Consider the following 72,089-nt stretch of genomic DNA (forward strand, 5'->3'; position numbering starts at 1 on the left):
CGAGCCAATGACTGAATTCTGTACATAAGCATACCACCGGGCCACCACTTCTTGTTCATAGGTGCCATTTGGTGAGCACATAAACCAAAGTGCAGCCAATGGAAAGATCATCTCCAATATTAACCGTTAAAGATACGAAGAAGGCTCGTAATAATCATAGTCATATCGCTCTTACCCCAGATATCTTAAAGATACATAATGCTTTGAAAAAGAAAAGAAAAATACTCCAGTTATTAACAACAGACTTAACTGTAGATAACATACTTGACTGTACAGAATTAACTGCAGATAACAGACTTGACTGTACAGAATTAACTGCAGATAACAGACTTGAATGTACATAATTAACTGTAGATAACAGACTTGACTGTACATAATTAACTGTAGATAACAGACTTGACTGTACATAATTAACTGTAGATAACAGACTTGACTGTACATAATTAACTGTAGATAACATACTTGACTGTACAGAATTACCTGTAGATAACAGACTTGACTGTACAGAATTTATTCAATATTGAACAAAAACTTAATAAAAACGAAAACAATTAGGTATCATTTTCCGGGGAATTATCTCCATGGATACGCTCCATCTAGAGTAACACTGCAGCTGACATTCGTGGGTACAAAATGTACTATCGGCACACAGGTTATCTAACGTCACTGTACCCAAATCGGGACACTTTTTAGATAAATATCAATGTTCTTTATACAATACTATACTATCAGTTCCAAAAATGTTTGTTCGTTTTTCATAAATCGATACCATCCACTTTTTCTTTTTATCACAATTTGATATTTCGGGCGCGTGGTTCTATAAAAAGAACGCGAAATACCATCAGAGTTGTACGTAGGCCGTTGAACCGGCGTTACTGTACCCTGGAAGGGACACTTCCGGTATTTTGGCGAATATTTGGGGATAAACGATCAATATCGGCAGAAAATATGCATAGTTGAAATATGTTGGAGTCAACGAGGGTTCTGATTAAATTTCTTCTCCAAACTCTCATTAGTTTTGATAAAATAGACTTTAGAAAATTATATCCAAATAAATAGCGTCGCACGGTACGTAAATAAGGAAAGTCTTGTTTTGGTAATTATTCTTACCTTTAAATTGTTCATGCAACGATAATCAGCAGCCAATAAAGCTTAATACAGTTTAATTGTCATGAAAAGTTTTTTCCCATAAAACTGTATACATAAAAGTACTTCTTTGCATTGAATAACAGTTTCTTGCACCGATTGTACACTACTTTCATTATAAAATAAAATGTTATCGTTTTCGTGCACATGATTGTTGTTATATAATTTACAAATAAAATTTAAAAATAATTTACAATTACAAATTTAAGCAGGTATGTAAGTTATTTAAATGAATGAGTAGTCGAATCTTGCACCGTTCTATGATATTACTTTTCAGTGCAGCGACCGCTATGGACTGCTTCCAAGCATGTGTAATATTCTTTAGTTTGCCCTCTTGTTATCAGAAATACCATTACCATACCATAAATGTGGATAAGTACACATCAAACGAAACATTTTTGATTTAAACATATTTTATTGTAATTTATATACAATGGGAGTTGGGCACAAGTTTTACAACTTATATTAAGCCCTTTCCCTACAATATATTACTACAAATTATCGAGATGGCATATAACATATATATTCACATTTGCTTTAATTGAGAGAGAGAGAGAGAGGGGAGAGAGAGGGAGAATGAGAGAGAGCTAGATTCGGATTAGTTAGTAAACATTAATATAAGAAGTGCAGGAAAATATACTCAAAATCTGTTAGTATCTAGAATAAATTGCTGCGTCTGTTTGGCTATTAGGGTGTTTTCTTGATACGACAATTCACTTTTACCGTATAGTAGTAGCTGCAAGTTAAGTGGAATGAAATCATTTAATTCGCGGTAGAGTTTAATTCTCTGATCTACATAATTATTGCAAGTAAAAAAGAAGTGATATGTATCTTCGATAGGATGTCCACATTGCCAGTGCTGAAAATCTATTAAATTAGTATGAAATAAGTGATTGTTTAAGGTACTAGAGTTATTTCTCCATCTGGTGTGTAAAATATTACTTTTTCGATCACCAAGGAGATAATATATAGGGACTTCTGAAGTATTAAGCCTGCGAATAGTGTCTTTAAAAGCTGTATATGAAACGCTGTGTCTTATATTAAGGTCTAACTGGTTCCAGAGTCGGATTGTGGAGGGGAAAAAGGACAAATTTGTTGGGGGAAGTCGTGAATTAGGTATACAGTAATTTTCAGCATTACGGAGGTTATAGTGTGTGCGTTCTGAAATTGTAGGGGGAAGTAAAGAGGTAAGATAGTTAGGTGTAAGATTCTTATGGATTTTGTAAAATAGTTGTAATTTCCGCCGAGTTCTACGTTCAGATAACGTTTCTAGATTAGTTTCAAAATACAATGATTCTCTACTTGAGTAAGATGGTAACCCGGTGATAATCCTTACAGCCTCAAGCTGAAGTTTTTCTAATTTGTCTGCGTCACCGAGAGTGCACCCATCCCATACCTCACAACAGTATTCTAATAGAGGAAGAATGTACGATCTGTAAATTTTACTTAAAGTTCTTCTACTCAAAATAAATTTCAATTTACGTAAAACGCTTAACTGTTTCGATACTTTTATACAAATATTTTCAATATGGGTACTCCACTTACAATTTTCATCCAAAATTACTCCAAGGTGCCTATGATTGTCAACAAAATCAACACTAACGTTATTAAATTTTAAATCGATAAATTTTCGGTTTGTGGGCGTGTTCTTTTTGAACACGGCTTGTTGACGCCGTAACGATTTTGATTGTATATTCATGAGTATTTGTTTGTGATTAGTATATAATATATAGTAACTAGTATCCACTCATCGACCCATTTATATAAGGATGCATACGACCGTTACATATCAAATTACGCCACGGATATCTAGAATTGCTTGTATCTCATTTGTCCGTCAGATTTTGCAATTAAGAATACCGTAGACGTCTCCTTCAGCTTCATATCTGGGTAATTACCTACAGTACGGCAACCATTGTCGACTCAATACAAAAGAACATATGACAAATGAAAACTCTATGCCGTTCCAAGATCACGAACAATCTTTTCAAACAGTTAAATATCATTCTCTGTTGCTTACATATCTTAACATTCCAGTTATTTAATTCACGATAGCCTGTTTTAACTTTAAAGCATTTGTCTAGATGCGTGCTGTTGATCAGTCTTGTTCGTGGTATGGGTTTTCTACCACAGATCCTTTAAACCACTCATACTCGATTACGGAATGGTTTCAGTGTCTTTAGTTATCAGACTCGCCATGTCAATATCGTTGGTGCCTAAGATATTATCTTGTATTAAACGAGAAAGGGTATCATGAGAAATGGGATAATATCAATAAAAGTGTTTTGAGGTTAAGGTTCATCCATCTAATTCCGATAAGGTCTTTTCCCATAACCTATTGGTCCTTTCGTAAAATATAATATCAACGGAGTACAGAGTCAATTTACCGTTGACGCGGCGTTGATGCATTGCTTCCGGCGCGTAAGAAGTTGCTTCGACTGAAGATCCGAGGGGGAAGATTCCTAAGTTGCCAAACTTGAGGATTTACCTAGTGTTTTGGCAACTTAAGAATCCTTCCCCGAGGGTTGAAATTCCTCTATCCCACCTCATGGGGGTGACTGGTTCTTTTTCTCTTACACTGTTCACATATTGTGCATCATATTTATAATGTAAGGCTTAAAGGGATATCACGTGAATGTATGTATAGTATGCACTTCCACTTATGTTACCTCGCTATCCCCATATTCATAGTCCGTTCCAAATGTCCAGTTTGACCACTTGAATTGTTCGGGAAAGCCCTGCTAAAAATAGCGCCGATAACGTCACCTGACTAGGCAGTAAACGCAAGTGGTGTGAGCGAGATGAGACGGTTTCCAAAGGGGCCCCCAAGAGAGGGGCCGTTAGGCAACTGCAACTTCTTACCGCACTATGAAACCAAGTAATATGATTTCTAAGTCCGTATTCAAACTTATTGAACAATAATCATCAGAAGTTAATTGCAAACTTGCCAATATTCAGAATTAAAATTCATTTAGCTTTAAACATATATTTGTTGCCAATAAAATTGAACAAGGCAGATGGGGCAAACGTTTTTACAATTTATCACAGCCTTCTCCCGACATACATTTACAATTAAATGTCAACAATGATAATAGACATAAACATAAAGTAGATATATATAAATATATATTGAATTTAGTACCGGAATGTGACCGGTACAGATGGTACGGGGCTAAACACCTTCCCTCAACCATGGGGCAAACCTTTCTGTAAAAAAGGAATATTGACGAGACGAATATCCCTTTTCAAATTTTTACATAAAGTGCATATATGCAATGACAAACTACACGCGTATAAAAAAAGAGAAACGTTTATGAATTAATTTATTACATTGTTCTCAATGTCTTTGGCCAATTTTTTTTCTAGACCATGCTCATAAGTGTATATATTTACATTTGCATGGCATTGTCACTATATAGCCTCTTTGAAAGCTGTGTCGTTGATGGGACTTTAATTACCATGCATCACGAGACACAATTCTTAGCGTATTAATACAACACTGACCGGAAATTCATGATCAATATCCAATGTAAATAAACATGACGGCTGCTGAAATATCGCTGGGCATTGTGAGATTTGACAATACCATTGTAAATTTAGGATCAAAATGAAAAATAAAATTAAAAAACTTTTATTGCAACGAAAACAAGACCAATGTCTGCAATATCGTACAAAATGCCCACGGTTGAAATCACCAATGCCGGCAATGGAAACAATGTTAACGCTCATGCAATTTATCAGAAATATCGTCTGTTACACTGCACTGATCAACAGGGGTTCGTTACAAATGTCTGAAATACACATATTCTATAGACCTACTGACACATATGTTACAGACCTACTGATATGAGTCACAGCACACATAAACATTTCAGACATTTGTAACGAACCTGTGCTCCGTCGCAATCTCGCATCCACCATTCCTCAGTTTCTGACGACATGTCAAATAACGAGGATGTTATAGAATCTACCAACTGTTGTCAGGTTCCCATACAATCAACAAATACATTCACGCCTGGATTCTTCACAAAATGAGCAAAGAGAAAAGTTCGAATTAACTTCCAAAAATAACTCCCTCGTGGAGGGCAAGGTCGGATTTACGGTGTTCACTGTATTTGTCCATGCGCGAAATTTGTTCCGGGGAAAAATCGAAACAATTTCAAATCTAACTTTCAGCTCAGAGTTCTATTGATAAACTTAAATCACCCTATAGACATATCATACGCAATTGTATTGATACTGAATTGTGGAATAAAATTGAAGTGTTTGTTAAAATTTCAAAGTACTACTTTGTTTGCCAATCAGCACGCGACAATACGCTGTTCAAACTATTGAACGAAATTGTGTGGACTGTCGATAAGGCGGGCATTTTTAATTTTTAATATAAATTATAAGTTAAAAAAGAACATAAGAGGCAGAGAAAACGTAAATATAAGTATTGAACTGTTTTTGTATGGTATTTATGATCTAATTGAATGACACAGCTTTGCAAGCAAACAAGTCATAATGCGCTAGCGCGCATTATGTTGTTTGCTTGCAAAGCTGTGTCATTCAAATAGATCATAAATACCATAAAAAAACAGTTCAATGCTTAAGTTTCCTCTCTTTCCCACTTTCACTGTCTCCATACGCTAACACTTAGTAAGTCATATTTAGCCATCACACACAATAAACTGTATGGCAAAACCACTACGTGTACATGTACAAAATGTGTCAGATATGGAAAGTGTTGAGATACTTGATAATCATATTTTTTCAATACTTTACAGAGATTAAGCATACTTGTAGATGGACCTTTTTATGTTGAGACAATTTTTCTTTAATCAGTTCCTTTTGTCCGAAACAGAAGCCGTAGTAATCGGCAGCACGCGCCATTTTTACAACGTAATGAAATATTTTCCCCCTGTTTTCAATACGTATTCCGATTCTACCTGAAGTCGAAAACTAATTATTTATAGAGAAAAGGTTGTTGCATGATCATACATTCTAAGTCAACATCATATGAAAACATGAACTGTTGAAAAATTACGATTTAAAAAAAATATTATGCGATCCTATTTACTCGAAGTAGGTTGGTTCTCCTTCCTCAGTTATTCATCCTGGTCCGTCATTTTGACATTTTTAATCTAGCTGCGATAACGTAGCTTTCTAACGAAGAGCGATTTTTTTTATATTGAGTCGTCGCGCCAGAGGAGGCCGTGTACTAATTTAAATCTTGCAAGTCAAAATAAAAACAAAATCGTTTAATTCAGCAATATAATTAAATCATACCATTTTACTGATCCCGGTAATATTCTAAATTATGTAAATCTTATAGCGCACGTATCTCATTTGACTCCGAGTACCGACAGAGGACAGAACAGAATACGCCATGGCCATCACAACAATTATCCCTTGGCGGGCCTCATGGCAAAATCAAACTAACCAGTCACTTATCCCTTCCTTTCGCATAAACCACTGTATAATTATAGAAAAACAAAAGTAAACTCTCTCCAATACATGCCCATTAACATATTAAACTAAGTTCGTCTGTGTTCAAACTCACACAATGATACTACTACTAGCGAGGTTAATATATTTAGATATTTATATTCATAACATAAACAGCGCTATCATTTCTGTCGATTTCATTTCAGCTTAACCGGCAATCCGGAAGAATACATGCACCGTACTAACTGCTAGGGCAGTTATTTTCTGCTTTAAATACTTCCCACTGGCAATAATGATTCCGTAACGTACCCCTTGCGCTATCTTTTGATCATTTGACAACTTTTCGTTTCGTAGCTGACACGGTACAACACTTTTCTTTCGCTTACTTCACACGGCCAGTCATTTTGTTTACGAAGAAAGGGTGTGCTATGCGCATGCGCTAGTAGAGGGAAATCCCTGAACAAAACGTTGGTCAGACAGGTAGAAATACCGATGATTATCTTAGATTTAATCATTTTTATGAATCTATTTCAGCCAAATCCGATCGTTATTTTCCACAAGGAGTCTCACTTGATATGTTTATGTAGTATTTGAAACAAGAGGCCCAATGGGCCTGCATCGCTCACCTGGTAAAAATCTCACACTTGTAACCTTAAAAGTGATCTAAAATAAAGCTACAGGCAAAATATCAGTATTTATGATTAAAATTCGTTCAAAAGACTCTGTTAATTTTTTTTAAAACATTTTACACCTGTGATTGAAAGTCGAACAAAGTCATTATGTTGAACACATTGTATAGCCTTTCATCTCAGGATGCAACTTGCAAAGTATAAACATCCTGGAACCCATGGTTATTCATAAGAGGTTGTTTAAAGATTTTAAACAAATTTGACCCCTGTGACCTTGAATATAAGTCAAAGTCATTCACTTTAACAAACATATAGTAGTCCTTGATCCCAGCATATGCTACTAACTAAATATCAACATCCTGAGCCTTTTGTTTATTCAGAACAAGTTGTTGAAATATTTTAAACATATTTGCTCCTTGTGACCTTGAATATGATTCAAGGTCATACATTTAAACAAACTTGGTAGCCCTTGATCCTAGTATGCTACTGACTAAATATCATCACCCAGGGCATTTTGGTTATTCAGAAGAAGTTGTTTAAAGTTTTTAACATATTTGACCCCTGTGACCTTGAATATGGGTGAAGGTCATTTATTTGAACAAACTTTGTAGCCCTTTATCTCAGCATGCTACTGGCCAAATATCATTACCCTGGGCATTTTGGTTATTCAGAAGAAGTTGTTTAAAGTTTTTAACATATTTGACCCCTGTGACCTTGAATATGGGTGAAGGTCATTCATTTGAACAAACTTTGTAGCCCTTCATCTCAGCATGCTACTGGCCAAATATCATCACCCTGGGCATTTTGGTTATTCAGAAGAAGTTATTTAAAGGTTTTTTAAGACAATTGACCCCTGTGACCTTGAATATAATTGAAGGTCATTCACTTGAACAAACTTGGTAGCCCTTCACCCTAGCATGCTACTGACCAAATATCATCTCCCTGGGCAGTTTGGTTATTGAGAAGAAGTTGTTTAAAATTTTTAACATATTTGACCCCTGTGACCTTGAAAATAGATGAAAGTCATTTATTTGAACAAGCTTGGTAGCCCTTCATCCCAGTTTACTTCTGGCCAAATATCATCACCCTAGGCCTTTCGGTTATTAAGAAGAAGTTGTTTAAAGTAAAATATTGACGCCGGACGACGGACGGACGACGGACGCCGCACCATGGCATAAGCTCACTTGGCACTTCGTGCCAGGTGAGCTAAAAAAGACACAAAAAAAGTTACTTCAGCGTGATGCCCCTTTAATGCACTGTTGACGTGCTATTGATGCGTTGTTGACGTGACGTCATACAATTGTTATGAATAGGGAAATGCCCCCGTCTCAACCATAGGGTGGGACACGGATACCTCACACTGGGAAAAGTATGGATACACCTGTCCAGGGTAAGATACATTTCACAACGGAAAAGTGTGACTACACTGTCAAGGGAAAGAAAAAAGGAAATCTCCCCAGTATGTTTTTTTATTTTATTTTTGGGCTATGGATTTCGTAGATGAACCTTATTCAGTATGAAATTCTGCCGGGTGAAAATTTCCTATCCTACACCCCTTGGCAGGAAGAGTCTTACATCCATTCCGGACCATCTGATTTTGCATTGGTTTGTTGAAGTTCGTGACGTCAAGTCCAATGTCAAACGGTTTAATGATTGTCCAGGAGACTTCAAGGGGCCTTATAATTTTATATATTCATGTCTGTACTGATACATTAGAAATGAATACACTATATACTAGGCTTCTCCACAAAATGCTCCAGAACCAACATGTATACCTGATGATTCTGAATTAGAAGTCTTGATACAAAACTTTGACGATGACCGACGGCTGCCACTCCATGGTGTCAGCTTATCGCAACTTCTTATACAAGACGAGGTAAAACCGGAACTTGAAATTGATACAAAGAGACAAATGACTCTAAAAGACAGTACCGGGTACTGTGATACGGTTAATGTAAGTATTTCATTCATCACATGTGGTAAGGCAAGGTTATTCTAAAATTACAAACCACAAGAGTCAAAGTAACAAATAAACTGCAGCACGAATAGAGTAATCAAGACACGTATTTATTATTTTTCAAACTTAAATCAAATTATCCAATCATTCAATTAATACAATTTTCACTTAAATACTTGACAAAGGGCCCAGTTGGTCTGATTCGCTCACATACGATTCATCCCACATCCATGACATTGGTCTTATTTGATGTAAAAGGCTAAACATTAATTCATGAACAAAGTATGGATCTCTGTTAGAAGATCTTATTGCTTTATCCCTTATGGATCTATTTTGGAATAATTTGATCTGTTTTATTAATATGACCCTCAAATGTGGTCTAAACCATTCATTGAGATAAACACCTCATAAGATATATATACTTCACACCATTGAGCTATACAGGCAAAATATCGTATCCCTATGCCTTGTTATCATTTGGAAGAAGTCGTTTAAATGCTTTAACACATTCGATCGTAATGGCCATAAAGATCATTCATTTGAACAAACTTTATATTCTTCATTAAAGCATGCTACAGACCAAATATTATCACCAACGTCTCTTAATTAATGCCAAGAAATTGTAAGATGTGTTTTACGAATTTGACCCCCATGAACCTGAACAAACTTAAATGTCATACTTTTTAACAAACTAAATAGCGCTTATCCCAGGCATGCTTCTGACCAATATCATCATCCTAGGTCTGTTAGTTATTCAGAAGTAATTTAAAGGTTTTAATAAATCTGACCCTGGTGACCTTGAAAGTGAACCATGGTAATTTATTTCAACAATCTACATGGCCCTACTTTTAGAAATATCAGCCCTGTGAACCTGAACATGGGTCAAGGTCATTCTTATTGACTACTGTTATAGCCCTTCACCCAAATAGCATACATAAATAACATTAGACATATTGGACATTATGAAGAGGTCGTATCATTTAAAAACAACTGACACCAGACGGACGGACGGCGGACGCCTCACCATCGCGTTAGCTCACTTGACTCTTCGAGTCGGTGAGCTAAACATTGTTCTCAACATCCAACAATGATAAATTCAACAAACAAAAAAAGTACAATTAGTAGTTCATAAATTAAAGATAAATACGAGACATATTACATAAGTCTCTTACAAATACACTACTATGTCGAATATTATGTAAATAGCAGAAGAAAGCTACTGGTATTAGCAATTTTCAAAACGTTCCTTTTTCGTGGCTAGGGTATTTTTTTTCACTTATTTCGCTCTTGATCAAATAACATGAATATTGCTACTTTAGATAAGTATATACTTTTGTAATTAAATGGTATTCACCAATATATATTTACAGGTTGATCAAAATTAGCATATATAAAGGAAACATAAATTTTAACAGCAGTTCCTCAGATACCCAAACAATAACTAATACTCATTATGAAAAACGTTTAAATATTTAAGAATGATTTAAAGCTCAAGTTGTTAGTACTTTTCGATGTTATTCAAATGGTTTAAATAACCAACATGTACGTAGTCTTTAAATATTGTTGATTTATTCCGGGAAATAAAAGATTTTAGCAATTTGTCAACAATAAGAATGACAATTTTCAATAATGTCTCATACAATACCTCCTAATGGTTCTTATTTCAATCCAAATCCAAATAATAGAAAATATTTTCCATACAACTGTATACACGAAAGATGATAGAGAATAGAAGGTGACCCATGTATTCTTTTTTCCTCGTTTGTCGGGTTTAAAGAGGGACTTGCATTTGTTATCATTCATTTATTGTGTTAAACATAGGGAGGATTCCCGTTTTAGCATAGAAGAGATGCCTGTTAGCAAATAACCTCATTTGTTGTGTTTAAATATGGATATATGCCGGTTAGCAAATAACCTCATTTGTTGTGTTTAAATATGGATACAAGCATGTTAGCGAAAATACTCTCGTTTGTTGTGTTTAAATATGGATATATGCCTGTAAGCGAAAAAACTTTCGTTTGTTGTGTTTAAATATGGATAGATGCCTGTTAGCGAGAAAACTCTCGTTTGCTGTGTTTAAATGTTGATATATGCCTGTTAGCGAAAAAACTCTCGTTTGCTGTGTTTAAATATTGATATATGCCTGTTAGCGAGAAAACTCTCGTTTGTTGTTTAAATATGGATATATGCCTGTTAGCGAAAAATTCTCGTTTGTTGTGTTTAAATATGGATATATGCCTGTTAGCGAAAAAACTCGTTTGTTGTGTTTAAATATGGATATATGACTGTTAGCGAAAACACTCTCGTTTGTTGTGTTTAAATATGGATATATGCCTGTTAGCGAAAAAACTCTCGTTTGTTGTGTTTAAATATGGACAGATGCCTGTTAGCGAAAAAACTCTCGTTTATTGTGTTTAAATATGGATATATGCCTGTAAGCGAAAAAACTTTCGTTTGTTGTGTTTAAATATGGATAGATGCCTGTTAGCGAAAAAACTCTCGTTTATTGTGTTTAAATATGGATAGATGCCTGTTAGCGAAAAAACTCTCGTTTGCTGTGTTTAAATGTTGATATATGCCTGTTAGCGAGAAAACTCTCGTTTGTTGTTTAAATATGGATATATGCCTGTTAGCGAAAAATTCTCGTTTGTTGTGTTTAAATATGGATATAAGCATGTTAGCGAAAAAACTCTCGTTTGTTGTGTTTAAATATGGATATATGACTGTTAGCGAAAAAACTCTCGTTTGTTGTGTTTAAATATGGATATGTGCCTGTTAGCGAAAAAACTCTCGTTTGTTGGCGGTATAGAAGATGGGATCCCTCTTGTCACAAACAAACTCGTTTGTGGTGTGTAAAGCTTGGTGGGTCCCTGCTATATTTAGCACCCCTTTGTTGTGTTACGGGTGTTTTAAGTTGTGAGGGTCCCTGTTATCAACCACACTTATTTATTGTGTTTTGAGTCATCACATACGCTTTTATTGGGTTAAGAGCAAAGAGGTCCATGCTGTCACATATATTCTTTTGCTGGGTTAAAAGCAAAGTGGGTCCATATCATCAACTACACTCGTTTGCTGGATATTAAATTACTATAGGTCCCTATTATCAAATATTTATTTATAGGGTTTTTAATCAGGATACATTTCTGTCATCACATATTCTCGATCGTTGGAATTAATACAACAACAAAATATATTGCAAATAACTTATTCCATACAATATACATTCAATGGATAAAAATATAAGGTAAGCAATTCAACATATATAACATAACACAAAAAAGGCATATATCGGAAAACAGGTATATCGCAATGTACGGGTATATCGTATCGCAATATTTTTCAAACGCATATCTTTATGTATCTGCTTGGTGTTTTAAATGTGCAAATTACTACAAATTCTAACAGATATGTCAATAAGCATAGAACAGGCTTTTTCATAGTTCAAATTTTGTAATCGATGGTTGGTCTGAGAATAATCTTAAATCTTACATAAGATTGGGTTGGTTACATTCTGAAAACAAGTTACCATAAAATTGAGCACATCGTTCCGATGACAATATATCGGGAAACGTCTCACAATTCATTCATTCTGTATTGCAATACATCTCTTGGCGTATTGTGACTCCCCTATCATTTATCAAGGTGACTTATATTGTCTATTACATTGAATAAATTCAAGTTTGCATGACGACTTTATCACTACAAACCAATATTACTGTTCTGTAACAACATAATTATTTAAATATATGTTTGTGTTAATTTTAAAAAGATGCCCATTTACATTTTAAGATGTATTCATTGTGTTTAGTTATAGTGGATACTGATGTATTTTTTTAATAAAACCCTGTAGTGCTTATGACCAATAACATATGTGATACGACCAGGTCATGCATTTGGCTTAGGTTTTGTGTTGCATATATTACTGCAATATATAATTTATTCATATAAATAATGTTAACTTCAAAGACATCAACACATTAGGATATGCACATGGCATCTCCCATTATATCCAATGTAAATGTGAATATATTTAGATAGTCCTTTATGAGTTCCCTCCCCTTATATTTAGTGTCGATATAGACACCAAGCTATGTCTACGCACGGACTTAGATCTATCTAATTCCGTGGTCTAGATCTACGCAAGGGCTTTTCAGTGATATCTAGTGTTGATACGGACGTCAAACTAGACTTCTCTCCCCTTAAATAAAGTGATAATATGGAAACTGAGCCAGGTCTTAACAAGGCCTTTTATTATATCCAGTGTTAATATGGACATCATGCTAGCCCGATGTGAGTTACCTCCCCGTATATCAAGCACTAATGTGAGGATCTGGTTGAGCCTACACAATTTATCTTCCCTTATATCAAGAGTCAATATGGACATCAAGCCAGGCCGATAGGACTTCTCTGTCATTGTATTAGGATTAATTTGGTCCAATTATATTAAGGGTTAGTTTGAACACTCAGCTCGATCTACACGTGACCTCAATACGTTTTGTGAGACATCAAGTAAGCCCTTTTTAAGTTCTCTCCTCTCAAACCAAGTGTTCGTATGGACACCAAGCTCTAGTCGAGAATTGATTCGAACATCACGCCTGGCCGATAGCCGTTCTCTACCGTGTTATTAAGGGTTAATTTAGACACAAAGCTAGATCTTAAACAACATTTAAGAAAAATAGGAAAAAACTTTGAACATCATATGAATGTTACCAACTTATTGTTTTGTGTTATTTTTTTATATACTATGAAAAGTGTGCTGACATATCAACACTGTACACATGTTTAGTAAATGATGTGGTAAGATATGTACAACATATTGAAAATTAAAACAATTAAAATCTAAATATATATTAAGGACTCGGCGCTAAATTCAACTCATGTTCGATAGAAAATATTCGAAGAAATGATGAAAAACCCCTAAAACAATGTTTTTGATATGAGAGCAAAGGAAAACTTTGCAATTTAGTGTGTATATATCTATATATATATAACTGGATAATGTATCTATATTGCCTTCATAACAGCGTACAATTCATTATATATCTCCATACTTTAGAAACTTCCATATAAATATTTAGTAAATAGTTTAGAGGATATAAATACTGCGCACATATATCTTATAACATCGCCTTTTCTCAACAACAAGTAAATCAAGATAAAACACATTGTGTTTGATGTCATCTTGAAAAAGAGTACCTAGAAGACATCATTGAACCATACCCTTACAGCGATATAAATGTAAGATACCCACTAAGAAATAGCCGTATTTTCAATCCCCCTTTCTGTAGAACTGAGAATTATTTCAATAGTTATTTTCCCTCAATGTGTAGAGAATTTAACCTTTTATCTGCAGAAACTTTAAATGCTACTTCCCTTCAACAATTTTAAAATTTCATCAAGTCTGACAATATGAACAACACTAAAGAAATTACTAGCACATTTAAATACTATGGGCCAAGAAAATTCAATATCATAATTTGTCAGCTAAGAAATCATGCTAGCAACCTAAATAGTGACTTATATATGGATCATCTGAATGACACACCAGCATGTAGATGTGGACATGAAAATGAAATTGGATTTCATTTTATATTTGAATACCCACTCTATAACAACATTAGAATGCAATTAGAAATAAAAAATTCTCTATTTGGTATAACTAATAATCATGATCATTTTAATCTAAAAACTCTATTAAATGGGTGTTTTGCAGCACTGATATCAACATATCCATTTTACAATGTATATCTGACTATATTTGTCAAACTAATAGACTTGATATGTAATCTCACTCACAGCTAAACTTTACATTGAAAATGATGCTATTATTTATAGTGTCATGATCACTCTGCTTATAAGTATTGATTCTGGTGTATATACATTTTGTATATCTATCTTCACAACATCTCTGGTATTCGGCTGGACTGGATGGAATTTATGAATGTTCTTTTTTATAACCTGTTCTAACTATTTCATAGTTACATGAATATTCTATAGTGCTTTGTTAAATAAATTTTAAGAGAATCAACTCTTTTCCTATATGAATCCATATCACATTCTGATTTTTTTTCAAAATGTTTATTTCTTTGTAACTTATCCTATATATCCAGTGGGTGGATGGCCAATGTGTTTATACAAAGGGACCTTTGGGCCTGTATCCCTTGGATTTTATGTAGGATGGGTTATCAACATATGTACATGTTGATAAGTTTCTCAATTGTTAGTATCCAAAACATAAACAGAAAATGATTTAATAAAAGTTGAAAAATGTTCATTTCACAAGCTAAATTGGAGTTATCTCCCCTGCACTGTTTAATTGGATTGTTATGACAGAATATATGTAATGTTTGGAAATAAGTTTGGAAAGCACAGCCTGATATCCAATCCAATTGACATATATAAAGTCAATAAAATCTGTTGCAATTGAAATTGAATCTTGAAATGGTTTAAGTCGAAACACTTTGTATTCTAAAATCATAAATTATGCTTTTCTTGAAATAATTCCAAATTGATAGTGTTAAAATAAATATCTCCTTATAAAGGTACCAATCTGGAATAAAGTTTTCCAACGGTTTAGAATGATGCCCTTATATAAACAATCATAATCATATACCATTAAAACATGATACCTGAAAAGTAAATGGCATATTTATATATCCTTTTCAACGAAAAGGGTTATAACTCCGAGGAAAAGTGTTGACAATAAGATTGAAGTGTTAACACGAAAATACTTCCTAACGCTACACTTTATACTGATATCTTTACAAAGAAGCACTGATATACTTCTGTCTGAAGACAGACAGAGGGGCACCGCAAGTACAATACATATACATTAAAAATGTATCGGATTAACGAGTGTTCAGTACACGTATATTTGCAACAAAGAAATTAAAAAAAAAATATGTACATCATCATTAACAACAAAAACATGTACCAGATATCTTTTTTATGGTCCTTAATTTATACATACAATGATATTCCCTTTGATTTTTGATAGAATACAAGAAACCAGAAATGAAATTATGCTCACGACTCAACAATACACCCCTTTGTTAACTATGGTGAAACAGTTATTTACAATCATCTATCACTACTACACTTCCTAGCAGTTCAAATCGTTTCTACTTAATATCTGCCTCTGTAACTCCTTTTGCTGCTAACTCGTCCGTCACTCTCCCAAGGTACCCCGGATCTGGGTAGCCAAATCTAAAACAGAAAGTTAAACATCCGATTTTCAAGCAACGCTCTAAAAGAAACCTTTACATTTTCAATTCCAATTGCAATTAAAATCAAATGAAATTCCGAACTTTATCGTTTCAAATATGTTGCCGTATTGCTCTGCCCATGTAGCATGTGGGCAGTTTAAATTTTTTGAAATGAGAGGTATTCAAATAGACGACATTTAGATTTTTCAAATGATCCTTCCCTCATTCTTCCATTTTTTTGCTAGAACCTGCAATGATCTGCTTACACAAATGCTATCAATTCTTTAGTTATTTAAATACCTCAATGCAAATACATACCTGTTACACTACTAAAGACGTACCAAAACAATCACTTCTTCTCCTATCGCTTTCTTTGCAAATGAATATAGATACTGAGGTTTTTGAATGCAGTGAAAAGAAAGCCCCGCTCTGATATGTAAGATAAATTCGAGGTCTTACCTTATGTAATCACATGTGAGATTCTAAAAGTTTGGATATATAGCTTCTACGTTTGAGATATGTTTTACCTTTTACACAGGGAAGAAATACATCAGTAGCTATTTAAGTAGATATTTTCACTGCTTAAGTCAGAAGAACAAATATCTAATAGCTTTTAAATAACAGTTTTTGATATACCTGTGAGATCCTGCAGATATACAAATAATTTTAAAACTATCAAATCAGATATCTTCTTTGTGGTATAAATTGGTACAAGGTCAATTGAATTATAATTTAGCCTGACACATCTGTTTACCGTTAAAAGTAAGTAATTACACAAATAAGTAAGCCGTAACTATATTACAGATCTGTTTAACTCATGAATCCTGTCGGCAGACCTTACAAATCGGAGAGAGAAAACAATTGGGTTTCTACAAAGTGTGACTGGTTACCGTTTTTCGGTAAAAACCATAACAATTTTAGTAACATTTGAATTATTGACTTGTGTTTAATAGCTTTCAAATCATGACAACAAAATAATTAAAATGCTTTTAAATAAGAAATATAATTACCTATACATATATATATATATATATACAGTTATAAAATGCAACCCTGTTCTGTTGACATTTTTAGCATAGAAGTCTTGATTTCGATATAATTTAGCTGAAGAAACAAGTATTACTGTTGTTGGCCGCCAGTTTTGTTAGTTTTGTGGTGGATGTCATTCCAAGTGACCACATTTTCCTCCCCAGTCGTCCTTGAGTGTCCTATCGTGAAGGTCAGTCTTCTTTTGAAGGCAATCATCAACATTTCATGCACTGCTTTACCCTTGCTGTTGTTAGGGAGATATGCCGTCCTCATGGTACCTCTGTAAGGCTTGCCTGGATATGGGTGTTCGCTCTTTAAAAAATAGACATTGAACCGTCTGAGTGCTTATATCACAACCAAACATTTTTGACATCTTAAAAAAAATCTTTTCATATTAAAATTGCTATGCTAGCCTGATTTTGTGCCATAAAAAGATTTGAAACTGACAAAAATTCAATTAACACAAGATCGTGGTGTATAAAAAAACCCTCCAAATTGTTATTCTAAATTGTACCAAGCCAAAAATTCAACTCCAAATAAAATAAATATGCTTCTTAAGAGAAATTAATATTCATCTCAAAATAACTATATGCTTATAACGTGATCTAGTTAATTGGTTCGTATAACAGTTCACACAGTTACATAGGGTTTGGCTTAGATGGCTTTTGGCTATATTTTGCGATAAAATTTGATACATATAAAGAATGTAGGTCTTGATGTCATGCAGTGGTAATCCAGCTGACTTAGAGACATGCCGAGTTACACTCCCCTTAATTTCACTTAAACCTCGTTTTGAGATTCCAAGCGAAATACACATCCATTTTTCTCAATTATCTGATATTATACTTCATTCTTGGTTGTCTCAATTACACATAAAACAAACAAAAATCTAGAACTTGTACATTTGTATTTGCTAAACTAAAACTTATGTCTGTCTGTTTTTAATTTGCACACGTTCTGCGGGTGATGAAGGTGCACTTTCATTGAAACTTTCATCAATCTTTAACCTTTTAAAATGTATGACATAGTGGAATTCCATTTGATATTTGACATTGAGGTGATTGCCACAGCGACTTAATTATAGTAAAGCCACAAAATATATAAATTGTTTGATCAAAAATCATTAGGCAATTAAATAAGAACAAAACAATACCTAAGACGTTAAAATATGATATATGTATAAAACGTTATAAAGGAAAAAATAAATAGAAATAAAACAATCATTTTATAAAGTAAAAGCAGGATATCGCCTTTCCGTGTTTAAAGGGTATCGTTTAGGTATGCATTCGCCTTTCAGTATTTAAAGTGTATCGTTTAGGTATGCATTCGCCTTTCAGTAATTAAAGTGTATCGTTTAGGTATGCATTCGCCTTTCAGTATTTAAAGTGCATCGTTTAGGTATGCAATCGCCTTTCAGTACTTAAAGTGTATCGTTTAGGTATGCAATCGCCTTTCAGTATTGAAAGTGTATCGTTTAGGTATGCAGACTAAAACAATATCAGGTAAATGAAGTTGATCATCGCCAATACATATATATATGAAACAATCGATGCTCAGTTTGTAATGATTTCAATCACATACCTCTTGTATACCATCTGGAAAGCTGTAACTGATGTGGAAATGTTTTTCGCATTTTTCAAAGCCTGGTAAAGAGCCTGCTCTAAGGAAACTTTTCATTGTCCCACTCCGAGGCTGATTTCCAGTAACGACTCCGTATATAGTACCGCATGTCGGACAGACAGGCTTGTACTTGAATTGGGCATCAATGCATTCAGGGTGAAAAGAGTGATTGCATTTCGGAAGTGTTTTTACATTGTCACCAGTCACAGAATCAATACAAATCACGCAATCCTCATATATCACTGGTTTCTTTTCGCTTTTACCAAGCTCAGACTGGTTATGTTGGCTTAAATCTTCTTCCTGTTCAGACTGGTATTGGCCAACATAATCTCTCTTCTGTTCATGTTGGTCACTTTCATCTAGATTTCTCTCCAGTTTGGACGGGTAACGGTCACCAGGTTGGTCTCCCGGGTATCTCATCTTTTCGGGCGGGTAATGGATGTAGCTTTGCGGTTCAGGCTGGTAACGGTCACCAGGAAGGTCTCCCGGGTATCTCACCTGTTCGTGCGGGTAACGGATGTAGCTTTGCGGTTCAGGCAGGTTACGGTCCGCCGAGTCTCTCCCACTATCAACTTGACGATGTGTTGGCAGGCATCCTTCGCGCTGGGCCATTCCTGGATAAACCTTAGGCTGAATTGATTTTCGAATGCGTGCATTTTCGGCACTCACGTGATCATCAAACATTTTTACTATAGCCTTTGTGACAATTTGATCATGATTGACAAAATGTATATCGCTAAGGATGCCAGCCGGTTGTGGATTCAGGAAAAACTTCAGAATCGACTCCACGATAACTTTCGCAATCACTCCTGTCTTGCTTACGTCGTTGCCTATGAAACGAAAATACAACAGTAAGATCAGTCAGGATGATCATATTTGACTTTCAATCAACCCAAAACTTGACAAATTCTCGTTAACGTTCTGGACAAAGGGAGGGTAGTTCCTATTTGATCATGTTCTTTTGTTGTCCATCTATGTCCTGCCCTCTATTACGTTAAATACCTCCGTCTATACTTAAGATCTTTTAATGATAAATTCATTTTTTGTTAGTTCCACCAATCTGCCCCTAAACGATTTGGAGATCCCTTGGCTCAGGTATGCACCACCCCAATTTCAGTAAAAAAAAAATCTGAAACCATTTAGGTCTTGTAGCCTTACAAATGAAACTTTGAGGACGGACGCTGGACAACGCTTGATGTCATAAGCACACCATACAAAGATCAAGGTCATAGTTAGAAGCCCTATGTCAAATGTCATATAGTATTTTATATGAGGCTGTCATGTCTAGACAACCTTCTGGGTAACATTCACAGAATCCTATCTGAAAAACCAAGGTTGTGGCAAGAGGTCAAATGTCAAGTAACAGTTGTCTGATCGCCTCAGGATTTTGTCATGACACGTCCTAGGTATGCTTATAACAAAAGTCGAACAAATATTCAAAAGCCATACAGGTCAAGATAAAGGCAACAGAGCAACAATTGCATCCAGGTACTTGATTTTAATCTTATAATATGTTTAAATTATTGAAAAACTCATTAACTTTGGTGTAGTGTGTTTCTCACCTGAACCAAGCACCGGCAGGGCAATCGAGCGCAGTTTCATCTCATTTGCTTTGTTTAAAATGTTCTGTACACATTTCTTGACTCCATCTTTACAATCCGCAAGCTTCACGCCTACCATCATACTAGGACAAATAGTTACGAGAAGCATATCAGTGTCGAAACCGAGGATTGGTATACAGAACACTTCTCCTTCCTTGAATTGTTTCCTATGCTTTTGTTTTATTTCCACGATTTTCCTGCTGAAATCTTGACCAGAAAGTTCTCCTTTCTGGATCCGAGCAGCTATTTTGCTTTTGCATTGCAGGAATTTATCTTGACCACATACAACAGCGTCGACTCTAGTTGCCAAAATGTCGCACGTGTATACATGCACTCTGGCTTGAGGGGATAATACGAACGTTGTTTTATCAATACCACCTCTGTTGTTGAACTCCTTGAAAGGGTGCAAAGGACATTCTTTTGGTCGTGCTCCTTGTTTATCAAAGTAGGGTACATTTTGAATCTGCTGACCAGCATGTCCGGGTGGATCCAAGTTTGATCCTTCCAGTGAGTGATCAAATGCTTTTTGAATTTCAAGCAAGATCGTAGCATCCTTGTCCACAAAGTGAATTTCTTTCAAAAAGTGTCGCGGTTGCTGCTTCAACTTGGACCAGGCTCTTTTGACTCCTAAGCAATATTGCTGAACACACAATGCAGATGGCATTGAAAATATTCCTGAAAATTAACACACAATATAAATTATGATAATATTTTTATATGTGATATGATTGTTTTCATTAAATTAAATATAGTCTAGGCTTACCATCCTTTTGTTTGCCCTTTTAACAAATTTTTGTTTAGATCATTGACTTATAGCGCGAATGTTTAAAAACACCAAATTGTTCTGCTACAGTTTGACCAAGCACAATGCAAATCTATACAAAGCAATATGTCAAAGGATACATGGCCGTTTATAGTATAAAAATGTAATGGTTGTAATACCACAAGTGAAAAATAAAATATGTATACAGATTATATAACCATTGTCCGACTATTACTTTGGATTTAAGTAATATTAATCGAGTAATTGCAATGGAACCTTTGAAATAATACACTGGTGTAGCGCTGATACTGTTGAATTGCATTGTGTTCATTGTGTTCAGACTTCTAAACATTATCTCCGTTTGCCAAGTCTTAACAAGAGTACCGCAGGGCGGAACAATATAGGCCCGTCAAATGCCATATAGTGTTATATATTATCTTGCATTAAAATAAGATTTGCATCACCTTAAGAGTGGCTAGCTAACATTCTATAAATCTTACCTTTCACTATAAAGTCAATGTTTGATTTAACAGTTTGAGGAAAACAAGTAATCAAAAGATTACTCAACTCAACAAAGCCTACCAAGAAATAGATAGAAACCTGTAGAAGGAAATCTCCGGACAAGATTCAAGTACTAGAAATAAACAAAGGGCAATAACATCTGCAAAAAAGTTGAATCAAATTTTTTTTCGAAGAAACATAACTAAATATCATGACTATAACGATTTCCAAGTTTCAAAGAAATCGGTCGAAAAATGTAGGAGGAGATCGCCGGATAAAAATCAAATACTGAAATAAACAAAGGGCAATAACTTTTCCAAAAATAATCGAATCAAAATTCTTTTTGTGCAAACACAACAACATATCATGATTATAAAGCCTACCAAGTTTCAAAGAAATCGGTCGAAAAAATTAGAAGGAGATCGTCGGACAAAAATCAGAAACTGCAATAAACAAAGTGCAATTACTTTTGCAAAAATTGTCAAATCAAAATTCTTTTCAGGGAAACACAACCTCATATCATGAGTATAATGTATACAAAGTATCGAAGATATCGGTCGAAAAATGTAGAAGATGGCCGGACAAAAATCAAAAACTGAAATAAACAAAGTGCAATAACTTTTGCAAAAATTGTCAAATAGAAATTCTCTTCAGGGCATCACAACAACATATCATGGTTATAAAGCCTACCAAGTTTCGAAGAAATCGATCATAAAATGTAGAAGAAGATCTCTGGACAAAAAATTCAAATACTGAAATAAACAAAGGAAAATAACCTTTGCAAAAATAGTCGAATCGAAATTCTTTTTAGGGAAACACAACTTCATATCATGATGATAATGTATACCAAGTTTCAAAGAGATCGGTCGAAAAATGTAGGAGAGGATTACCGGACAAACCAAAGTTTACGCCGGACGGATGGACAAAACCATACTTTAATTAATACTCCCGTCAAATTTGACGGGCGTATAAAAAGGGAAAACGTTGTATTTTGTGCCCTGTCAAATGATGGTGAAAAGAGTCTTTGATTTTTTTTTCCCACGATAAAAGCTTATGACCAATGTTCAACAGTGTTCACGTTTTGCACACATTATTTTTCTTTTTGTTACAACTGTCGTGGATTGTATTGTTTAAATGGAAAGCGGGGATTTACAGAAATGGTATTTGAAACTACACGACTAGTAGGCACAAGACAAATAGACAAGACTAAGAAGACAAAGGTGGCAATTCACATCCAGAAGAAACGTGTGCTGCAGGTGGCTACTTTAAGTGTGTCTTTAAATAAAATTATGACCAAAAAATTCTACATGTCAACCTCAAATAAACTTCCTTGGCAGATATAAATTTCATCCCTTTTAACCCATTTTTTAATTGTTTTTTCACTCATTTATCCCTGAAGACGTATTTGAACTCTTTCAATTCTTTAAAGGTTGGAATAGTTCTTTATGAAATTTCAGGCGTTCTCATGTTTTACAAACAATTTGTTGATGGATTATAATTTATTTTTAAGACGTTTTCAATAATAAATCAAACGGTATTCTAAATAATTAACTATATTTCCAAACTATGCAGGAAATACATTTTAAGTGAGGAAATATACAATATATTATTCTTTATTAAATCAATTATTATGATAATTAACTCACATGGTTTAACTTATTTCCATAGCTTAATTATATATCGTTATATAATATCTGAATCGGAGTCCTTAGAAAAGCCCGCTCCTTCGCTTCCCTCAAAGCATCTTTTATTTATGAAAATCAAACTAGGCTTGTAAACAAACTTTTAGAAAAAAATAGCTAGTTACTTTAAAAAAATGTCTTTTCTGGTTTGGGTATGGCTAATGAATTAATGAATACTTATTCTCCAAACGGGAGTAAGAGCTGAAAAAAGTATTCCTACCTGCACTGATAGCTGGTATCGCCACTGATTCCAACTGTAGTTCTTCAGCTTTCAGGATACAAGAGGTTATGGCATCCTGTAGCTGCTGTTCGCATGAAGACTGATTTTTCCCATCCCAGCGTGGCCCCACAGTGTGAATGATGTACTTGTAATGTTTTAGATTGCCTGCTGAAGTATGACATGAGGTGCCGACCGGAACTTTTCCATTCCTTTTGACGTATTCGGTCGATTCCCGTTGAATGTCCGCAGCTTCCGATATTGCACAAGCAACACCTCCACCGTGATTTAATTTTTTATTTGCAGCGTTCACGATACCGTCAACTCTAAGGTACAGAATGTTTCCCTCATACGCCAGGACTTTCATTTTGTCGCCTAAATGGTATTCCTTGGCACTCGGTGGCGGCGGCAATATTGGCAGTGGGTCGGGTTTGCGGGATGCTAAAAATGATGGAACGTCGAATCGCCTGTTTCGTCTGCTATTTGTCATTCCTATTGATTCCAATACCTGATATTTCATGGCTTGCACCTTGTTCCTATCTAGTCCAATGAGATTGATGACTTTCATTTCCTGAGTTGACGTCGTGTCTTCCTGGGGTATGCTGACGTGAACATCACACTGGCTGTCTAAGATGCTAATCAGGATTCTTTTCACCTCTTCCACTTTAAAATGTCGGCCCTCTACATCGATTTGGTCACACGTAATATCAGTTTTCATTTTTGCAAGTTTCCTTTGGAACTCCACGCCTAATTCTACTCTTCCATCGAAGCGCATCGTTCTGTCCACTTCCGAGTATTTCATACTGTTCATGCAGTCCTTGTATCGGTTGTAACTTGGATCACATTGGAAGAAAAATGAGAAAGCGTTGTAAACGTCTTTGGTGATTCCATCAACGGAGAGATCGTTTGAAGAAGCGTTTTTTCTGACAGAGTTTCTCGGGTGTCCTCTAAGCTTTGAGACGATGAATTCGTTCGCAGCCTCGATCTGGGGTAAATTTCCAACTAACTGACATATTCCCGAACTATCAGCATCCACAGTGACTCCACTATTCTCTCGTATTTCACGCTTGTCGCTTGAAAATTGTGGGTCTATAGATGCACGAACGTTGAACAATATCTGCAAAAATCAATACTCAATTTAAATTTAAATTAAATTAAGTTGAGTAATCAAGATGAAAATATTGACTTAAATATTTGTTTATGATAACATTTCTTCTGTGAAAAAACCCCAATGTTAACCTGTTACTATACTTTGGGCATTCCAAGCTACATGTATAATGTAAATATTGTTCTTTGACAATAAAATTCAAATTACTAATGGTTTTGTCATCGCAACATTTTTTAAACCAATATAGGTTTGAAGTAAGAAGAAAGTTTATGAAAGGAGATATTTTGTCTGCAGGATTCATCAAATGTTCTTATATGATTTGCTCATATATGCACAAACACAAGGTACAGACGACAGAATGACTGATGATGCAGAGCTTCTTGTAACATAATTTGTCCAGATAACAAAATAAATCATCCCTTGCGTTGGAGGTTAATCTGTTACACCCTCAAGGAAGGGGAAGGTTCCATTTAGTTACACATATTTATTTATAAAATTGTTTACATCATAGTAACGATATAGACAATAAAATTAACATTTAATCATTGTGAATTGAATCTACAGGTAGTACCTGTATCTCCAATGTTGTAGCCTTGAAGTCAACACTTTGTCGCCTCAGAACTTTCTCAGCATCTGTAATACATGGATGTTAAATATATAACATATGAATTACAAATTAACACCAACTATTGTATAAACAACATAATATAGATAACAACATAACACGGTGTCAAATAATACATAAAATAACATAGGACAGTATCAAAATACTACATGAACACTACAATGTATAACACATCAAAATGGGAAACAAAATCAGATACACCTGTTAAGTATTTAGTCATAACTCATTTGGTTTCTTCAAAAAAACGTATTTACGCCGACACTCGGTCATTATCATACCCAAGGACATGCTATTTTCAGTAATGGTTCAAATGTTGAATAGTCAAAAGGACCAATTGTAGTGCTTGAGGAAATATGATAGAGAAAGCTAGTGAACTGTTTGTCAAAATATGCTTTTAAGAGTATTGCATCTATGTGCGTTTAGTAATTTTACGATATTTTCTTGCTTTTTAACGATAACTTACACAACTAAACGATTTTTTTTATCTTAACTGATATTAGAAGGCTTTCGTTATTAGTAGTGCTAGTAGTTGGACAACTACATGTAGGTAATAAGAAAGAATAACTTTGACTATTGCTCTTATAATAATTATAGATGTACAGATATACATTTAAATCTAGATTGATCTAGCTCATCCTTAGTACATGTTCTTACAATTCGGCAAATATCTAATGATCTCGAGTGATCTTGTCATTATAATGCCATGCAAAAATGTTTCAATGTTAATTGACAGCAACACATTAGGCATAAGACAATTGAAGTAAGGAGAGATCACGAAAAAAAGATAATAAAAGACGAAGATGAATATGGTGAGCCAATCAACTCTGATTTACACAAAGAGCAAAAATTGAGGTATATGAATTTGCAGGTACCCAAATTTATACTACTGAGGAATACAAAAGTCCAGGTTCTTTTCTTAACTTTGCGCCCTAGAATGTCAGAAAAATATATACCTGATGTACTTGCACAGGTGACAAGCGCCTCACAGACGTTGTATCTATACGGCCATGCTATGCCGACTGGTGTGACTCCAACATCGCTTTCTAGCCAGTTCCACACAACTGTTCTGTCCAATGTTGTGTGTGCGCCTCGCACGATGACACAACACCCTACATCTGAAGTCACGTTCACATAATGTAGGGCTGCTGTTTCGCTGAAAATATTTCCACAAAATTGAAGATTTCAATTGAAGATTTTTGTTTATTTAACATTCGCTTTGTTCAATATATAGGAAACCAAGAAATACGTTAGAACGCTCTAAAAGGAAAAAAAGGAAATACAGATGTACGCTGTATATCTATATATACTTAAACAAAAATTATGGAACAATACCTAAGAAATTACGAAGGATCCGATGTTGTTATTTTTTTTTCTGAGTACGTTAATAACAATTAAACAATACAAAAAATTGTTTAGGACATTAATTGAGGAACTGAATTATAGTTAAATGATATTATGCGTTGTGAGTATATCCAACACAGTAAGACGACACATATCATCAGAATAGGATGAAATTACTGCTGTACGTGACTAACAATATAGTTAGGGTTAATGACGAAACAGCTGTGTCGGTAAAACCATAAATATCGTTTCAAATACCTTCTGTTGCCTTTGAGGGTTGCATCCAAATCTTCATTGGGCTCGTCTACAAAATAGGGAACAAAGGCAACATCTGATGAAAAATTCAAAATATATTTGTACACATGTCACACAAATTTTACAGATTTCACCAACTGTTCAAATTTCGTTCCAGTATCAATAATCAACCGTATTTTAATAGGAACGAGAACAGCAACATCAGGATAACTAATAAGGCAGTGGGCTTTTTAACACAACTCCCTGATAGGTTCCTCATAAACCAATTTGTGACAAAATTGTTTTGTAAACGACAATGTCATTTTCCAGATTTTGAAAAAAATGCATCACTTACAGTCCGGAAACAAGTGTTGAATAATGTTTTGACTATTTTGACTCAAAATCAATTGGTCCAAAAATGATTTGGGCACACCAGGATACTGTGACCTTGACCTTGACCTATGGCGTTTTAACTCCATAATTGATTTGGTGCCATTTTTCATTTCTGTACGAATAAATTTTCGACAAATTCACAACACCATTCAACAATTCTCAACAAATTTGCTTGAAGTTTCAATTCTTTCAGTTTGCAATCTTTACACTAAAACAAACGTATATCAGACTGCTTTCACAGGGAAAGCGCAAGAAACCTATTAACGAAAATAAATCTCACCGCCAGATCTCTGGGAACTAGCTTCGGTTCTTCTTCTTTGTGATGATTCAGGCTCCAGATCATCGGTAGCATAGTAATATTTGTCATGGCTTGAAGCTAGTTTAGGTAGTGCATCACTCAGGATAGCATCAATTTTTCTCACCAGAATCATCTGATCAGCCGCACTGCATGCGACTCTAAAGTGGACTTTATGTTGGTGTCTATCTTGTTTTCCTATAACATCAAAACCCGACGATAAATAAGAGTGATTTTACTAGTTTTTCTATCTTTCAACCCATCTTACAGCCCGTTTCATGTGATGTGACGTCACAATTCCTCAACACTGACGCGTCGTCACGAATTCGGAAAAGTCCGATGCCCTCTACAATATATTGACCGTACAAGTGAGAAAAATGAAATTATTTTCTCTTTGCAAACTATGTTTGTAAATATAGGATATGGGTTATCTCGTGGACATATGCGTTTTCTTCAAAAACGCTCATGGGAAAAGCTGATATTTTCAAAATGGTAGCCAGCACACATTTTCATGGTTTCTGAGCTTATTCTTGCAAAGCCTCGGGTTTAACATTATTTGAAAACCCCTCGGTTGGAATTTCCCTGTGCTGCACCCCTTGGCATGAAAGGGTCTTATAATCTCACATCCTTGTTGAGGATTTCAAAGCTACTGCATACCACAGAAACAATCAACTACTTTGACGAAATGGCCATATCCTAGGGCGCACAAATGTGTACTTTAATGTACCAACTTGTACAATTTTCAATATTATTTTCTTCTTTGTATTTCCAGTGTTTTTAATTTTATGCATTGTGTCATTGAGGCACTTATAACTGATAACGTCAGGTGATTGAGTCTTAAATGAGTGTGGTTGGTCACAGAATAGTGCCTCCCTGGTAATATGTAACTTGTTTCTGGAATGTCCTTCTATTCATTTTCCATTGAAACTAAGTCTAGCGGCATAAAAAGAGGCGAAGTTCATGGAGTATATACATGTGTTTAAATTATAAGAATGATAAGATATTCCAAGCAAGAGAGCAGAAAGAAAGAAGCGGTTGTAAAATTGACTTGCCATCAGATTGTTTTGTACATGGTTCATGAATTTACAATTAAAGAAATATGTGATATTGTAGTATAATTTTGTCTTACTGATCGTGGCAAGCCGACTCTTTGGTTCCGGGTCAACGGAGGATCCATCAACTGGAAGTTTTAATTTTATACCATGATTTTATGAATTGAAATGAATGTCAAACCTGTTTTGGTCACAATCTAGCTTTTCACAATTAGCAAAAGAAATTTTACAAAGTTTAGCTTTTTTGTATACATGAAGTTGAAGAAAAATGGTAATTTTCTGTGGAGAAAACTAAAGAAAATCGATAATTATATCGTATGTGAGAATCCTGCAATCTGATTAGTTGAGATTAATTCAATCACGTTTACATTAAATACCGAGTCAATAAAGATGCTAATAGGTAAAAATGAAATATTGACCAATATTGACATAACTTAAATTTGGACAGAAATGTGAAAACAAGGGTTCAGGTGCATTATCCGTAATCTTTCTACAACACCTTATTTTGTCTTTGTTTAAGTAGATGTACATGTAGGATGCAAAAAAACGGAACCAGAGGAAAGTCATTCATTGTGAAAACATTAGACATTGTCATCATCTCATGAATATCAAATCACACATGAATCATATTAAGATGTACATTTTCTTTAAGAAATTTACCTCAAAGGTTTGATAAATTCACTTGTATATATTGATATATGTAAACTGAATTAAGCGATTGCCAATTAATATATTATCTTTGCAAAGTTCTGCATGAAAATATCAAACCTACAGTATGTTTCAGTAAAATGATCTTCGTTTTTTACATAGTGGTAACGCAAAGTCATTTACCTCATGACCGCATCGGTTGTCACGGAGTCAACAAATCATGTAGATTTTAAAATATCCATGGTTAGTCATTCACAACCCGTTAAACCAGGGCCCGTATTCATGAAACGGTTCTCATGCTCAATATCAGATTTAGTGCCCAAGCTCCTTTTTGGTAAATTTAATATAAAAATAACATTTTGTCAATGTTATGAAAAATAGTTTTGTAGAGACTTCTAGCTGAATTATGTTTTCAATGTCTACACTTAACTTTCATTACCAAATTACGTGATTTAGGCGAGTTAGAAAAATGTTGGCTTAAGCACAGAATTCTTACTTGAGCATGAACACGTTTTCGTAAGTATGGGCACAGGAGCCTGGAATTCCGTCAAAAATTAATAATAACAGTAATACACAAAAAAAAAGATTTTTTCCCTGTTAAACAGCACGAATAATCAAAGAAACTATCCATACCTGCATCTGAATTTTCTTCCATGAATTTCTGAAACAACGAAGTAATATAATTGTATTTGTTATTTATCTATTTATCTATATAAAGTTAATAACTGAAAAGATCGATATTATAAAACTAATTATAATGTGAGAAAGACAAAGAAAATTTCGGTGAAATTCTCCAGAAACCAATATAACCTACTTTGAAGAAAATGATTAAACTCCAGTTATTTTCCGTACCAAATGATTTTCATCAAAACAATTAAATATAAGAATCAGAAGGAATTATACGAAATCATAATTTGCTTTGCTCGTACTGTTTCAGTCGTAACATCTTCTTAGGGTAGTATAGATCTACCGCTAAGCTGATATGATGTTACTGCTAAGTGGAGTATCTTGTAGCTAAATTGGCACTATCTTACCGCAAGAATTAGTGCAACGTACTGCTATGTTATAATTATCAATACGATTATTTTCCTGCATAATGGACAGTATCTTACAACTAACAAGAGTACCGCGGGGCAGAACAATATACGCCCGTCGAATGCCATATTGTGTTATATACCTTCTTACACTGAAATAAGATCTGCATCATTCTAAGAGTGGTTAGCTGACATGCTATAAAATATGTAGGAGAAAATCTCCGGACAAAAAATCAAATACTGAAATAAACAATGGGCAAGAACTATTGCAAAAATTGTTGAATCAAAATTCTTTTCAAGGAAACACAACAACATATCATGATTATTAAGCCTAATAAGTTTCAAAGAAATCTGTCAAAAAATGTAGGATAAGATCCCCGGACAAAAAATAAAATGCTAAAATGATGGTATCTTACTTTAAAAGTTGATTTGTCGGTAGGATAGATGACTATTCTGACTTTCTTCAGATAACTTAGTTTAGAATTCTTCATGAAACACCAAATTCTCTTCAGCATCTCCTCTGCAACCACAGAGGCAGGATAGCCCAAGTTACCCGTCCCAACGGCAGGAAACGATATTGACGACATGCGTAATTCATCTGCTTTTTCAAGGCATTCTGTCACAAACTTCCCTAGGATCTGAAAAAAATACACAACAAACATCAAGCTACAATGTTTTTGCAGCTTAGTTTGTGTCCACCGGTGTTTGGTAACGTTTGTGTCTGCCAGTATTGGATTGGGTTACTTTTGTGTCTGCCAGTTTTGGATTGGGTTACTTGTGTGTCTGCCAGTATTGAATTGGGTTACTTGTGTGTCTGCCAGTATTGGATTGGGCTACTTTTGTGTCTGCCAGTATTGGATTGGGTTACTTTTGTGTCTGCCAGTATTGGATTGGGTTACTTTTGTGTCTGCCAGTATTGGATTGGGTTACTTTTGTGTCTGCCAGTATTGGATTGGGTTACTTTTGTGTCTGCCAGTATTGGATTGGGTTACTTTTGTGTCTGCCAGTATTGGATTGGGTTACTTTTGTGTCTGCCAGTATTGGATTGGGTTACTTTTGTGTCTGCCAGTATTGGATTGGGTTACTTTTGTGTCTGCCAGTATTGGATTGGGTTACTTTTGTGTCTGCCAGTATTGGATTGGGTTACTTTTGTGTCTGCCAGTATTGGATTGGGTTACTTTTGTGTCTGCCAGTATTGGATTGGGTTACTTTTGTGTCTGCCAGTATTGGATTGGGTTACTTTTGTGTCTGCCAGTATTGGATTGGGTTACTTTTGTGTCTGCCAGTATTGGATTGGGTTACTTTTGTGTCTGCCAGTATTGGATTGGGTTACTTTTGTGTCTGCCAGTATTGGATTGGGTTACTTTTGTGTCTGCCAGTATTGGATTGGGTTACTTTTGTGTCTGCCAGTATTGGATTGGGTTACTTTTGTGTCTGCCAGTATTGGATTGGGTTACTTTTGTGTCTGCCAGTATTGGATTGGGTTACTTTTGTGTCTGCCAGTATTGGATTGGGTTACTTTTGTGTCTGCCAGTATTGGATTGGGTTACTTTTGTGTCTGCCAGTATTGGATTGGGTTACTTTTGTGTCTGCCAGTATTGGATTGGGTTACTTTTGTGTCTGCCAGTATTGGATTGGGTTACTTTTGTGTCTGCCAGTATTGGATTGGGTTACTTTTGTGTCTGCCAGTATTGGATTGGGTTACTTTTGTGTCTGCCAGTATTGGATTGGGTTACTTTTGTGTCTGCCAGTATTGGATTGGGTTACTTTTGTGTCTGCCAGTATTGGATTGGGTTACTTTTGTGTCTGCCAGTATTGGATTGGGTTACTTTTGTGTCTGCCAGTATTGGATTGGGTTACTTTTGTGTCTGCCAGTATTGGATTGGGTTACTTTTGTGTCTGCCAGTATTGGATTGGGTTACTTTTGTGTCTGCCAGTATTGGATTGGGTTACTTTTGTGTCTGCCAGTATTGGATTGGGTTACTTTTGTGTCTGCCAGTATTGGATTGGGTTACTTTTGTGTCTGCCAGTATTGGATTGGGTTACTTTTGTGTCTGCCAGTATTGGATTGGGTTACTTTTGTGTCTGCCAGTATTGGATTGGGTTACTTTTGTGTCTGCCAGTATTGGATTGGGTTACTTTTGTGTCTGCCAGTATTGGATTGGGTTACTTTTGTGTCTGCCAGTATTGGATTGGGTTACTTTTGTGTCTGCCAGTATTGGATTGGGTTACTTTTGTGTCTGCCAGTATTGGATTGGGTTACTTTTGTGTCTGCCAGTATTGGATTGGGTTACTTTTGTGTCTGCCAGTATTGGATTGGGTTACTTTTGTGTCTGCCAGTATTGGATTGGGTTACTTTTGTGTCTGCCAGTATTGGATTGGGTTACTTTTGTGTCTGCCAGTATTGGATTGGGTTACTTTTGTGTCTGCCAGTATTGGATTGGGTTACTTTTGTGTCTGCCAGTATTGGATTGGGTTACTTTTGTGTCTGCCAGTATTGGATTGGGTTACTTTTGTGTCTGCCAGTATTGGATTGGGTTACTTTTGTGTCTGCCAGTATTGGATTGGGTTACTTTTGTGTCTGCCAGTATTGGATTGGGTTACTTTTGTGTCTGCCAGTATTGGATTGGGTTACTTTTGTGTCTGCCAGTATTGGATTGGGTTACTTTTGTGTCTGCCAGTATTGGATTGGGTTACTTTTGTGTCTGCCAGTATTGGATTGGGTTACTTTTGTGTCTGCCAGTATTGGATTGGGTTACTTTTGTGTCTGCCAGTATTGGATTGGGTTACTTTTGTGTCTGCCAGTATTGGATTGGGTTACTTTTGTGTCTGCCAGTATTGGATTGGGTTACTTTTGTGTCTGCCAGTATTGGATTGGGTTACTTTTGTGTCTGCCAGTATTGGATTGGGTTACTTTTGTGTCTGCCAGTATTGGATTGGGTTACTTTTGTGTCTGCCAGTATTGGATTGGGTTACTTTTGTGTCTGCCAGTATTGGATTGGGTTACTTTTGTGTCTGCCAGTATTGGATTGGGTTACTTTTGTGTCTGCCAGTATTGGATTGGGTTACTTTTGTGTCTGCCAGTATTGGATTGGGTTACTTTTGTGTCTGCCAGTATTGGATTGGGTTACTTTTGTGTCTGCCAGTATTGGATTGGGTTACTTTTGTGTCTGCCAGTATTGGATTGGGTTACTTTTGTGTCTGCCAGTATTGGATTGGGTTACTTTTGTGTCTGCCAGTATTGGATTGGGTTACTTTTGTGTCTGCCAGTATTGGATTGGGTTACTTTTGTGTCTGCCAGTATTGGATTGGGTTACTTTTGTGTCTGCCAGTATTGGATTGGGTTACTTTTGTGTCTGCCAGTATTGGATTGGGTTACTTTTGTGTCTGCCAGTATTGGATTGGGTTACTTTTGTGTCTGCCAGTATTGGATTGGGTTACTTTTGTGTCTGCCAGTATTGGATTGGGTTACTTTTGTGTCTGCCAGTATTGGATTGGGTTACTTTTGTGTCTGCCAGTATTGGATTGGGTTACTTTTGTGTCTGCCAGTATTGGATTGGGTTACTTTTGTGTCTGCCAGTATTGGATTGGGTTACTTTTGTGTCTGCCAGTATTGGATTGGGTTACTTTTGTGTCTGCCAGTATTGGATTGGGTTACTTTTGTGTCTGCCAGTATTGGATTGGGTTACTTTTGTGTCTGCCAGTATTGGATTGGGTTACTTTTGTGTCTGCCAGTATTGGATTGGGTTACTTTTGTGTCTGCCAGTATTGGATTGGGTTACTTTTGTGTCTGCCAGTATTGGATTGGGTTACTTTTGTGTCTGCCAGTATTGGATTGGGTTACTTTTGTGTCTGCCAGTATTGGATTGGGTTACTTTTGTGTCTGCCAGTATTGGATTGGGTTACTTTTGTGTCTGCCAGTATTGGATTGGGTTACTTTTGTGTCTGCCAGTATTGGATTGGGTTACTTTTGTGTCTGCCAGTATTGGATTGGGTTACTTTTGTGTCTGCCAGTATTGGATTGGGTTACTTTTGTGTCTGCCAGTATTGGATTGGGTTACTTTTGTGTCTGCCAGTATTGGATTGGGTTACTTTTGTGTCTGCCAGTATTGGATTGGGTTACTTTTGTGTCTGCCAGTATTGGATTGGGTTACTTTTGTGTCTGCCAGTATTGGATTGGGTTACTTTTGTGTCTGCCAGTATTGGATTGGGTTACTTTTGTGTCTGCCAGTATTGGATTGGGTTACTTTTGTGTCTGCCAGTATTGGATTGGGTTACTTTTGTGTCTGCCAGTATTGGATTGGGTTACTTTTGTGTCTGCCAGTATTGGATTGGGTTACTTTTGTGTCTGCCAGTATTGGATTGGGTTACTTTTGTGTCTGCCAGTATTGGATTGGGTTACTTTTGTGTCTGCCAGTATTGGATTGGGTTACTTTTGTGTCTGCCAGTATTGGATTGGGTTACTTTTGTGTCTGCCAGTATTGGATTGGGTTACTTTTGTGTCTGCCAGTATTGGATTGGGTTACTTTTGTGTCTGACAGTTTTGGTTTGGGTTACTGGGTTACTTTTAGTGTCTGCCAGTATTGGATTGGGTTACTTTTGTGTCTGCCAGTATTGGATTGGGTTACTTTCGTGTCTGACAGTTTTGGTTTGGGTTACTGGGTTACTTTTTGTGTCTGCCAGTATTGGATTGGGCTACTTTTGTGACTGCCAGTATTGTATTGGGTTACTATTGTGTCTGCCAGTATTGGATTGGGTCACTTTTGTGTCTGACAGTTTTGGATTGGGTTACTTTTGTGTCTGACAGTATTGGATTGGGTTACTTTTGTGTCTGACAGTATTGGATTGGGTTACTTTTGTGTCTGACAGTATTGGATTGGGTTACTTTTGTGTCTGACAGTATTGGATTTGGTTACTTTTGTGTCTGCCAGTATTGGATTGGGTTATTTTTGTGTCTGCCAGTATTGGATTGGGTTACTTTAAATCAACAGTGTTTGATTACTTTTGTGTCTGCCAGTATTGGATTGGGTTACTTTAAATCAACAGTGTTTGATTACTTTTGTGTCTGCCAGTATTGGATTGGGTTACTTATGTGTCTGACAGTTTTGGATTGGGTTACTGGGTTACTTTTTGTGTCTGCCAGTATTGGATTGTGTTACTTTTGTGTCTGCCAGTATTGGATTGGGTTATTTTTGTGTCTGCCAGTATCGGATTGGGTTACTTGTGTGTCTGCCAGTATTGGATTGGGCTACTTTTGTGACTGCCAGTATTGTATTGGGTTACTATTGTGTCTGCCAGTATTGGATTGGGTTACTTTTAATCAACAGTGTTTGATTACTTTTGTGTCTGCCAGTATTGGATTGGGTTATTTTTGTGTCTGCCAGTATTGGATTGGGTTACTTTAAATCAACAGTGTTTGATTACTTTTGTGTCTGCCAGTATTGGATTGGGTTATTTTTGTGTCTGCCAGTATTGGATTGGGTTACTTTAAATCAACAGTGTTTGATTACTTTTGTGTCTGCCAGTTTTGGATTGGGTTACTTTTGTGTCTGCCAGTTTTGGATTGTGTTACTGGGTTACTTTTGTGTCTGCCAGTATTGGATTGGGTTTCTTTTGTGTCTGCCATTATTGGATTGGGTTTCTTTTGTGTCTGACAGTTTTGGATTGGGTTACTTTTGTGTCTGACAGTATTGGATTGGGTTACTTTTGTGTCTGACAGTATTGGATTGGGTTACTTTTGTGTCTGACAGTTTTGGATTGGGTTACTGGGTTACTTTTTGTGTCTGCCAGTATTGGATTGTGTTACTTTTGTGTCTGCCAGTATTGGATTGGGTTTCTTTTGTGTCTGACAGTTTTGGATTGGGGAATATTAACAAGAGGCTCACCTGGATATCTAAGCAACCATGGCAAAATATTATCCAAATAAGATCCAAGGGATCCAATGGGCCAGACCTAAAGGCAAATCTTTGTAGCATATCTGTATAAGATTGTTCATGCCCAGCAAGTTTATGTATGGTTATGGGTTATGGATCTCAACTGTTTCCAATCTGTGACTTAGAAAGTAGGTCACTAGGGTTGCGGCCAGATGGTCTGACCCCAGTATCAATTCAAAGTTATCACCGAGGGGGTTAAGTCAAAAGGTGGGGCAGACCCCAGGGCCATCCTGGAAGCATACATGTATGTACATTTGTCTCTTTATACTCAGCAATTGTATATTTGGTTAAAGGGTGGGGATCTCAACTGTTTTCAAGCTGTGACTCAGAAACTAGGTCCCTCCTGATTTGGCCAGACCTCAGGGTCTACTCTAACATCATCACTGCATTCGTCTCTTTATGTCCAACATTTGTATATATAGTTTTGGGGTGGGGATTTCAACTGTTTCAAGGTTATGACCAAGGGGTTAAGTGTCCAAGGGTGGGACAGATCCTGGGCCATCCTAGAAGCATATGTGCATTTGTCTCAGCAATTGTATATTTGGTTATAGGGTTGAGATCTCAAAATTTTCAAGCTGTGACTCAGAAACTAGGTCCCTAGGGTCATGGCAAGACCCCGGGGTCAATTTTAATATCATGACTGCATTCGTCTCTTTATGCCCAACATTTGTATATACAGTTTTAGGGTGGGGATCTCAACCGTTTCAAAGTTATTACCCCGGGGTTAAGTCTCCATGGGTGGGGCAGATCCCGGGGCCATCCTGGAAGCATATGTGCATTCGTCTCAGCAATTGTATATAATGGTTATAGGGTGGGGATCTCAATGGTTTCCTAGCTATGAGTCAGGAACTAAGTCCCTAGGGGTTTGGCCAGACCCCAGGGTCTGTTCTAATATCATTATTGCATTCGTCTCTTTATGCCCAGCATTTGTATGCATAGTTTTGGGTGGGGATCTCAACCGTTTCAAATTTATGACCCAAGGACTATGTCTCCAAGGGAGGGGCCAGACTCCAGAACCATCCTGGAAGCATATGTGCATTCTTCTCTTTATACTCAGCAATTGTATATATGGTTATAGGGTGGGGATCTCAACACTTTCTAAGTAATAAACTTTTTTCGGCTCCACCCCTTAGCCAAGGGGGTCAGATCCACCATTTGTACAATTTTGTATCCCTGTCTCCCATGAATGCTTCTGACCAATTATGATTGATATCCAGTGCATAGTTCTATATATTATTAGTCTTTTATAGCAATATAGCCAAATTGCCCACTTTTGGACCCACCCCTCAGCCCCCTGGGGGTTCAGCCACACCATTTGTACAGTTTTGAATCCCCACCACCTAAGGATGCTTCCAGTTAAATTTAGCTAAAATTCTAATCAGTGGTTAAGAAGGAGAAGTCGTTTGAAGAAATTGTTGATGTACAAGAGGACGGACAGACGACGGACGGAAGATGGACGCCACGGTATGGCATAAGCTCACCTTGTTCCTTTGGACCTGGTGAGCTCAAAATAAAAATCTTTGAGTGAACAAATACCGGGATTCACTGTAGTCTGAGGCCTGTATATAAAAACCCTATATTGTAATGTTTAATATATCTAATAACATCTGCTGTTAAATAGAATTAAAACTAACCTCTTTTGCCTGTTTTTGATCGCGTTTGTTCCATGGCCATAAGTCAAAAGCACCATGGAATATGTGTTGGCAATCAAGCATGTGTCCGCCAGTTATAGCCAGTTGACCAAACCTCAGGCCTTTTGGATAACTTTTCTTACACTCCCGTTGTAATTGTGACCCTGCTCTACTGGCCAACGCTTTAGAAACAGCACCATGGGAAAGGTCTAAATCTTTTTGAGCAGTGTTCACAATGACATCAGTCTGGAAAAGAAAAGAAACTCATATTTTTTTTACAACAATTATATAACATGTTATATGAACTTATATTAATCACTCTTGTTGGCCCGGATGTTAGTGCGCACGGGTCTTAATGTGGGAGGAAACTGGAGTACCCGGAGAAAACCCACATGGTTCGACAAGTGACCCTATACCCTTTCACGTCCGATCGAGGAATCAAACCACCGCCGCCTTGTTGAAAGGCAAGTGCTCTATTCACTGCATCAACCAACCACAACTAAATTTATATTGATGTTATGGTTGAACAAATTCATTTACTGTCGACTGACAGTGTATGCCAAACTTAGTGTAATGAGAAACATTTCACTTAATACTAAATATGGTGTTTTTTTAACAGAATTTTTGCTGGGCGTTTTTAAAACTTTATCAAATTTTATTGACAAGATGTCGTAATCAATTGGATTGAATAACAGGCAAAGCCTATATAAATTCTCTCCGTCAAATGGCCAAAGTTGAATAAACAAGGAGACATAATATTTTACACATGTTGCAAATGAAAAAATTAACACAAAATAATTCATATTAACACAAGGCTAAGGGGAAGTAACTCATGAAGGAAACATCTCACACACCTCATACACACTTACACGCACATACAAGTAAATGTACAAATACATTTATTTCAGCATATATATACACTATCATAGACAGATATTGGCAGGCTTAGACCATTATGCATGTTTTGGATCAGAAATAATTGCAGTTACATGAACCTTGCCTCTACTGCATACATATGGAGGAGGTCATCCGAGATTTGTTATTGACGTTTACAATTACATTGATACTCAATGAGCATGAGTGGAATGAGTGGAAAATGTAATCGTTTTAAAAATGCACATCGCATTCAAAATTAGCTTATACTATCTCTTCTCTCAGAGGACGGATGATCATTTTAGATTTGAAACAAATTCAACACTTTGGGGCCAGGCAGAACTTGAGAAAAATATACAAAACACTCTTTCTTTGTCCCACTATTATACAGGCATACCTGTTCTTTTGTGATATCGCCTTTTATCACCAAAACTTGTGGACGATCTTGCACCATCCTCATTGGTAAACCTACACAAATAAATGCACAACAAATTCAAATTCTACACAAAATGAATATCTAAACTGAATTCCATTTCATTTTCTTTATCATTTTCAATAGAAGTAACATGAAACTTGATTATGTTAGCCTTATGTGGAAAAAACCACTTAGTGTTACATTTTCATAACTGAAAACAACTCACAACGATACTATCTTGCAGAAAATTATGCTTTACTAACAGTAAAACAAACACTTGACATATATTACACATACCCAAAGGCTCTTGAAAAACCGGAATGATCGTTGCACTGGCCGATTGGAATACCTCGTCAGTTGGAACAGCCAGTACAATGTCCATCGCACCAAGATCTGGTCCAGAAGGGCTCCAAAGCTCCTTTATGGCCTGTAATGTCACTTTGAGGAACTTTTGAAATGACCAATCACAGCAGTGACGTAGATCAATAGCAACTGAGTTATCTCCCTTTCTTGACAACTGTTCAAACAAAAGCTTGAAAGAGGCAGACAAGTCATGTTTTGCCTTCCCTTCGTCAGCATGTGGAACGAAAATGGTTGGTTTCCAGGTGGATTCTGAAATCATTGCAGTGTATACATCTTATCAATAATTATATTATCAACAAATATTTGTTAAATTTTATCCTCATCATTACCATAAAGCAAACAGGTCATATTAAAACTGACAATAAATGTTATAAAGCTTTCAAATGAGATTATATATTTTTTTTTAAATAAACATTTTAGTTTGTCCTTGCGTGGTAACGAATACGTGTCTCGCTGGGTATAAAAGGGCATTACCAGTCAAACCAGTTATCATTTGTTCAATTGTGCGCAAGGTGACGCTACTACATTGTATACTATGTATAATATAGTACACATTCACGATTTGTTTACTGACAGTTTGTATCAGATCAGTTGAATAAAATTGAAATGGAACATAATAAAGATCGCATTATCTAAGAAAAGTGGGCATAGTAGTACAATACGGCCAATTAAAATAAATAATGCACAATCTCTGCCCCTGCCCCCTCCAAACAAATTGGCCCTGAAAGAAGCAAACAAACATGTAAGACGAACGATAATGCCTACCTTTTAGATATCCGACTAGTTATAACCTCCGGTGTGAAAACAATATTAATTCACATCATTTAAATGAGAACGGTTCAATTATTAAATTTCACATTTTTGACTTCACACCTGGGATTGTCGCATTGTGCACGTGTTTTACTAGTAAAGCGTCTAAACGACGAAGACTAACGAGTTCATAATTAAGTTTTCGTGTGTTGGTGCAGTTCTATACACGTGAAAGACCGATGATATGTATGGGATTTTAGAAGTATTTTCAATAATGTACCTTTTATTTTGGATACACAATTTTCGAGAATCTGCCATAAGTAACAACCAGCATGGCAGTTTTTCAAAGTCTGTAGGTGAGTGCTTTTGATTTTTGATATTGGTTGCCAATCAGGGTGCAGGGTGCATTAAATCGCAAGACGGTCAGTTGTAGAATGATAACCAGTTTGACAGGTAATGCGCTTTTTATACCCAGCGAGACACATACTCGTTACCAAGCAAGGATAAAATAAAATGTCAGCACTTCCTTAGAAACGATAGTTGGAAGAGGTGGAAAAGATCTCAAAANAAAAAAAAAAAAAAAAAAAAAAAAAAAAAAAAAAAAAAAAATCTCAATTGGAAGCTTTTTAACTTGCACTGTCAGCTTTAATGTTCCTGCACTGATAGGTTTTACTTGTTGGGTGCGATGTTTTACAGTACTGACAGCTTATTTCTTTAATCAGTTCTATGCGGTATTTATCATGATTACTCTAAAATCAACATTAAAAAAAGCCGTTTTAAATGAATAAGATATTCTCAAGAAAACAATAACATATCATCATATAGTAGTGAAAATCTGCAAATACTTCAAATTATTTTCTACTCTATCAAATCTTGCAAATTAAGAAAAGAAATAAATTCACATTTTCATAATATTTGAGTGATATGATAGTTTTTAATAAAATCGAGAACTAAAAGAAGCATGGTTTTGAAAATGACTAACTGAGAAGCAAATGACTAATACCTGAACCATACCTGCAGTTTGTGATTGCCTCGGCATCATGTTTACAATAGTGTTCGCCTCCACACTGCTCACTGGGCCCATGGCAAGCCCTATCCTAGCCTGTCCACAAGTCCACCATTTTGTTGGAATGACAGTCTTTCTGTTGGTGAAATTGTCAAAGGTCAACTGTTCATCATCCGACTCATCAGTGTCTGCAAAGTGGGTGGCGATCACACATCTGTTCACGTTTTCGAGGTCCCTGACCTTGTCTATAAGAATGTCTGGGACAAATAATTCCACATTCGGATGCTGAAATGACTTGATGTCATCCACCATGGTCTGTATTTCGGTATGCGCTGCTTGTACGCACTCTTCCTCTCCGCTTATTTTGATGATAGTCTGGTCAGGGGCAATATTTTGGAATGACACAGTCACTTTCAAAGCATTTCTCAGTTGCAAAATGCTATCTCTCACATATTTGTCCAAGAATTTGATTCGGTCATATTCATCTAAATGGACATTTTTTGTAACAGCTTTCCCCTTGATTGATGCCGATTTCCTTCCACCCAATAATTCTTCGATAGCTCCTTGAACTTGTTCTAAAATGTCATCGGTGATAAAAACATTTATCATTCGTGTTGCCTCATCAGCCAACCAGTATAGTTTCCCTCCACACTGCCTTGCAATCACTTGAAGCTTTTTATGATGTTCTGTTCCCTGTCTCTTGAGGTCAATTCTCTTCACACTGGACTTGATCAAAATGGTCACCTCCTCAGCAATCTCCCGGTTATCAGCTAGTACAATCAGCTTGTGAGAATTCATATCTTCCCTCACCCTCCAGTGATTAGTGATGTCACTCAGCTTGTTATCATCTATGTATTTCTTTACATCGCCCCGTGACAACAGCTTGTACTCTCCATCTTCAAGAGTGGTTGTTGACTGTTGAGATGACCTTTCAAGGACATTCTCTATGTCCAGCTGGTTGTGCTTTTCAACGTTGACGTAACAGTGACCATCATCCTCATTTGTGAAGATGTCAAGGATACCAGCCTCCTCTAACCTGTCTTCATCTTCTGCGAGATGCCTGCACCATCGTGTCCACTGCTCAGACATTCGATTTACCCTTACCTCTGTCATGCATTTTTTTTTCACTAGCTGGTGATGGTCATCGAGACTTTGAATGTTGTACAATATGCTTCCGACATTTGCAGTTCCTAAAACCAGGAACGTTTCAGGAATCTCTGTGGGTATGACTCTGACATTTGCATAAGGTAATTTTTTGAAAGATTCAATAGATGCCTCCCTTGTTATGTTGTCCAGGTTGCACAAATATGCTGATATTGTGTCAACTGTTAGAAATACTCCCTGTATTGTTTCCAGCCACCATTTGCGATATTCTTCGTCTGACCTGAACGGCGGTCCGTTGTTTGAAATGTGCATGTGTCGTCTTAAGTCATCATATGAGACAGAAGTGTCACTGGGAAGTTTAGTTTTTAAGAGTTCGGACAAACGAAAGTTGAGGAACAAAAATTTCACTTTTTCAATAGTAATCCAATCTTTTGTAATGGGTTGTTGGTCCTTTCGCACTTTGTGTTTCTGGTCTTCGTACTCTACCCATTCCCGTAAGACATATATTGAGACAGGCTCATTGTACCATTCAAGTGTTGCCTTGTTGTTTTCTGCTTCTTTCCCTACAACATGATAATGATGCTGAAATCACTGGAAAATCAAGAGGCCAATTAAAGAGCTAGCTATTTTTCACCTGGCTATTTTCTGAAATGAGGTTGAGATATCTTTGTAGAAACAGAACAGCCTGATTGGTGTGACAATAATTTGCAATGATAAATGTCTGGTCATCCTTTTGCCACTTAATTAAGCTATGAACCTCAAAGGAGAGTTAAGGCCCCTTGTTTAATATAAAATCTGTTTGTTAAAACTTACCTGCTTCTGTTTCCATCTCATTTTCTGATTGAGCTTGAGAAGCGTTCTCTGTTGATTCCATCGTCAGAGTGGTATCATCTTCCTCCTCTTCCTGATCATAGGTTTGCTCCTTGAGTTCTGTATAAAGACGTTAACAGGTATGTACAGGTTAACAGGTCAAATGATGAAGAATGCAAATGAAGTTTTCATTTCCAAAATACTTCACAGACAAAACACCATCTTTTTTAATTCAGCATCAGGAAAACGCATAATGTAAAAATCAATATCAAATATTTCCCATTTCTCCAATACTAATGTTCCCAAAAGGGAATGACCGCACCTTTATAAAACATAATTTATTTTTAGTTGGCAGATGATAATGATAATTAAATATATAACACGATAAATTAATTTGCATACACCCATACCTACCTTACATCTGTATGATGCAGTGTAATTCATCAAATTCTGGCATACTGTATCTATTACTTAATTCTAAAGGTGCAGTAACCTGACTGTGTTAGTGTGTTCTACGTTCAACTTACAAATCACTACAGATTTATTTAGCCATTATTATTATTATTATTTTTTTTTGAAAAAGGGTTGGAAAAAAGAAATGGTCAGACCAGGATTCGAAGCCCGGGCCCCAAAACTTTTGACAGATGCTCTAACTAACTGAACCATCTCGTCATGATGATTGACCCAATCCTGTTCCATTACTTGGTTTTCCTAACTTTGGCTCTTTTCACGATACAGTTTAAGGTCTGTTCTGGTAAATGTATGACTGTAAACCTAAAGAATGTATACCTTTGTTGTACTTCAACTGATAAGGAGTACATGTACATAGTACCGAATGTAAGACCTTTTTTTACAATAACAGACACACCCCATATAACACTTACCAGAAGCTGATGGTTGAATTTGCTGGTTTTCCTGGTTACTTTCCATACTTGGTGTTCCAGTTTCGTCATTATAAGCCTTTCTGTTCATATAGCCAGGCTCTTCCCCCTGGTGAATGACGTCATTTTCTTTGTCTGCCTCTGATGACGATGCGTTCTGGAAAATTATATTAGGTCCATTTAACTCATGGTTAATCAGGTCTTGTTCCTTTGGGGTATCTAAATTATTCCACGCTTCTAGTTCACTTGTGTCAGGTGTTGCTGCTATTTGTCCCGCATCAGACTTTGTATCATGCTGCTCGTAAAGTGCGGTTCGCTCATCTGTTAAGTTTTTACGAGCTTCGCTAACCATTGCTTGGTCTTGCGCGGCTTTCAACAAATCAAGGTCTTCCAGTGAAGTAAGGTCCTTTGTTAATTCAACTTTGTCTTCTTCACCATTTTTATGATTTAAAGACAATGGTACATAGCCTGTCTCAACAGGTTCATCAACAGTGTAGTTTGTTGCATCTGTCGAATGTCTGGGTCTGTATTTTGTCAGTACCGATTCCTTCAGTACTATCCTTGCCTCAGGATTGTTTTCTTTGTCATGATGTTCTGCAGGAAAACCTTGCATCATGCTTGCTTCTTCTTCCTTTTCTTTTTCCTCTCCGCTTTGGTGATGACTTACGTCAAGAATTCCTTCATCGGCTTTCTTCATACCATCTAACATGTTTTCGCGCTCTAGGTTTGCTGCAACTTTTTCGGTACGATTTGGATCGTTTTGTTGGAGTAGTTGAAGTTTCTCTGTCCTAAAAGTACTAGCATTTGGTTCATCATCATGCTCATTGGCTGGTACAGACGCTGTCATGTCATTTTCTTCCTGCCTATCAGCCTCTACATGTACCTCGAAATCCCCATGATCTTGTAAGCTGGGTGATCTACATATTTGGCTTGCATCTTTGAATCCGGATGACTCGTTTTCTTCCCTTCCTAACCCAGATTCCTTTACGTTTTTCTGTTCATCTCCTTTCATCAGCTGCCCATTTACATCCAAGGTAGACACAGTGTTTCTGCCAGATTTGTCGGAGTCAGCTTTTGATTCATTTGTTGAATGCTCCATAGATTCCTCACTAGCTCCTTGGAATGAACTTTCTAAATATTTTGATCCGCCTTTTCCATATATGACCTCAAAACTGCTTATCGAAACATTACCTACGGAGGACAATGACGGAAGTTGGTAGTCAAAACTTCTTCCTCTCTTTTCAATAATGTCGTTGGGGTAATCAGATTCACTTGTCTCATACAATTTCCGTCCTGCGACATTCTCTTCATCATCGGAAAAGTCGTTTTCGTCCTGCCCATCAGCCTCTAAATCTACCTCCAAATCCCCATGATCTTGTAAGCTGGATGATCTACATATTTGGCTGGCATCTTCTAATCCGGATAACTCGTTTTCTTCCCTTCCTAACCCAGATTCCCTTTTCATCACCTGTCCATTTACATCCAAGGTAGACACAGTGTTTCTGCCAGATTTGTCGGAGTCAGCTTTTGATTCATTTGTTGAATGCTCCATAGATTCCTCACTAGCTCCTTGGAATGAACTTTCTAAATATTTTGATGCGCCTTTTCCATCTTTGACCTCAAAACTGCTTACCGAAACATAACCTACAGAAGACAATGACGGAAATTGGTAGTCGAAGCTTCTTTCCTTTTCAATAATGTCGTTGGGGTAATCGGATTCACTTGTCTCATACAATATCCGTCCTGCGACATTCTCTTCATCATCGGAAGAGTCATTTTCTTCCTCGTTTTCAGACTTTGTTGATACTTTTGCCATTCTGTCCAATGATGCACCATAACTCGATATTGTGCCTTGTTTTGTTCCATCTTTCGTTTGAGGATTATTCGCCAGAGGAAGTCTATGTGGATCCATCAGGTACCCTTCAGTTTCATTTGTTTTTCCAGCGATATAATCGCATTGGATATTCAGTGGATCATTTTCATTTTCGGTCGTGTTTCCTGCATCCTTTTCGGCCATGTTTCTGGTGTCATTTGTGTAATGTAAACCGATTGCATCATCTCCTCCACTAACTCCCTCGACACCAACAAAGTTTTCTACTACCGGTAGATCCGCACCAGTGAAGATGAAGTTCGACTGTAATTCTTTTACTTTTGTCTCAGAATTTTGGAAACTTTCTGACATTGAATCAGATAAAACGCAAAAGCTGTCTGTTGAGTAACCTGATCCCTCAAACCTTTTGTTACGTTGATAATTGCCAGCGTTTACAGAAAGTTCCAACGCATCTTTGTCATCTTCCACATCATTGCGATGATATCCACCGGAAGCTTGTTCGTTCATGTCGAGCATCTGAAGGCTGGGCATAGATTCTAATATACTCCCGATAACTTTGTGTGTCAGTTCTACTGGTGGTTGACCATCTGTTTTACCTGTTCTCTTGTATTTGGATTCAGAAGAGCCGCTCTCAATGGTGTCTAATCTTCCTTCTTTCACTGGAATTAAATTCAACTCTCCTGTTGATGTATATGAATGCTCTTTTGAATCATCTTCTTGGTCGGCACCGAACGGGTCCCTTTCAGATGCCTCTTCTTGTAAAGCATTTACTACTTCATCCCTTTCTATCACTACCAAACTCTCACTCAAGGATGAATCCTTACTTTTTTCTTCTATACTTTCTGGTTTGTTCATGTGTTCGGGAATGTGGATTTGTTGTACATTACTGTCAATGTTTGTCCTGACTTCCTGGCTGTAAGAAGTGGAAACGTCAGACGTGCTGACCTCAACTGTAACTGCAATTTCACCCGGTGGTTCCAGTCCGATCAAGCTGTTATCTTGCGGTCCACACTCAGGAATTGCGTTGTCAAGCTTCTCTGGTAGTGTGCTGTCTGTTACAGGTGAAACTGAATCCTCTTTCTTTGACACCGAAGGTACGGTATTTTCGCCATCTTCCTCGTCCTTAGCAGTAACAATATGAGAGTCTACTCTTTTGCAATCGTCCTTGTCAAATTCACCATTTTTACCTTGTTTTCTCAAACTGTCTTTTTGCCCATTGATCTCTCCATTCTGGTGCTGTGTTGAATCCGGTCTTGCTGTATCCGTTGATTCGGTATAAGGAATATCAACTATGGACACATCCAACTTTTTGTCTTTTACATCAATGAAATCATCTTTCATTGGAGGTGTTTCTGTTTTTTCTTTCATTATGATAGACTCCTCCTGATTTCCGCTCCGTGTCAATTCTGATGTCTTTTCAACATTTTTCAGATGTTCATCCTCACCATGTGACAGATCGTCTGTGGAATTTACCAGACCAGCGATCATTCTGTCAGTGATATGCTGGGGGTTGACCTCTGACGACAAGGAGTTGTCAAAGTCTTCGGGTCCAAGCACAACAAGACTTTCACCAAGTGATCTCTCTCTTGTTTCCATCTCGTCAGCGAGATGGCCATCCTCATCGTTCATCTCAGATGTTGTTTTGTTTTCTGACAAACCATGTTTGTTCTCAATTTCAGTACTTTCTCCCACTTCAGACACTGAATTATGAATATCATCTTGGCTAAGAACAACTAAACTTCCGTCTAATGATACATGCTTTATCTGAGATGGTTCTTCATCCTCTTCATCCTTTACTAGATTTGCTCCCACAGATTCTGACAAAGTTTTACAAGATTCTTTGTCCGTCACATCTTTCAGCTTTTCCAAATCTTCATTTTCCAACCCACTTTGGTCAGACACTTGAGATTTCTGTGTATCAAAATCCTGAGGTTGAATCTCCATACTCGCAGTTGTGCTGGTCGTTAAGATTTCAAAACTTGAACTTCCACTGCTGATCATGGAGAAATCAAGGCTTGATTTTGGATTATCTTCATCACAATGTACAGGAGGAGAGTGGGATACCTCAAACTGGGAGTCAGCTTCCCCGCCACCTGTTATAGAAATCAGGAAACAGTTTACTCGTTGAATGTACAGTACAGTACATACTTTCACATTTATCACAATTCGGCACTTTCTTTGCAATTTTAAAAGTACTTAATTATGACAAGTACTTAACATAAAACTATAGCTATCCCCAGAATGGCAACACTTTCACCCACGCCTGCGCTAATACCTACAGAAATAGTTCTTAAAAGAACATCTTTAAATGAACAAGGCAAAGCCCTTGCAAGACGACAATCCATAGTCCCCCACAGGTAATGGTTTAACATTGAACTGCGTTCAGTTGGCATCCAACTGGACAAAGGCAAATTCAATGAAGGACGCTTCATGTTGGATTTACCATTGTCCAGTTGGATTTCATGTAACCTATGAATGCCGACTGAAAGCAGTTCAAAACTTATATTTACAATTTTTGAATCTGTTTATCTCATAAAAAATTCCATTACACTTATTATTCAGCATTTAGTTCAAATAACGTACGTAAAATGTATGCTTGTTCAATGAATAGAACAGCCATCGCCCAGGGAAAGTTAGTGGTATCGAACGTAACAACTATGACGTCATAATAATAATGACGTCAACAATCAGCCCATGGCATTCATAGCCTATATAAATGCCAGCTGAATTTGGTTGGATTATATAGCGGCAATGCCATACAATGGTTAATATTTCTTTGTACACCTATCTCAGAATATACATCTGTAGGTCACAGTAGCATACATCTGGTACTCTGCACTGTACTCTAATATATATATGAACATCAAATCTGGTTATTCCATGTGAAATAGTATAGAAGATAAAATTTTGCAAAGGATAAGGTCAAAGGTCAAAGCACAAGTCACAGTCACCCACTTTTTGTATTTGACACCTGACATCCCAAGATGTACTTGCATACTAAATTCTGCTATTTCAGGTAAAATAGTATAGAAGATATGCCCCAAACGATATTTTTAAGCTAGAGGTCAAAGGTCAAAGGTCAAAGCACAGGTTACAGTGACCTTCATTTTAAACTTGACACTTCTGTCAGAAGATGTACATGCAAACCAAGTTATGTTTCCCCAGGTAAGATATAGTTAAGGCAATATGCCCCAAACATATTTTATTTTACAGATTGAGGTCAAAGGACATTCAAGCCATAGGTCATAATCATCTAAGTACACTCAGACATCCCAAGATGTAATTGCATACTAAATTTAACTGCTCTAAATAAAATAGTATAAAAGAGATGCCCTAACAAATTTTTGGCAAATTTTAACAAAACGTGGCATAACTACCATAACAAGAGGCCCAGAGGGCCTGTATCGCTCACCTGAATATGTTTAAAATATTTGGTATGAAGTGAAAATATAGCACTCCATGCTAGGTGCTGTAAGTACATATGAAATTTCAGAAAGATCCATCCAGTACTTGAGATAGGGCAAAAACAAACTTCAAACAAAGCCCAACCCCTATGTCCCTATAGGGGGGTCATACCCACCCATTTTACAAAATTGAGTCCCCTTGGCCCAAGGAATTGCTCCAGACTAAATTAGGATAAAATCCTTTAATCCCTGTGGTAGAAGAAGGATTATAAAGGTTTTAACTCTATTTCCCCTATTGGGCCCCGCCCCTCAGGTCCGAAGGGGGGCCACACCCACCGTTTATACAAAATTGGTTCCCCTTTACCCAAGGATGTTCCACACCAAATATAGACCAAATCCTTTCATTCCTATAGAACAGGATGGATTTTGAAGAATTTGCTATGTTTCCCCTATTGGGCCCTGCCCCTCAGAACCCTGGGGGGCCAGACCCACGGTTTAAATACAAAATTGATTTCCCTTCACCCAACGATACTTCAGACCAAATATGGAACAAATCCTTTCATACCTACAGAAGAAGAAGGATTTTAAAGAATTTGCTATATTTTTCCTATTGGGCCTCACCCCTCAGCCCCCAGGGGGGTCAGACCCACCGTTTATACAATATCGGTTCTCCTTTACCCAATGATACTTCACACCAAATATGGAACAAATCCTTTCATTCCTACGGAATAAGAAGAATTTTTAAGAAATTGCTATGTTTCCCCTATTTGGCCCCGCCCCTGGGGGGCCAGACCCTTGGTTTATATAAAATTGGTTTTCTTCCACCCAAGGATGCTTCAGACTAATTATGGAACAAATCCTTTCATTCCTACAGAGAAAGAAGGATTTTAAAGAATTTGCTTTATTTCCCTATTGGGCCTCGCCCCTCAGCCCCCAGGGGGGGCCACACCCACCATTTACACAAAGTTGAGTCCCTTTGGCCTAAGGATGCCCCAGGCCAAATTTAGTCAAAATTTAATTGGCCGCGTTCAGGACTAGTAGCGTTTTAAAAGAAAAGTTGACGGACGGGCGGACGGTTGACAGAAGCTGTGGTATGGCATAAGCTCACCATGGTCCTTCAGACCAGGTGAGCTAAAAACTGCCAGATTAAAATTTAATCGCAGGTGCACAACTTTACAGTGGGTTGTCTGCCTCAGTTAGGTAAGTTTCATGAATTTCACATGAAAACAGTAGTAAATGTTCTGACAATATTGTGTCTACAGACAGACAGACAGACTGAAATTGACAGACAGACAGACAGACAGACAGACAGACAGACAGACAGACAGACAACAGTATACCACCCCACTGACTTCGTTTTTAGGGGGTATACTACATTGTAACTGTATTCCTACTGTAGCGGTAAGTCATGAAGTCACACATGTGCATTAATGCGCTAATTATACAAGTATATTTACAGCATATAAAGTTAAGTACTTTTATTGTCGCAAACTTTTGCTCATTATAATTCTTCATCAGTAACTCAGATCAAGCCTTCAATAGATAGTTTTGAATTCAATTTAAATATAAAGTGTTTAATTTTAAGTCAAGTTAATCATAAGTACTGCTGGGGCAGAATATTATTTGTCTGTTATATATATATATGTTTTCTAGCATCAAATTGCATTGGACGTTTGAGTCATATATCTATAACCCTTTGGACACATTTAAAAAAAAAATTGTAACCAAATTTAAAAAAAGACTTAACATGGAAAACAAGAGCACCACAAGCGGAAGCATGATACACCCTTCAGACCCTAGGAAGGGTATTGATATGTTGGAAGCAGGTTGAGTGACATGATATAAATGTGTTTATTGCCACCGTTTTTTTGTTGGTGACCGTGACTTTGCCATTCATTTACTGTGTTTAATGGCACAAACTATTTTGTATTTCAGAATTACACTTTCGTGGTCAATGTTGCTATTACTAAAACTACAGGACCATGGCTTTGAGGTAGGAGTCTTGAACTGCAATTTGCCTCTAGATATTAGGGCATAATATACATAATACATGGGAAAATATTGAGTCGAGACATCCAATGTCAAGATGAATGATAGTCAAACATATTTTACTTCGTTGAAGATGAATGCTGAAATTATATATGTTAAACATGTTTTTTATTTTTTTATTTCCATACTAAATTTGAAAGGAATTAAAAAAATAAAAATAATTTGGCAATGAAAAAGGGGCATAACTCTGCCGAATAGCATTAAAATGTCACAATTTAAGAACTCAATCAAAGCATTCAGATTATGAAACAACCAAGTAGTTAAATAAATATTGGAGAAAAATTGTTTGAGTTATCGTGTAAACAAGAAATACCTAAAATAAAGCACAGCGTTGCTATGTCAAGTCTGATACGCCAAAACGCGGAAAGTTGAAAAGTAATAACAGAAAACCCGAAATATATGTTGAACATTATTGCTTCTTACATTACCATACCAAATTTAAAAGGAATTGATAAAAAAAATAAAAAAAGTTCTTGAATTTACTACACAATGCCCTTATTTAACAATGAAAGGAGCATAGCCCCGCAATGAAAAAGGGACAAGACTCTGCGGAATAGCATTTAAATATCAGGGCTTAAGAACTTATCCAATGCATTTAGGTAATGAAACATCCCACCAAGTTTGACAAAAATTGAAGATCAATTGTTCGAGTTATCGCGTAAACAATCAAAAGTTAAACAGCAAAAACGATTTTGAACAGCGTTGCTATGTCAAGTGTGATATGCCAAAAAGCGGAAAGTTGCAACTCAACAAAAAAAAACGTAATACACGTAAAACATTATTGCTTCTAGCATTACCGTAGAAAATTTGAAAGGAATTGATTAAAAAAAAAAGTTCTTTCGCTACACAATGCCCTTATTTGGCAATAAAAGGTGCATAACTTCACCAAAAATGCACACACACTTTTGAAATATGAACTTGTTCGAGCTTTATTTGTATGCAATATGTGTATGTTTCATCAAGATATGTTCATGAATGAAGGCAGGAGAGTGCACGTGATGACAAGGAAAAGTTAACAGACAGACATCGGACTTAGGACAACGCAGCCCATACCATAATACGACCGGTCGGACGACGGGTGTATAAAAATCACTTCAAATGTACTGTTTACTCAGAGGAATGAAACATTTGTAATATGTGTTGAAAAGGTCAGAAATGTCTCAGCATAAGAGCTAAGGGAGGCAACCCCTTTAAGACACAGCTTAAGAAAAGATTTTGACATAGATCCTCTCATTTGTCGCAATCTGTAACTGAACTATAACCTAGGGGTTGAGTCGCCCTTTGACCAATACGTCAACGTTAAAATAGTTGAATACAATAATTGAAGTGTTATCCATATTGAGATTTTCATTTATTTGAATAGAAACAAAATTCAAGAAATTACCATTTTTGACCAATACAAAAACTGGACTGAAGAAAATAATTACAGGGAAAGGTTTGTGATCTTACAGTCAAAACCAACAGGTCAAATCTACGGGTAAAAAGTATCGTAAGGTTTAGCAATTAAGGGCATTAACTCCAAACGTTACAGTTGAATAAAGGCAGTAAGTGATATTAACTTATCCTAGCTTTCGTGGTAACTTATCTTTTTCCAATATCTCATGACTTTGACCTTTGGTGAGTTACCCCTCTAAATATCTTAATGTTTTACAAGTATGCATGCACAATTATTTTTTCACAAAATTATCGCATCAAAATGATTTTACAAAATATAGGTCAATGCTACCTAATTTTAGTCCATGACACACCTTAACTCCAAAATCTAAGAGCTCATGAGATTAAGTCAGCATTCTAGTTATGAGAGATATAAATACTACTGGCAAAATCAGGATGTTCCCCATTGAATTAAATCTACAAACATATTCGGTTACTGATAACCTATAGCTAGGACACATGTTTAATCATGTCATACATGACCTTCACATATCTTCAGGGAACAATGACGCTACCTCAGGTAGTCATTTTATATTGATTATTTACCAAATTGATCAAATGAGATCCAACAATGACTACAAAAGTATTAAAACACAGACAAAAGTTGAAGTATACAGTTTAGAGACAACGTATTTCTATACTGATGTTAAATAAGCTTTATGTTAGAAAATAATTTAATCAAAATTTTACCTGACAAATCGTTACAGTCCTCTTGATCTGAAGGACTGCCTGTAGCCATGGTTACTGTCGTGTATCACTCTTCGTGCGTTACCATAACAACTGGTCATTCACCATCTTTAAATTTAAAAAAATGTCATCCCATGATTATTGATTTTTTACAGTCATTAATATACCTCAATTAAACATGATCTTATTTCAGCATGTAAGTATTGCTGTGTATATGTCTTACTCTACTAAAATATTGAAAGGTTCATTACAAATAATATTGAGTAAATTGTTATGTGTGTCATACTTGATGAATTATATGGAGTATTGGCTAACTCTGATACCGTGATTGTGTTTATTTCTTCATGTCTAGCCAGCAGTTATATTTTCATAGGTTGGATATCTCAATAGTTTCAAAGAAATAATTTAAAATCCTCAGGGGCTGGCAGGACCCAGGGCCAACAATCAGGGTAGCATAACTGTTTTCATCTCATCACACTTTGTAAAAGAACAGTCCAGAAATCAAATATTGTAACATGTGAACTAAATCTATAATAGAATTTGTTTTAAAGAGTGTTGCGCATGCCATCCTTTAAGAATTTAAATCTGGTGTACAGCTAGATAGCAGGCACTTGATTTGAAAGCCCTTCTGTTATGATTTTTTTTTTATTTGATATTGTTTCATTTGGGGTAGAGGGTGATTAAATTAAACATCTTAACCACGGAGAGAAATTGATCCAATCTTTTTTTTTCTTAGCCAAATGACCAAGAGAAAAAGTCCTGCTTCTGCAAATGTTTTGTTATTTGAAGGGTCTTAATGTAAATTCACTACATCTATAAACAGCAAGTTGTTTTGTTGACACACTGACAAGAATCATGAAAAAATTGAGAGTTCTATTTTGAAATAAATTAGAAAATAGTTCATCTCGGGCAAAATATATTTCATTTTTCAATATTTTGAAGTTAACTTTCCATTTGCTAGTTAAGTTGCAACTTAATGGTTGTTTTCATTTATTTTGTAACACAACGTGTAATTTTTTGTTTTATTATATACTTGTCTTTGATATATGGGTTGTTTTGCCGTTGGGATGGGATTGAGTGTTAATGAAAATAACATAAATAGAAGAAAACAAGTTTCTTTAGAATTGGATATATATAAAATAGTAGTTACTGGTTATTTATTCCCCAACAAATTAATATTAAATATTCCCAATGTTTTGAGATATGTTTTTTTCTAACCTGGGTTAACAAGGACATCCCTCTAGATTTTTAATTTTTTTTTAATTACTCTTATCTTTTGCCTTTTATTGGATTTTATCTGGACCGTATGTCACGTGTAAACCTTCCTAAAATCCTTTAAAATATCAATAAATCTTCAATTTTGGCCCAAACAAAGTAATTAGAGGGTTTAGAATAACACAAATGAATATATGTTTTAAATGTCTCACGAATTTCTTACGAATTCAAAGATAAAATCTCACTATTTTTGACCAAATCTCACTAAAAATAATCACTGATCTCACTATTTTCCACCGGAAAGTTATGGCATGTATGCATGTGCTCTGCTTTCATGTAAACTAAACCAGGACACTGTCTGTTATGAATATGAGCCTTCAGACAAGCTTTTGAAGGCAGCAAAATCAGCAACCATGAATTATAATAAAAGTCACATTTAAAGTTGTAAAATTGTTGTTTAATTCCTATAAGTATATCAAAAGAGGGCGAAAATGACGATACACGTTATGACCCTGATTTGAAAACCCCAAAGAGGGTCATCACCCTGATTTGTATGCTGAGAGGTTGACAGGTATGCAAAGGCAATACTGCAAGCTGTGCAAGGCCTTATCACATCACCAACTCTATATCTGCCTGTATGTGCCATATCAGCTGGGCAAAACCCATATCTGCCCAGCATACGTCATATCCTATTTTACTTCAGGTTGAACATATTTCAGAAAAAAAAATGCCTTACTATGCTCAATATTTTTTTATAAAATAATAACTTTGATACCATACAAAATACTTAGTGTAGTCAAAAAGGGTTAAAAATCAATGGGTTCTATAAATAAACTAGCTACCCTACATCAGAAAAAGATGTCCAAATCAGTCCGAGTGCATAGAGAGTAGGATATGAAAATACGAAAATGGTCGTAAGATAATTAGAGGTAAAAATATTGACTATTCCATATCCTTCCTGGTATCAAGCTGAGACTAGATCGGCCAGAGGGTCTGGGGGCTCAAAGGGAAGAAGGTTTGTTTGTGTTTTATGTCCTATTAACAGCTATGGTCATTTAAGAACGTGTAGGTCTTGAACCCGCAACCCAGAGGTGGATCGAGCCAGACTAGTAGTAGCAGAATGTCAGACACCTTAAAAACTCAGCCACCCCACCCCAGCAGAAGGCTGATAAAGGGTAGCATATCAAAAGATCATATCATAGCAATTTGAGTGCATGTACATGTTAACTCATTCACCCCTGAAGACACATTTTAACTCTTCCAAATCAAAGGTTGGAATAGTTCATTTTGAAATTTCAGGGGTGAATGAGTTAAAGGGACATCACGTGAAGAGCCATATTTTTTTTTAATGAATGTATGTATTGTACGCACTTCCACTTATGTTACATCGCTATTCCCATATTCATAGTCCGTTCCAAATGTCCAGTTTGACCACTTATATTGTTCGGGAAAGCCCTGCTAAAATTAGCGCCGATAACTTCACCTGACTAGCTAGGCAGTAAACACAAGTGGTCTGAGCGAGATGAAACGGTTTCCAGAGGGGCCCCCGGAGAGGGGCCGTCAGGCAACTTCAACTTCTTACCGCGCTATGAAACCAAGTAATATGATTTCTAAGTCTGTATTCAAACTTATTGAACAGTAATTATTCATCATCAGAAGTTATTTGCACGCTTGCCAATATTCAGAATTTAAATTAATTTAGCTTTAAACATATTTGTTGCCAATAAAATTGAACAAGGCATGGGGCACAAGTTTTTACAATTTATCACAGCCTTCTCCCACGGTCCTATCTCCTGTCATACATTTACAATTAATTGTCAACAATAATAATAGGCTTAAACGTAAAGTAGATATTTATAAATATATATTGAATTTAGTATCGGAATGTGACCGGTACAGATCTAGATGGTACAGGGCTATTAAAAACACCTTCCCTCAACCATTGGACAAACCTTTCTGATTTCTTTTTTGTATATTGCCGGGGCAGAGGAGACCGGGTATTCATATTAGTACTAATTTAAATCTTGCATGTAAAAACAAAAATAATCGTTTAATTCAGCAATATAATTAAATCATACCATTTTACTGAACCCGGTAATATTATAAATTATGTAAATCTAATAGCGCACGTATCTCGATGACCCCGAAAATATGCCATGGCATCACAACAGTTATCCCTTGGAGGGCCTCATTGCAAAATCAAACTAACCAGCCACTTATCCCTTCCTTTTGCATAAACCAGTATAATTATAGAAACACAAAGTAAACTCTCTCCGATACATGCCCATTAACATATTAAACGAAGTTCATCTGTGTTCAAACTCAGACAAAGATACTAGCGAGCTTAATAGTTTTAGATATTTATCCATAACATAAACAGCGCTAGCATTTCTGCCGATTTCATTTCAGCTTAACCGGCAATCCGGAAGAATACATGCACCATACTTACTGCTAGGGCAGTTATTTTCTGCTTTGAATACTTCCCACTGGCAATAATGATTCCGTAACGTACTCCTTGCGCTATCTTTTGACCATTTGGCAACTTTTCGTTTCGTAGCTGACATGGTACAACACTTTTCTTTCGCTTACTTCACACGGCCAGTCATTTCGTTTACAAAGAAATGGTGTGCTATGCGAATGCGCTAGTAGAGGGAAATTCCTGAACAAAATGTTGGTCAGACAGGTAGAAATACCGATGATTTTATTAGATTTAATCATTTTTATGAATCCATTTCAGCCAAATCCGATCGTTATTTTCCATGTATCACTTGATATGTTTATGTAGTATTTGAAAAAAAGATACAAATTTTTTTTACTTCACTGTGATGCCCCTTTAAACACAGGTGTGATTTATAAAGGAATATTTTGAACCAGAAGTAAATGTATATGGTTCATGCCACCCAGATTGTGCAGACCAATATGGTGCATTCCGGATATGGCCTATGCAAAGCTTAGCTAGCAGTATCTAACATGCAAAACAAACCAGTATTTACATGTAGTTTATGGTAATATCTATTATCTTCTCCTTTCCCATGATATAAGGTTGTTTTGCTTGTGTGTTACTGCTGGCTGTGCATATTCCATAATGCATGACTGTCCCATATCTCACAAAAACATGCTATATCAATCTGATTTACTGCCTTTTCAATTCAGTCTAAGAAAATCAAATCCTGCTTCAATTACACTTTATTTGTATTATTGCTAACGACTTCATGCTGTACTAAAATATTCACAACGTGTGTAACAAATATAGGATTGTGGCATTCATTCATGTAAAACGACAATTTTCATGCAACATTGACATGTTAAATTGCCGCCATTTTGACTCCAGTGCATGCCTATGTATGTGACGTCATGTACTTATAATTGTCCTAGGCATGACGTCATAATTGAAACAATTGAAATTTACAACCAATCACAGGGCTGTTAGGTCGTATTACATGAGTTGATACGAAAAAACATATGACATGGGTATAGTCACTGGATAACACAGTACATTACTTGATAAATAAATATGTTATAATATGGCCGTTTCCATATCCTAGCTACTCCGAGTGTATCGATCCTCACCTGGGGCCAATATCAGCCCTTAGCCTACAGCCCCTCTGGTTACAGACATTTCAGTACCCGGTCATTTTGGTACAGATGTTTCAGTACTTTAATTGTTACCAATATGTAATTGGTACTTCCCTAAAATTGCTTTGATATATTTTTTAAGATTGTCTGCACTTGATTAATATTTCAACTTTGTAATTTGGTTTGCTCCTGCAGGTTGCTGTTTTTAAGATTCTTCAGCATTTTTGTTTTTACTAAATATAATCTAAACATACTAATTCCTGGTACCGAAATACATTTGTATAAATATGTTTAGAATTCTCATGGCCCCTATAAATCGGATAGATATATTATTGAGGCCTGCTACATTATAGTGATGTGGGGTAGGATATGGAAACGACGTATGATGACCTCTAAATAAAAGATTTATTTCGGTTTGAAATATCTATTGCATTAATATTTTTGTGTTAAAATTGTTTAAACCCTACATGTAGCTACCCGAGATGTCACTGATGACCATATATAACCGGTCAACTGAGCAACAACTTTGCTCCACTCAAGTACACGAACTACTGATAATACCAATTCATCTTACATGTGTCCCTAAATAGATCTTAGATTTGGAGATTTTACAATAAAATATAAGGTCTGGGTTTAGGATTTTTTACATGATATGGTAACTAAAACCGAAAGTAGAATTAAGATTTTGGTTATACAACCATGAAAATCTGCTAAAATTACCACATTTCAACAGCTTATATAACAACACTATTTCACAATATGACGATACAGGACATATTTCCTACCTGATGACGATCAAAATATCAACAAAAATCTGTCAATCTTGTCGATTGCGTGGTCTATCGATGGCCATCAACTTTGATTGTGTGTTTGAAAGACGTTCATCCCTCTCTACTACAAATTACATGAAGAACCGATTGTAAATTTGGTTAAATTTTGTCTTATTCCCTAGATTTTTCGAACCTTCAACAACATACCTCCTCTGGCCAAATCTTCGACCTGTTGTCTTCGATCAGTCTCAGTCTGAATATGCGCATGATCAAAATAATGACGTCCTTGAACAAACGAAAGTGAAAGTAGGAAATCCGGCCGATTATACAACATTAAGTATGTGTGCCGTGATCATATGATGGTTCAGATTGTTTTGCACTTAATAAAGTTAGTTGACGAACACATCGCTATACGTGGTTGACTTGTTTACAAAATGAAACAAGGTATGAGTAGGAGCTATAAATAGATTTAGCTTAATGAGGGTAGACAACTCGTATGATCGAATAATATTTTCCAAAAGATTTTTTTTAAGTTAACGATTTTTTATGAATTTTATTCGTAAGACAACGTTATTTATGAATATCTTTTTTTAAGTAGCTTGACACATTCTGAAAGCTAACACATCCCTGCTAAAACGGGACACTCTAATTTCAGTTCAATATATAGTGATTCATTTTTTATATCAAAGCAGAGACGTATAACAGTTTCAACCTTCATGATGTATTCTCTTTATTTTTATTTTTATTTTTAATGCCTCCGCCAGGAGTCGAACCCAGGACCTCTGGCTTACAATTCCTACGCTCTACCGAATGTTCTACCTATCCGACACTGCAGGGCGCGGCTAGTATTTTACCAGGGTGACATAAACTCCCCGCCCTCAAGGAAAGAACTCGTCCCGAGTTTTCCAGGGGTCATAGCGATTCCTTTGCAAGCATCGCTGAGTATTTTTGTCATATACTTCGAGTCCCTACGTAGGCGCCAATGTAACAGAGGTCACTGATTATTTTTGCAATGCCTCCGCCAGGAGTCGAACCCGGGACCTGTAGCTGGCTTAAATTTACTAGTCCTACGGTCTACCGAATGAGATAAAGAGAAATTTTCCCTACCCTAGACGGTAGCAAGCGGCTAGTATTTTACCACGGTGACATTCAATAGATACCGTCTACTTTTTTCTTCTAAAATATGATATGAAATAAGAATATAGTGAAAATGATATCCAAATAATTAGCGTCGCAGGGCAGGTTCATCATCTACACCACGGACTTAGTGTCTACACGTCATATGAAAGTTATGTTTTCGTAATTATTTCTAACTTAAACTTTCCGTGTAACCATAACCATACAAGAGCGTTAAATGAAAAAGAAATTGTGCTGTACCTACAACAATAACGATATAAATGTATGACACAGGACATTGTATGACTGTAGATGTAGTCCGGTTTCATTTACGCGTCATTTCCGGTAGCTTTTCATAAAAATGACGGAGTCTGGAAACTAAATTAAACTGATAAAATCGATGATTGAATTGAAACAAGAATGATTTCTAAACAAAGCAACAATATATTTATCTACACAACAAGAGAGTATGTGAAGATCATCACACAAAAAACTGTCGCACTGGGCTTACCTCTTCAAGCGAGGCCAACTAAATCTAGGTGTGACGCTCTTTTGTGGTCTCTACAATCCTGGAATATGCCCTAAAAGGGCTGTGTTCGAGATGACTGGATGACAGACCTGATAGAACCTAACAATCTTACTATCAATCAATGTCAGGAGCCATCTAACTATCGGTCAATGTCATGAGTCATCTAACTATCGGTCAATGTCAGGAGCCATCTAACTATCGGTCAATGTCAGGAGCCAACTAACTATTGGTCATTGTCAGGAGACATCTAACTATAGGTCAATGTCAGGAGCCATCTAACTATTGGTCAATGTCACTAGCCATCTAACTATCGGTCAAATTCACTAGCCATCTAACTATCGGTCAATGTCAGGAGCCATCTAACTATTGACCAATGTCACTAGCAAGCTAACTATTGGCCAATGTTACTAGCAATCTTACTATCGGTCAATGTCACTAGCAATTTTACTATCGGTCAATGTCACTAGCAATCTTACTATGGGTCAATGTCACTATCCATCTCATTATCGGTTAATGTCACTAGCAATCTTACTATCGGTCAATGTCACTAGCAATCTTACTATCGCGCTCAGTGTCACTAGCAATCTTACTATTGGCAAATGTCACTAGCCATCTAGCTATTGGCCAATGTCACTGCATGGTCATCTAACTCTTGGCCAAAGTCACTAGTCATCTAACTATCGATCAATGTCACTAGCACGCTAACTATTGGCCGATGTCACTAGTATTCTAGCTCTTGGCCAATGTCACTTGTCATCCAACTATTGGTCAATTGCACTAGCCATCTAACTATCGGCCAATATTACTAGCCATCTAACTATCGGCTAATGTCACAAGCAATCTAACTATTGGCCAATGTTACTAGCCATCTAATTATTGGCCAATGTGACAAGACAGCTAATTATTGGCCAATGTCACTAGCAATATTACTATCGCGGCCAATGTCACTAACCAGCTAACTATTGGCCAATTTCACAAGTAATCTTACTATTAGACAATGTCACTAGGAATCTAGATATTGGTCAATGTCACTTGCCAGCTAACTATTGGCCAATGTCACTAGCTAGTTTACTATCGACCAATGTCACTAGCCATCTAACTATCGGTCAATGTCACTAGCATGCTAACTATTGGCCAATGTCACTGGTCATCTAACTCTTGGCCAATGTCACTAATCATCTAACTATTGGCCAATGTCACTAGTCATCTAACTATTAGCCAATGTCACCAGCCATCTAGATATTGGCCAATTTCACTAGTAATCTTACTATTAGCCAATGTCACTAGCAATCTAGATATTGGTCAATGTCACTTGCTAGCTAACTATTGGCCAATGTCACTAGCTAGTTTACTATCGGCCAATGTCACTAGCCATCTAACTATCGGCCAATCAATGTCACTAGCCATCTAACTATTGGCCAATGTCACTAGCCATCCAATGTCACTAGCAATATTACTATCGAGGCCAATGTCTCTTGTCATCCAACTATTGGCCAATGTCACTAGCCATCCAATGTCACTAGCAATATTACTATCGCGGCCAATGTCTCTTGTCATCCAACTATTGTTCAATTGGTCTAGCCATCTAACTATCGGCCAATGTCACAAGCAATCTAACTATTGGCCAATGATACTAGCCATCTAATTATTGGCCAATGTGACAAGACAGCTAATTATTGGCCAATGTCACTAGCAATATTACTATCGCGGCCAATGTCTCTTGTCATCCAACTATTGTTCAATTGGACTAGCCATCTAACTATCGGCCAATGTCACAAGCCATCTTACTATTGGTCAATGCCATTAGCTATCCAACTATTGGTCAATGTCAGTAGCCAGCTAACTATTGGTCAATATCACTAGCCATCTAACTATTCGCCAATGTCAATAGCCATATAACTTTTTGCCAATGTCACAAGCCATCTAACTATTGGCCAATGTCACTGGCAATATGACTATCGCGTTCAGTGTCACTAGCCGGCTAACTATTGGCCAATGTTACTAGTCATCTCATTATTGGCCAATGTCACTAGCAATATTAATATCGTGGTCAGTGTCACTAGCCAGCTAACTATTGGACAATGTCACTAGCCATCTAACTATTGGCCAATGTCACTAGTCATCTAACTATAGGCTAATGTCACTAGCACGCTAACTATTGGCCAATGTCACTAGTATTCTAACTATCGGCCAATATAACTAGCCATCTAACTATCGGCCAATGTCACAAGCAATCTAACTATTGGCCAATGTTACTAGCCATCTAATTATTGGCCAATGTGACAAGACAGCTAATTATTGGCCAATGTCACTAGCAATATTACTATCGCGGCCAATGTCACTAACCAGCTAACTATTGGCCAATTTCACTAGTAATCTTACTAATAGCCAATGTCACTAGCCATCTAGATATTGGTCAATGTCACTACCCAGCTAACTATTGGCCAATGTCACTAGCTAGTTTACTATCGGCCAATGTCACTAGCCATCTAACTATCGGTCAATGTCACTAGCATGCTAACTATTGGCCAATGTCACTAGTCATCTAAATATTGGCCAATGTCACTAGTCATCTAACTATTGTCCAATGTCACTGGTCATCTAACTATTGGCCAATGTCACTAGTCATCTAAATATTGGCCAATGTCACTAGTCATCTAACTATTGGCCAATGTCACTGGTCATCTAACTATTGGCCAATGTCACTAGTCATCTAACTATTAGCCAAAGTCACTAGCCATCTAGATTCACTAGTCATCTAACTATTGTCCAACTACTGGTCATCTAACTATTGGCCAATGCTATTGGCCAATGTCACTGGTCATCTAACTCTTGGCCAATGTCACTGGTCATCTAACTATTGGCCAATGTAACTAGTCATCTAACTATTAGCCAATGTCACTAGCCATCTAGATATTGGCAAATGTCTCTAGCCAGCTAACTATTGGCCAATGTCACTAGCTAGTTTACTATCGGCCAATGTCACTAGCTAGTTTTCTATCGGCCAATGTCACAAGTCATTTAACTATTGGCCGATGTCACTAGCTATCAAACTATTGGCTAATGTAAATAGTCATCAAACTATTGATATCGGCCAATGTCACTAGCTATCTAACTATTGGTCAATGTCAGTAGCCAGCTACCTATTGGTCAATATCACTAGCCATCTAGCTATTCGCCAATGTCACTAGCTATCTACCTATTGGTCAATGTCAGTAGCCAGCTACCTATTGGTCAATATCACTAGCCATCTAGCTATTCGCCAATGTCACTAGCTAGTATACTATCGGCCAATGTCACAAGCAATCTTAGCATGCTAACTATTGACAAATGTCACTGGTCATCTATCTCTTGGCCAATGTCACTAGAAATCTAACTATTGGCAAATGTCACTAGCAATATCACTATCGCGGCCAATGTCTCTTGTCATCCAACTATTGGTCAATGTCACTACCCAGCTATCAATTGGCCAATGTCACTAGCGATATTACTATCGCGGCCAATGTCTCTTGTCATCCAACTATTGTTGAATTGCACTAGCCATTTAACTATTATTGGCCAATGTCACTAGCGATCTAACTATCGGCCAATATAACTAGCCATCTAACTATTAGCCAATGTCCCTAGCCATCTGATTATTGGTCAATGTCACTAGCTATCTAACTATCTGCCAATGTCACAGGCCAACGAACTATTGGACAATTTCACTAACCAACTATTGGCTCTTGTCAGAATCAAGCTAATTATTGGCCAATGTCACTTGCCATCTAGTTATTGGCCAATATCACAAGCAATATGACTATTGGCCAATGTCATTGGCACGCTAATTTGTGGTCAATGCCACTAGCTATCCAACTATTGGTCAATATCACTAGCCATCTAACTATTAGCCAATGTTGCTTGCCATCTAGATATTGGCAAATGACACTAGCCAGCTAACTATTGGCAAATGTCACTGGTCATCTTCTAACTATTAGCCAATGTTACTGTCCATCTAGATATTGGCAAATGACACTAGCCAGCTAACTATTTGCCAATGTCACTAGCTATCTACCTATTGGTCAATGTCAGTAGCCAGCTACCTATTGGTCAATATCACTAGGCATCTAACTATTCGCCACTGTTACTAGCTATTTAACTATCGGCCAATGTCACCAGCCATCTTACTATTGGTCAATGTCACTGGTCATCTAACGATTGGCCAATGTCACTAGTATTCTAGCTCTTGGCCATTGTCAGTTGTCATCCAACTATTGGTCAATGTCACTAGCTATCTAACTATCTGCCAATGTCACAGGCCAACGAACTATTGGCCAATGTCATTGGCACGCTAATTTGTGGTCAATGCCACTAGCCATTTAACTATTATTGGCCAATGTCACTAGTATTCTACCTATTAGTGAATGTTACTTGCCATCTAGATATTGGCAAATGTCACTAGCAATATCACTATCGCGGCCAATGTCTCTTGTCATCCAACTATTGTTCAATTGCACTAGCCATTTAACTATCGGCCAATGTCACAAGCCATCTTACTATTGGTCAATGCCACTAGCTATCCAACTATTGGTCAATGTCAGTAGCCAGCTAACTATTGGTCAATATCACTAGCCATCTAACTATTCGCCAATGTCAATAGCCATATAACTTTTTGCCAATGTCACAAGCCATCTAACTATTGGCCAATGTCACTGGCAATATGACTATCGCGTTCAGTGTCACTAGCCGGCTAACTATTGGCCAATGTTACTAATCATCTCATTATTGGCCAATGTCCCTAGCAATATTAATATCGTGGTCAGTGTCACTAGCCAGCTAACTATTGGACAATGTCACTAGCCATCTAACTATTGGCCAATGTCACTAGTCATTTAACTATAGGCTAATGTCACTAGCACGCTAACTATTGGTCAATGTCACTAGTATTCTAGCTCTTGGCCAATGTCACTTGTCATCCAACTATTGGTCAATTGCACTAGCCATCTAACTATCGGCCAATATAACTAGCCATCTAACTATCGGCCAATGTCACAAGCAATCTAACTATTGGCCAATGTTACTAGCCATCTAATTATTGGACAATGTGACAAGACAGCTAATTATTGGCCAATGTCACTAGCAATATAACTATGGCGGCCAATGTCACTAACCAGCTAACTATTGGCCAATTTCACTAGTAATCTTACTATTAGCCAATGTCACTAGCCATCTAGATATTGGTCAATGTCACTATCCAGCCAACTATTGGCCAATGTCACTAGCTAGTTTACTATCGGCCAATGTCACTAGCCATCTAACTATCGGTCAATGTCACTAGCATGCTAACTATTGGCCAATGTCACTTGTCATCTAACCATTGGCCAATGTCACTATCCATCTAACTGTCGGTCAATGTCACCAGCACGCTAACTATTGGCCAATGTCACTAGTATTCTAGCTCTTGGCCATTGTCAGTTGTCATCCAACTATTGGTCAATTGCACTAGCCATCTAACTATCGGCAAATATTACTAGCCATCTAACTATCGGCCAATGTCACAAGCCATCTATCTATTGGCCAATGTTACTAGCCATCTAGATATTGGCAAATGTCACTTGCCCGCTAACTATTCGCCAATGTCACTAGCTAGTTTACTATCGGCCAATGTCACTAGCCATTTAACTATTGGCCGATGTCACTAGCTATCAAACTATTGGCTAATGTCAATAGTCATCAAACTATTGAACAATGTCACTAGCCAACTATTGGCTATTGTCACAAGCCATCTAATTATTGGCCAATGTCACTAGCAATATCACTATCGCGGCCAATGTCTCTTGTCATCCAACTATTGGTCAATTGCGCTAGCCATCTAACTATCGGCCAATGTCACTAGCCATCTAACTATCGGCCAATGTCACAGGCCATCTAACTATTGGACAATGTCACTAACCAACTATTGGCTATTGTCACAATCAAGCTAATTATTGGCCAATGTCACTAGCAATATTACTATCGTGGCCAATGTCTCTTGTCATCCAACTATTGTTCAATTGCACTAGTCATCTAACTATCGGCCAATGGCACAAGCCATCTTACTATTGGTCAATGTCACTAGCTATCTAACTATTGGTCAATGTCAGTAGCCAGCTAACTATTGGTCAATATCACTAGCCATCTAACTATTCGCCAATGTCACTTGTCATCTAACTATTCGCCACTGTTACTAGCTATTTAACTATCGGCCAATGTCACAAGCAATCTAACTATTTGCCAATGTCATTAGCACGCTAATTTGTGGTCAATGCCACTAGCCATTTAACTATTGGTCAACATCATTAGCGAGCTAACTATCGGCCAGTGTCACCGGCTATCTAACTATTAGCCATTGTCACTAGCCATATAACTGTTTGCCAATGTCACAAGCCATCTAACTATTGGCCAATGTCACTGGCAATATGACTATCGCGTTCAGTGTCACTAGCCGGCTAACTATTGGCCAATGTTACTAGCCATCTAAATATTCGGCAATGTCACTAGCGATCTAACTATCGGCCAATGTCACTAGCCATCTAACTATTGGCCAATGTCACTAGCGATCTAACTATTGGTCAATGTCACTAGCCATCTAACTATTGGCCAATGTCACTAGTCATCTAACTATTGGCCAATGTCACTAGCCATCTAACTATTGGCCAATGTTACTAGTCATCTCACTATTGGCCAATGTTACTAGTCATCTAACTATCGGCCAATGTCACTAGTCATCTAACTATTGGCCAATGTCACTAGTCATCTAACTATCGGCCAAGGTCAATAGTCATCTAACTATTGGCCAATGTCACTAGTCATCTAACTATTGGCAAATGTCACTAGTCATCTAACTATTGGCCAATGTCACTAGCCATCTAAATATTCGGCAATGTCACTAGCCATCTAAGTATTGGCCAATGTCACTAGCAATATATCTATCGCGGCCAATGTCTCTTGTCATCCAACTATTGGCCAATGTCACTAGTCATCAAACTAATCGCCAATGTCACTAGCCATCTAACTATCGGCCAATGTCACTAGCCAGCTAACTATTAGTCAATGTCACTAGCCATCTAACTATTGGTCAATGTCACTTGCCCGCTTACTATTGGCCAATGTCACTAGCACGCTAACTGTTGGCCAATGTGACTTGTCATCTAACTGTTGACCAGTGTCACTAGCAATCTAACTATTGGTCAATGGCACTAGCCATCTAACTGTCGACCAATGTCACTAGTCAACTAACTATAGGCCAATGTCACTAGCCATCTAACTATTTGTCAATGTCATTAGCACGCTAATTTTTGGCCAATATCGCTAGCCATATAACTATTGGTTAATGTCATTAGCGAGCTAACTATCAGCCAATGTCACCGGCTTTCTAACTATTTACCATTTTTACTAGCCATATAACTTTTTGCCAATGTCACAAGCCATCTAACTATTGGCCAATGTCACTGGCTATATGACTATCGCGTTCAGTGTCACTAGCCGGCTAACTATTGGCCAATGTTACTAGTCATCTCATTATTGGCCAATGTCACTAGCAATATTAATATCGTGGTCAGTGTCATTAGCCAGCTAACTATTGGACAGTGTCATTAGCCAGCTAACTATTGGACAATGTCACTAGCCATCTAACTATTGGCCAATGTCACTAGCCAGCTAACTATTGGCCAATGTCACTAACCAGCTAACCTTTCGCCAATGTCACAAGCAATATTACTTTTGGCCAATGTCACTAGCCAAATAACTATTGGCCAATGTCGCTAGCTATCTATCTATTTGCCTATGTCACTAGCCATCTAGCTATTAACCAATGTTACTAATATTGGCCAATGTCACTTGCCATCTAGTTATTGGCCAATATCACAAGCAATATGACTATTGGCCAATGTCACTAGCCAGGTAAATATTGGCCAATGTCACTAGCCATCTTAGTATTGGCCAATGTCGCTAGCCATCTATCTATCTGCCTATGTCACTAACCATCTAACTATTAACCAATATTACTAACCATCTAAACATTGGCCAATGTCACTTGCCATCTAGTTATTGGTCAATGTCACTAGCCATGTAACTATTGGTCAATGTAACTAACCATCTAAATATATGCCAATGTCACTAGCCATCTGATTATTGGTCAATGTCACTAGGAATATTTATATCGCGGTCAGTGTCATCAACCAGCTAACTATTGGTCAATGTCACTAGTCGTCCAACATTTGCCCAATGTCACTAGCCAGCTAACTTTTGGCCAATGTCAACAAGCCAGCTAACTATTGGCCATTGTCACTCGTCATCCAACTATTTATGACATATATAATAAGAATGCCACTATATATATGCCGACCATTTCTGTGTTTCCCGTTGGTCGGGACATTAACTCTTTGTAAGGAAGGCTTCTTGTAAAGTAAGCACAGCAAGCAACAAGTCTTGTTATCGAAATGATAAAAAATGCTGATTTCGCAACATTACAAAAACAATTAAATTATGATGAATTATTGGCATTAATCATTTTTGATCGGTGCCACCGATTGCTAGCCTTATATATATATATATTGCTACAATTTTGAAAGCACAAAATCCTGTAGTGTCTACTCCTGCTTAACGCTCAGAAAATTAAGAGTGGGACGACTAGTTCGCCCGTTGTCAGTATAATGTGACCGGGTGGGGCTTCCTGCTGGTTGTCTTCGGCAGTATGTTTCAGTGAGGTAGCACTATAAAGTCGGCATCAGTTCCGCGCTATCATAAGGAGACAAACACGAACATATCGCAGCCTTCCAAAATACATACACATACACTACACGCATGCATCTTGCACACAGGGGAGGCCGTCCTTAAATGACCTTAGATGTTAATAGGACGTTAAACAAAATCAAACAAACAAACAAACAAAATCCTGATTTGTTTTATCAATTAAGGCATCACTGACCATCCGGACAAAGTTATGAAATAGCTATACCTTGTTCAGGACCGACACTCGGGGACTTGGTGATATCAATGGAAAAGATTTAATATGACATTTGTTCCTAATGAGCTTTAGAAAATCGATTTATTTGATTTAGATGCAAGGTAGTAAAACATGCATCTTGGTAAAACAGCAAATATGACCGAATTTTGATAATGGAACATTAAGATATCTTTAAAAATCAACAACACGAATCAATAACCCTGAGTTCTATCCAGAGTAAAAAGAAAAGTTAAAATAAATAAAATTAGTACAAAAATTGCTGACATAAACACACATTACTTAATTATTGGAAGATATTTAAATTCAAATTAAATTCAGATGTCTGGCTGCTGGACAGAAATAAAAACAACATACAAGATACAAGATACAAGATACCAGAAACTTTATTTAACGTCGCATACAGGTAAACAAGGAACATAAGCTCTTGAGAGCTATTATTGCGACAAACATATGTAAAATAACAATAACATATTATATTACAAGTAAAGGGAGATAATCACATATATTAATAAAAAAAACCCAGTAATAATCATCACAGAAAAAGAAAGTATACAGGTTTCAAAGTGTTTGGGAGTCCCCTACCTACCTACAAAGGCCCCGGGATATATATATAAAAATAGTGTTAATATATGAAAAGCATTAAATGTAATCACAAGTAGTATTCAGAATAAGTAAATAAAAGACAAAGTTAATAGTGAATGAATACTTGTATATCACACAAGAATTACTTAGGACTTAGGATTAAAACACTATGAAGTGGAATACACATACAATGCTAATATAGCAAAGAATAAAAATTGACAGAATATACGCTATCATAGTGTAAAACATACAAACAAAATATCAGAATGTCATCAGCATTTAATTAAACGAGCGCGCTGTTTTTAAGGATTCCTGTCCCATTGCCCCCAAATACAGTAACTTCTCCTTAACTTCCGTTTGAATATACCTGTAGCACAGCTGGACAAGGGCACTTCAGTAGACCAGATATCTCAGTCGGTTACAGCGGTAGTATTACAATCTGAAGTCAAGGGTTCGAATCCCACTCTAGCCCTGCTGATTTTTTTACACTCTTGTTGATAATGTTTTGTTTATTTCATCTATATTATTTTTCTTTAAAATCTCGCAAGGTATCGTTTTCTGTTCAGAAATTATTTATCAAAGCTATAGTCATATCAGGAAGAAAGAGTGTCCAATACTAAGTTACAGTTGTTGGTAGCAGTACGGGGATCCTTAAAAGAAATTATCAAAACATCAGAAGATTTGACAATTATATGTAGCAAAACTCTACACTCTTTTTAAGAGTATTTTTACGCGTTGCAACATAGGATTGTGAAAAATCGCAAATATACGAGAGAGGACAAGGAATTATAAGTTGATTTAAAGATGTAGGAACATAAGTTATTTAAATGAAACTAAAACATGCACAAAAGGGTAAGTCAAACGAATGAGTTATTAGTATATCGTCATTCATAAAAAAAAATGTTGCTGTATCTTATGAATACTCCAACCACGTATGAGCGATTTTTTTTTATCTTTATTCAACGTTACAAGTTTTAAAAATATGTACCCCAGTATGCTTTACAAAATGGACATGATAAAAGTCACGCATAGGTTTTGTGAATAGAACTGATCATGATATCTCTAGATATAAAAATTCCCCAAAATATTATAAGTATTTGCATGTTTAGAAATAATTTCGATTAATTTGCATGAAATGTAATATAAACGAGGCAAAGTTAAATGGATCTTTTATAAAAAATGAATCCATTTAAAGTTTACATATCAACCCTAATCTATAGAAGCATTTATATAAACGTATCTATGTAACCATGTTTTAGAGATCACCTTGACCGGAGAAAAATTATCGATATTGAAAAGCAAAGACATTTATAACTGACAGAGAAAAATGAACGTGATTATGAAAATTCTTAACCTCATTGATACATATCAATATAAACTAGAGATTGATAACAGTCTTATCGGAAATCCCCGTGCTGGCTTCCTGGATAAATGGTACAGAATTTAATTAAGTGTCGAAACAGACATTCTTATAGGGAGACCTACATGTTGTTTTCAATGACGAGAACTACATATAATAGAAGTCTACATAATAGAGATACGAAATTGATAAAGACTTATTTTCTAAACAGTATTATGTTCTACCTTACTGGGAGAACGATACGCATTTTGTTTTAGATATAACATAAGGAGAA

At 36.7% G+C, this 72,089-nt stretch overlaps 1 protein-coding gene across 2 annotated transcripts; it reads right to left on the bottom strand.

Moving 5' to 3' along the window:
* Positions 1–15,287: 15,287 nt before the first annotated feature.
* LOC110459139 lies at positions 15,288–59,534 on the bottom strand. 2 transcript variants are annotated; one of them, XM_021511241.1, is made up of 20 exons: positions 59,450–59,534; positions 53,685–53,789; positions 44,280–48,200; positions 43,399–43,515; positions 41,490–43,148; positions 39,660–39,974; positions 39,345–39,415; positions 38,078–38,320; positions 30,927–31,148; positions 30,110–30,137; positions 28,906–28,956; positions 27,762–27,974; positions 27,113–27,158; positions 26,467–26,666; positions 25,460–25,521; positions 23,784–24,897; positions 20,579–21,292; positions 18,978–19,846; positions 17,491–17,708; positions 15,288–16,368 (listed from the first exon to the last, which is right to left on the bottom strand). In XM_021511241.1, exons 2-20 carry the CDS (start codon positions 53,731–53,733, stop codon positions 16,284–16,286), a joined length of 10,197 nt encoding a protein of 3,398 aa, XP_021366916.1. In that variant the 5' UTR covers positions 53,734–53,789; positions 59,450–59,534; the 3' UTR covers positions 15,288–16,283. The 2 variants fall into 2 exon arrangements, with proteins under 2 accessions (XP_021366916.1, XP_021366917.1); XM_021511242.1 differs by lacking the exon at positions 28,906–28,956.
* Between the last annotated feature and the right edge of the window lie 12,555 nt (positions 59,535–72,089).

Source organism: Mizuhopecten yessoensis, unplaced genomic scaffold (genome assembly GCF_002113885.1).
Source record: "Mizuhopecten yessoensis strain PY_sf001 unplaced genomic scaffold, ASM211388v2 scaffold9977, whole genome shotgun sequence".
NCBI classification, from domain to species: domain Eukaryota; kingdom Metazoa; phylum Mollusca; class Bivalvia; order Pectinida; family Pectinidae; genus Mizuhopecten; species Mizuhopecten yessoensis.

Excerpts from the sequence above, each read along its gene's own strand:
- LOC110459139 (XM_021511241.1), bottom strand. The coding sequence starts at position 53,733 with ATGGCTACAGGCAGTCCTTCAGATCAAGAGGACTGTAACGATTTGTCA. Across the intron at positions 48,201-53,684 it reads GGACTGTAACGATTTGTCAG|GTGGCGGGGAAGCTGACTCC; the intron begins GTAAAATTTTGA and ends TTTCTATAACAG. Across the intron at positions 30,138-30,926 it reads CCGACAAATCAACTTTTAAA|AAATTCATGGAAGAAAATTC; the intron begins GTAAGATACCAT and ends TCGTTGTTTCAG.